Source organism: Rutidosis leptorrhynchoides, chromosome 9 (assembly GCF_046630445.1).
Source record: "Rutidosis leptorrhynchoides isolate AG116_Rl617_1_P2 chromosome 9, CSIRO_AGI_Rlap_v1, whole genome shotgun sequence".
Classification (NCBI taxonomy): Eukaryota; Viridiplantae; Streptophyta; class Magnoliopsida; order Asterales; family Asteraceae; genus Rutidosis; species Rutidosis leptorrhynchoides.
Genome location: NC_092341.1, coordinates 88149985 through 88222073, shown reverse-complemented (window position 1 = coordinate 88222073; position 72089 = coordinate 88149985). Strand labels below are relative to the sequence as shown.

At 33.7% G+C, this 72089-nt stretch overlaps 2 long non-coding RNA genes across 6 annotated transcripts; both read right to left on the bottom strand.

The window, feature by feature from the left end:
- Positions 1–34144: 34144 nt before the first annotated feature.
- Positions 34145–43809, bottom strand: LOC139866047 (uncharacterized). Of its 3 annotated transcripts, none has more exons than XR_011765219.1 (4): positions 43703–43809; positions 36971–40588; positions 36277–36516; positions 34145–34385 (listed from the first exon to the last, which is right to left on the bottom strand). It is a non-coding gene; the product is annotated as an uncharacterized lncRNA (long non-coding RNA). The 3 variants fall into 3 exon arrangements; XR_011765220.1 differs by lacking the exon at positions 34145–34385 and adding an exon at positions 34726–34992; XR_011765218.1 differs by lacking the exon at positions 34145–34385 and having other exon boundaries at positions 36008–36516.
- A 1247-nt stretch (positions 43810–45056) lies between these two features.
- On the bottom strand, positions 45057–63452 carry LOC139866077 (uncharacterized). 3 transcript variants are annotated; one of them, XR_011765226.1, is made up of 3 exons: positions 63396–63452; positions 55960–56023; positions 45057–45375 (listed from the first exon to the last, which is right to left on the bottom strand). It is a non-coding gene; the product is annotated as an uncharacterized lncRNA (long non-coding RNA). The 3 variants fall into 3 exon arrangements; XR_011765227.1 differs by lacking the exon at positions 63396–63452 and adding an exon at positions 53947–54071 and having other exon boundaries at positions 55960–56348; XR_011765228.1 differs by lacking the exons at positions 45057–45375; positions 63396–63452 and adding exons at positions 53831–54071; positions 56654–59593 and having other exon boundaries at positions 55960–56199.
- Positions 63453–72089: the final 8637 nt, after the last annotated feature.

Sequence of the window (72089 nt, the reverse complement as noted above, 5' to 3'; positions counted from 1 at the left end):
GTTCAAAAAATGGATTATCGGAAATTTGAATTGGATTACTTGGTTGACTGGATGACGATTCTAAAGAAAAATCAACGGCGACAATATTGGCTAAATGTCTTGATCGAGTTACAGGTGGTGAACGTATAAAAGGTGGTGAACGTTTTGCTCGGTGCATTCACTGAATATCCTATTAGTTATAAAAGATAAAAATTATATAAGTTATCAAATTAATAGACTTTTCTGATTTTGCTCACGTTTCGAATAGCCAATAGATGCAGCAGGTAGCCAGGACCCTTTAAATCGGAAGCCCACAACTCGCCACTAACAAATCCAACTATTACTACGAACCAGAAAATTTTGGATGTCTATCAATTTAACCACTTAAAATAATTTTTTGTTGAAATTTAAAGAAATATTAGAGAAAAAATAGAAAATTCTATGTCCTAAAAACTAGAGCGTCGAGAAATAATAAAGAAAAAGAGCGCGTCAAAAAACGTCGAAAAATAAAAGGTCGAAAAATAATAAAAAGAAAGTAGCGCGTCGAAACTTAAAAGTCTAAAAACTAAGAATCAAAAGTTACGTCTGAAGGTATTAAAGTTTAAAAGGAATTCTATATCCAAAACGGCAATAACTTAAAAAGTACAAAAATCTTAAAATGGCGTCGCAAAATTCTAAAGCACTTAAATCTTAGTCTAAAGAAAAAGCACTTAAGGAATTTTACGGCAAATCCTAAAAATCTAGAAATAAAAATAACTACGGCAAAAACTATATCTTAAAACTAGTTACGAGCGATAAAAATACAAATTACGTACTAAATAATAAAAATATACAATTTATAAAAAGAGACAAAAAATGATAAAATTACTAATTTTTATAAAAATATTATTTTTATATTATTTATTTTATAAAAGTATTAATTTATATAATTAATAAAACTAATTAAAACTTAAATTACAAATTAAAACTAAAAACTAAACTAATTAATTAAATAATTAACCCTAATTAGGGTTTATAATAATAATAATAATTAATACTCCGTAATTAATGCAGAACTAGGTCAAATATGGCGTGTCAGACAAGGCCATGCGATCGCATGGATATCACGTTATATTTTCATGCGGTCGCATGGGTTAGGGTTCCAAGCCAGAATATGGGCTTCTACAGTACCAGGCCCGAAAATCTTTAATTTTTTAATTTTTCTGTTTTTATAAAATATTTATATAAACAAATAAAAACTTATATTTTTAAAAACTAAAATAAAAATAAAGAAACTTTATAATTATATATATATATATATATATATATATATATATATATATATATATATATATATATATATATATATATATATATATATATATATATATATTTAACAAACTCTTAAAAATATATATATTTTGTTTTTCTTTTTATATTTTTGTATTTTTAAAACTTATTTTTACAAAAGTAAATTAAAAATCTTTTTTTTATATATATAGCGTTTCGCTTCCGGCGTTTAAGCAGTCCCCGGCAGCGGCGCCAAAAATACTTGATGTGCGTAGAGGTGTATACGAAATAGTTATATTTTTATTGCGAAATACTATTAAATACGATACAATTTTACACAAGTTATTTATTTATTTATAGAGTGGATATACCTAAACCTTACTACAACACTTATAGGCAGTGTACCTAATCGTACAGTAGTGTAGTTTTTAGTAAGTCCGGTTCGTTTCACAGGGATCTAGCCAAGTTTAACGCTATATTTTTAACTAAATTTGTAAATATATAAATATATATATAAGTAGTATTATTATTATAAAAGGGGGTTTTTACCGTTTAATGACCGGTTTGTCGATTTTAAAACTTTAGTCGCAGTTAAAACCTAATGTAAAATATTAAAAATAAAACTTAATTTAAAGCGTAAAGTAAATGACAATAATTAAAGTGCGATAAATTAAAATGCGATAAATAAAATGACAATAAATAAAATTGCGATAATTAAAAAGTACGATAATTAAAAGTGCAATTAAATAAAATGACAGTAAATAAAAGTGCGATGAAATCTGAAATAAAGGAATTATGCTTATATAAACTTCCGTAATCATGATGTTTGACGTGTTGATTTTAGTTTATTACCATGGGTTAATTGTCCTTTGTCCTGGATTATTTAATATGTCCATCTGGTTTTTGTCCATAACAGTCCATCAGTCATAAATATAAAGTGCGAGTGTCCTCGTCAAATTATCCTTATATCCGAAGTCAAATATTTCAACTAATTGGGGACATAAACTATAATTACACCAATTTTCCTTGTATATAATTCACCCCTGTTTTAATAATTCCATTGACTATTAATCCATTCCCGTGTCCGGTTAAATGAACGATTATTAGTACTTATAAATATCCCGCCCATCGTGTCCGATCGAGTGTATATGGTTATTTATAGATACGTCCAATTGTAAATCTTTATATTAAATTAACGAACTATCATTCAATTAAACAAATATAAAGCCCATTAATAGCCTATAGTCTAATTTCCACAAGTGTCGTTCTTTTTCCAAAATCCAATTATGGTACAAAGCCCAATTACCTAATTTTAATATTTAGCCCAATATCACGATTACTTCGGCTTAAATAAGCATAATAATAACTTAGCTACGAGACATTAATTTAAAAAGGTTGAACATAACTTACAATGATTAATAATAGCGTAGCGTTACACGGACAGAATTTCGACTTATACCCTTATAACATTCGCTAACATACCCTTATTATTAAATTAAAATTAAAATTAAAATTAAAATTATAATATATATATATATATATATATATATATATATATATATATATATATATATATATATATATATATATATATATATATATATATATATATATATATATATATATATATATATATATTACGTGAGAGATAGATAGAAAAGGTGTAAAACATTCGACTGAATTCGTTGCTTTTTATAGGATGTGGCCTGATACTGTTCACCATGCGATCACATGGCATTTGTGCCTTCTGGCCATGCGATCGCATGGCCTGGGAATCCAGCTCACATTTGCTTGTTTTCTTCTTGCCGACGGTTTTAATATATAATATAATATATATATAATTTTAAGAATTAATTATATATTATATTATATTCATGTGGATAGTTGACTTGTAATTTTTAGTCCGTTGCGTTGAGCGTTGAGAGTTGACTCTGGTCCTGGTTCCGGATTTTCGAACGTCCTTTCGTACTATTTAATATCTTGTACTTTGCGTTTTGTGGCTCGTACTCTTGTAACTTTTAGACGTTTCTCATCAATAATTTGAACCACTTTGATTGTACTTTGTACTTTTGAGCTTTTTGGTCATTTACGTCTTCAATTCGTCGAATCTGTCTTTTGTCTTCACCTTTTATTATTTAAACGAATATCACTTGTTAATAGAACAATTGCAACTAAAAGCTTGTCTTTCTTAAGGAATAATGCTATGAAATATATGTTCGTTTTTAGCATTATCAGCGTCATTCACACATATATACACCACGATTGTCTAGGCTACCACATGAAGAACCCAACCCGTAGGCTGATCTCTCCTACCGAGGCTACCACACAATAGGGACGCACTGGGCTCCAGCAGACAAGCATCAACTAACATGCAGTCATCACAACATACTAACTAACCGTAGTAGCAAGTATATCTAACAAGCATGAAACTCATAATATAACATGCTACTATATACTATATACTCCAGTTAGTCCCACACACCGATTACTAACAAATGAGAAGGTGTTCAGCTTGTCTAACCATTGAACATTCTCTTTCTCCTTTTCTCCTGAGAAAGACATATACACAAGTTAGTTATAATGTCTTGATAACAACCTGACAACAAGACAATAACACTAAATACCAACACTTAAGCACTTAACAACGGGTCTATCAACCGTAAGAGTAACACTCTCAATCGCACGTTTGAGAACACTCAACCGTGCGGTTGACATCTTACTCGTACGTTTGGTCTATGACTAAACACCCATCAATCAACTAAATGATCCGTACGCTTCACTACACGAGTGACCAGTGACTCGTACGAGTCACATCCTAACCGTACGTATCATCTTAACCAAACAATAGTTCTCCATAACCACTCACTTGCACGGTTCATAACACGGTTGATCACCCTAACCGTACGAGTGAAGGCTCACTCGTGCGAGTGATGAAGAACAGTAGCAGCAACTGTTTAGACAGTTTTTAAATCAAAATGAACAACATAAAACATCAATACATACAGTAAATCAACACATACAATCATGTATTCACTATATGATAAGTCTACACCATAAACTCAATCAATAACGACACTCAATGAGTACAAAACAAGTCATACACTATAAAACCCCTTCTTCAGACCAAAATAAAGTTTGATCTTGCTTCTTAAAACCTTATCATTGAAAAGTAGACCTCAAGATGATTCCAACGATAGTTTATTCATTGAAAACGGAGTTACGGTTTGAAAGTTATGTCCTTTTCAATTTTACCAAAGGCTGACAAGTGTTCAACCGCGTGGTTGAGCCCTCAACCGCGTGGTTGAGCCCTCAACCGCGTGCTCAACTATGTGGTTGAACTGTCAAAGGTGTGGGAGCTGTAGAACAGCTCCAGCTCGATGTTTTCGCATTTATTGACCCCAAATCATGATTTTTGCAAGATCTAACACCAAAACCACTTCAAAAACAACATATAAACTATATAGAAGCTATTTCCAACAACAATTACGCATAACAAACACTTAAGATCAAGAATCAAGTATTAAAATCATACTTTTACTCAAGAACACAAAAATACCATTTTAACATAGATTCAAGCATTAAAACTCGTGATTCTTACCTTAAAAGAATCAGTGGAAGATAAGAAATAAGATGGTGTGACTAATTCGAGCTCAAGAACACAATCTAACAATTAGGGTTTGGTTAGGTGAAGATGGAGGTACGGTGTGTGTGTGTGTAAAGTTCTGGAAAGTGCAAGAGAGAGACAGTATAAGTCTTTTATTTGAGATTAAATCCCATACTATGCAACACATGGACATTTATCAGTTATCTTATCTGATATCTTTCATACGTCATTAGGTGACCCAAACGAAGTCCAAATTAAATAAACAAACTTGTTTTGTGACCCTTGTCACAAACTGGTCCTAATCACATCACCAAATAATCATAAATGTTAAATTAAAATAAAAGCATATAATAACACAACATAAACTTAAGGGCAAACTAGTAATCTTACAGCTAGGCTCGGTTGAGGATGTTACACTTTTGGATCAATCTCATTGTGTATATTCATTTTTGTACTCGTGTATAATACGTAAAACAGTTTAAAAGAGCATGTTATCTCATCCCAAAAAGTAAAAGTGTATGGGACTGTAAACTCACCTTGAGTGCACCTGAGAATTCACAAGCAAAAGTAGTTGAAATACAATGACCGAGTAATGGAACCTAAACGAACCATTATAAAGTTACATCTATTTGTTTCAAAAGACAGACTCACAGTACAGTTGTCCTATTGCTCAGACCGAAACCATTGTATAGTAAAAGTCAACACAGAAGTCAACTAGTCAAGCAAGTCAAACTTGGTCAACCTAAGTCAACTACATTAGTATATAATGTCAATGATGTCACAAAGTTAAACCAAGGTCAACTCATGAGTTTCACACATTCGTTTAGTCAATTAACGTTTACTAGTTTAGCTACCGTACGTTTTCACAACAGTCATGCAATCGGACAAGCATAGTTCACAAATGACACATCAAACAATTATGAGAAGCTCCAGATCATAAGTTCATGTCATAAGATTTCTAAAAAGACCAAGCACGCTATCATACGATTCCTAGAACTCACGTAGCATGCAAAACATTCAAGTTCAGTTTCTGTTTGCGCATCATTTTCATTTTAATTCTCATTTAATCTAGAAAATAGCAATTAACAAACGGCCAATTGGATATGATTCTAAATACCTCAAATTATAAGTGGTAAAAAGATCAAAGAAACCCATGTAGCCAATTTGTACAGTTTTGACCAACATGTCAAACTTTCTGATTTAGACGTAATCCAGACATTTGGTTTCGGCACGCATACAACACATAGTAAATAAGGCTTTAAGAGCTAGACATACATATAAGATATGCTAGGAAACATATATTTAACAAAATATCAGAAGCAAAAGGTCTAATTCAACTTCTACTTCATGCTAGACAATTAAATGTACAAACTAGACAGATTCAATCCCATCCATGTAGTCGTTTTCGGGGTCGATTATACAAGCATCTAGAAACAATTAGCATATGAAGTCTACATGAAATGTCAAGTACTAATCATGAAATTTACATCATACAAAAGCTTGGTTAACAAAAAGCATGTTAAATGGTCATTTGGTTCATGAACAAATTGCTAGTCAACACGTTTTACCGCAAACCTTCAAGTAGGCATAAAACGACTTTTACAAATCCGATTACTACGATATCCTAGTCCATTTTATGTGTTTTTAAATTATCTATCCATCTAGCATCAGTTCATAAGCCAATTCAAAACACACAAATTGCAGTTTTCGAAATATAGCATAAATATACACCGAAACTTCAAACGAGCATAACTTAGGCTATACAAAACGAAATCATGCGATTCAAGCGAGAAAAATCAATAGTTTTTCGATAGCTATCCATATAAAAACTTTTAATATACAGAAAACAAAGTCACAAAACCAGTAGCATAGCAATACAATTCGTGATAAAACCCTAACTCATAAATCGGACAATATAACGACTAATTGCATGTACAAACGCGACCAATTGAGCAATAGAACATCTAAATCATAAGATTAACAATAAAAATCTGGAAAAATAGAGTTTTTGGATCTTACCCTAACCGTTCAATTGTTGGTAGTATTAGATAACCCTTCTCGCGTAGATGAAGAATATGCAATTTAATTTTCGATCGGGCAACGCAATAAAAAGCTAGGTGAAGATGAAAGTGGCGATGGGTGATGATGTTTCTGGAGGCTGGTATGTTGATCAAAATAAAGGGAAAAGAAAGAGTGTGCAGCATATTTTGTGATTAGGTATAATTATGCACTAGTTTATATATGGCAACAAGTTTAATTAAGCAAAATCCCACAATTTAACAAGGGATGGAGCCCCCCATGGAATGGATTTCGGCCAAGAGGATAAAAATGGGTCATTGGGCTCACAAAAGTTGCTAGTTAAGTTTCTATGGTGTTTCGTTAAGTGTTGTTAATGGAAACGCAACCCGAATCCCAAACCGAACGCTTAAACGTTAAATATTCCAGATTCTTACATTAAATTAAATTCTCTTAATTATAAAAGAATTATAATTTTATAAAATACATGGAATAATTATTTTATCTAATAATTATTTATTCCGTTGCTAAATGTCGTTAATCGGAATCGAAAGCTGAAACGTTAACCGAGCGTTTTAGCGAATTCTACACGTTTTAAATTTATAAAACTTCTAATAAATTAAAAGTATATTAAAAACTTTATAATTATATAAATAAATATTAAAAGCGAATTATCGTTCGTTTCGTTGCCTTAAAAGACGTTTTTTCGGTTTTCACTAACCGTACGTTTTTCTTGCATTTCTAAGTCTCTCGCATACTTCTAAACCAAAGTATGAAATCAAATAATATGTAGCACATATTAAATAGAGTATTTTTAAAAAAAAAAAAATTCTGGCGTATAAATTCATAGAATTTAACTAACGGTCGTTAAGTATTTAACCGAAAGTAAACGAAAGTTAACGAAAAAAGTCGAGTTGTTACACTATACTATTCGATGATTAAACAGGTTAATCACCTATTTAATAACCCAGGTAAAATTAGAAGCTATGATCACAATCTAAGAAGGTACGATCCGTATGAACGGTGTATTCATAAGTGGAGAGTATTATCTGCTAATAAGAGGCAATATCTGTAAGTTTAGAGAATTTTATACTTTGGGAGATAATGAGAAAAGAGATCTCTTGGCTATGAGTGAGTGAAATTTAGATGATTTGTAAATTAGCATCGGTTAAATTGACTGGAATGCTTGGTGATACTGTTGATGGATGGAGAAATTCTGAATTAACTATTGCATTGGAGCATTTACCAACTAATTATGACTTTCGAATTGAGGAAACAGAATTCCAGTTTGTTTTGGTTTTGACTTTGATTCTTGAACAATTTACAAATATATAATATATGTTTAGACTTTTGTTATACTATTAATATGAAGATAAATTTGTAATGCTTAGTTAGTCACTATTTTGATGTGACTAACTTCTATTGCTTAGCTATGAACATAACTTCTAATGCTTAGTATTAGTTATGACATGAACTATTTTAATGCGACCAACTTTAATTGGTTCATAGAAATTTTGTTACTGCATTTTTTTAGCTTAGCAAATTCTTGTATTAGCTGTAGAAACCTTTTGATGTAATTTTTTAGTTCTAACTAGCAACAAAACATCATTGTTGCGGCTGTTTTTTGGGTGAAACATAAATAGAAAATAAAACCATATACCTATCTCTCAAAGTATAAATCCCTCTAAACCTACGTTAATGTATTTTATTGCCGGGTAATACTTTTCACTGATGAATACACAGTTCATACGGATCGTACCTTCCTAAATTGTGATCATAGTTTCTAATTCTTAATACTTCACCTGGGTTATTAAACATGCGATTAACCTATGATTCGATGATAAGTATTAAAAGCTGTACTACTCGATGATTGAATAGGTTAATCACCTATTTAAATTCTGGGCTGCACATGAAAGTACGTGATGTCAAAGCTAAGGTATACGAAATAGTTTATATTTTACTAGGAAAAACTATTAAATACGATACAATTTTACACAAGATATTTATTTATTTATAGAATGGATATACTTAAACCTTGCTACAACACTTATAGGCAGTGTACCTAATCGTACAGTAGTGTAGTTTTTAGTAAGTCCGGTTCGTTCCACAGGGAAATCTTTAAACAAAGCTCAACGCTATATTAATTTACTTTTATAAAAATACAAATATATATATAAGTAATATTATTATTATAAAGGGGGGTTTTTACCGTTTAATGACCGGTTTGTCGATTTTAAAACTTTAGTCGCAGTTAAAACCTAATGTAAAATATTAAATAAATAAAAGACTTAATTTAAAGCGTAAAGTAAATAACGATAATGAAATTGCGAATAATAAAAGTGCGATAAAATAAAATTGCGATAATTAAAAAGTACGATAATTAAAAGTGCGATTAAATAACAATAAATAAAAGTGCGATAATTAGAAGTGCAATTAAATATAAAATAAAGGAAATTAAATATGAAATAAAAGAATTATGCTTATTTAAACTTCCGTAATCATGATGTTTGACGTGTTGATTTTAGTTTTATGCCCATGGGTTAATTGTCCTTTGTCCTGGATTATTTAATATGTCCGTCTGGTTTTTGTCCATAACAGTCCATCAGTCATAAATATAAATTGCGAGTGTCCTCGTCAAATTATCCTTATACCCGAAGTTAAATATTCCAACTAATTGGGGATTCGAATTGTAACAAGGTTTTAATACTTTGTTTAATGAATACACCAGGTTATCGACTGCGTGTAAACCAAGGTTTTACTACTTTGTTAACAATTACACCAATTACTCTTGAATGTAATTTCACCCCTGTTTTAATTATTCTAGTGGCTATTAATCCATTCCCGTGTCCGGTTAAATGAACGATTATTCGTACATATAAATACCCCGCCCATCGTGTCCGATTGAGTGTATATGGTAATTTATAAGGACGCCCAATTGTAAATCTTTATATTAACATTAACAAACTATCATTTAGTTAAACAAATATAAAGCCCATTAATAGCCCATAGTCTAATTTCCACAAGTGTCGTTCTTTTGTCCAAACCCCAATTATGGTACAAAGCCTAATTACCCAATTTTAGTAATTAGCCCAACATCATGATTACTTCGGATTAAATAGGCATAATAATAACTTAGCTACGAGACATTAATGTAAAATGGTTGAACATAACTTACAATGATTAAAAATAGCGTAGCGTTACACGGACAGAATTTCGACTTATACACTCAAAACACTCCTTAACATAACCTTATTATTATTATTAATTAAAATTAAAATTATAATTAAATTTATTTATGTATTACAAAAGAGAGATAGAAAGATATATTATGGTGTACATAAAATGGATCACGAACTCGCTTTAAATAGAATGTGGCCTGGAAAAGCCCCTCATGCGAGTCGTATGAAAATGGGCATAGGGCCATGCGAGTCGCATGGCCATGAATTCCAGCTCACATTCGTTTGGCTCCTAGCTTGTCGACATAATTTAATAATAATAAATATATAAATAATTTTAATAATTATTTATATATTTATATTATATTTATATGCATAGTTGAGTAGATATTTTTAGTCCGTTACGTCGGGCGTTTCTTCTAGGCTCAGGTCCCGGTTCCGGATTTTCGGACGTCCTCGCGTACTATTTTATATCGTGTACTTTGCGTCTTGTAACTTGTACTCTTGTTATTTTGAGACGTTCCTCATCAATAATTTGAACCTTTTTGATTGAATCTTGTACTTTTTAGCTTTTTGGACCTTTCCGTCTTCAATTTGTCGAATCTGCCTTTTATCTTCACTTTTTAATATTTAAACGAATAGTGCTTGTAAATCGAACAATATCAACTAAAATCTTGTCTTTCTTGGGGAATAATGCTGTAAAATATGTGTTCATTTTTGGCATTATCAATATTCCCACACTTAAGCGTTGCTTGTCCTCAAGCAATATAGTCTTGAAACACTTGAATCACTCTTTATTCTTCACACTTTGTACATAAGTGACTTCAATACAGCGGTATAAACAATGATAGTAACGATGTGGTTTAAAGGTGGGTGTGTCTTTTATAGTTGCCTCGGGTTTAGGTCAACGACACTTGCAATCAAATAGCCGATTTACTTTCGGTTTCCAAAGCAAAGTGCACATTTGAAAGGTGGTTTACAGTCCCACATGACTATAAAAATTTAGATCCTTAAGGAAATTGGATCTTTATGAAAACATTTGATCTTTTGAAAATTCAAGCTAGATTTTACCCTAGACAAGTTTTCTGATTTGATCCATCATCGGTGTTGCAAAATATATCTGTGGATCAATATTTTGGCTAAAACTTTTAGGCTCGTGTAATCCACTGCTATCCCTGTATCGGAAAGCACACATCCAGTTTACTTGTTCTGTATATTACCTTTCGGTAAACTACCGTCCGGTTGTAAAGGAAAGCGATGAACAAGAAACTGTTAAGGCAATGTCCAGTGACATGCAGATGATTATGGTCTTTTTAACGTGTCGGATGCTAGAACTATCCTTGGTAGGAGCAATAGTAAAGATCATCCTATAATTTTTCGGTCTGGCACAAGGTCCTGTCTCCGACCATGCTATGCAACCACCGTTCTTACGGTTGACACCCGATTTGGTTCAGGTGACCTAATGAATTCCAGGTGAATTCCTAGGATTTTACGTTCAATGGTAATGAACGCATTGAAAATGGATTTTCAGAAAACAAATCGGTTTGTAATTTTGATCAAAATATTTTCTCGTTCAAGCTCGAGTTTAGATATCATTGAATTCCATGAGTTTGTAATTCTCAATCTTTAAGGTCAATCTCTAGGATTGAGTAATATCAGTCTTAAAAGCTGATTTTTAATCTTTAAGGAGATTATCCTTTCTGGGGATCTGATTCATTAGTCTTATCAAGCTAATTTGCACGGTGCCTCCCCATTGAACGAGATAAATCCTTCTCATGGTTAGGATAAATCTGACCACTTGGCGACCCTGTTTGATGCTGAGGTCCATGGATTTCCAGCCGATTTTAGTGATGACTTTTCTAGATTTTTCGTCAACCTACAGCTGGTCTGGACGACAACTTCATGACCTAAATCAAGAAGCGCGTGTCTTTTTCGGAAGACTTTACTTCCTTTTAATGATGGAATTGATTCATCGTGTAGATCCATCTCTCTTTGATAGTTTCATTGGATAAAACAGTTGATTATCGTTCAAAACAAAAGTATTTTCAATTGTTTGTACAAAAATATGTGATATATGTTTTGAATGACTTGGTAAACTTTTCCCACACTTGGCTTTTATTTATGTTTTTCTTTGCCTTTTTCTCTTCTATTCCATTCTTATTAAATGAATTCTAACATTTTGGTTGTTTCTCAATTTATGTCCTTTCCGAGGTAACGATAATTTCGGCTCAATGACCTAGTTTTCATCGTTCATAAATATGTATAAACATGATTTTAAATTCATTTTGTTAAAAATTTTGAAAAATTTACTAGAAGTGGGTAGTTAGTATATAAGACTAGGGCTGTTCCTTGTTATCGGAGAGCACTAGATTCTAACACAACTACTGCGTTACTAGCATTTTTAATGGTAACCAAGTGTTTAAATCAAAAAAATTTTTAAAAATCCGAAAGAATTTAACCCCTTCCCACACTTAAGATCTTGCAATGCCCTCATTTGCAAGAAATCAGAAACAATTTAAATTATTGAGGGTTATTAACGTAGAAAAATGATTAAATTTTACCAAAGTTTCAAACATATTGTCGTTTGATTGTTGAATGATAAATGGTGCACGTCATTTGTTCATTCCGTCTTGTTGTTATTTCACATATATTTTGCATCTTGTCGTCAGAATTACTTGCTTTTGCTGAACTTAATGCCAGTCTTTGAAAACGCGTTGTTTTATCCTGTTTTGTGCATAACATAAAATACATACAATACAAATATAATAACTTGAAACAATTATGATGACATGTTCAATTCATAACACATTTTATACATATTTTCCTAACAATAATAATTCTACACTTTTACATACGAAAATGTATACAATGTTTTATCACATTTAAACTCTTAAACATGTCAACAATAATCATTATAGCAATTAAACACTTATTACATGGCATTCAAATCAAACTCATGTTCATTTTCATATTTCGTCAAGTCTACACTTTTTCAAATAAGTACATAAGAAAATGTTCATCAAGTTTTTAATCATTCATCTCAAATTATATGCCAAACTAATCACTACTAGCAATTAAACAAGTTTAAATTGGCCTTTACATCAAATTATCCAAGTTCATGAATTTTTTAGACTTAAAAAGTCTACTTTAATTCTCAAAAACATGTTTAGGCTCAAAGTTTGGATCAATTAACTACCTAAACATGTTACACTACTTAATTTAGCAACAATTCATGACAAAAATCGGCCATAACCTGTTTATATCAAAAAGCCCCAAATTACTCAAGAACACAAACCCTAGATTCTTAAAAATTTGAAGTTTTTAGCTTCAATTCATGTTAAATAGCTTCAATCTAGGATATTCATGCATAATATAACAACAATTTAAGTCTAATTACACTAGAATTTAACAAAATCAAAATATAAAATTTATAGCTCAAGAACACAATAATTCGAATTTAAAGAGATTAGGGGTGAAATCTTTACCGTGTTCCTGAAGGGGTTGAACCTACTGAATCTAGGCATGATTATTGTGAAATTTTTGCAAGAAATTTGGTGAAAATTGGTGAAAAACTGAGAGAGTTTGGGAGGTTTTCGTATGTGTTTGTGTGTGTATTGTGAGAGACAGAAGCAGATCGACTGAATTCTTGTACCTGGCCTGTTTTTAACAGCCATGCGAGTCGCATGGTATTGTGCCTATCCCCATACGAGTCGCATGGGGTTAAATTCCAGATATATATATATATATATATATATATATATATATATATATATATATATATATATATATATATATATATATATATATATATTTTTTTTTTTATAAAATCTTATACTTTTAAAACATAAAATTTAATAAAATTTTAAAAATTTTGTTTCTTTTTAAGACGAGCTCGTTTCGGGACGATGCCCTAGTCCGTCCCTCGACAAAATTTTAAAATTTTGTCATTTTCAAGCGATTGTTTTAAAAGCTTAGATTTTTGGATTTTTTTAATTTTTTTGGCATACTTTAAATCAATAAGATTAAAAATAATGATAATAAAAATTCTCGTCCCGCCCTTGGGTAAAGCAATTTCGACTCAACGGTCTAGTTTTCAACTCACGACGAATTTTAAAAATCATATTTTTAACTTTATGAGATAAAGTAAATTTTTGTTTTTAAATTCACACAACTTAAATATAAAGTTCAAAATTAATATTAAAAATTCACACCAAACTTAAAATTGAAATGCATAAAATTAAAAATTTATATTTTAAAAATTAAAAGTTCACACCAATCTTAATTTAAAAATTCATATTATAAATTCATATCAAACTTATATTAATTTTTCAAATATTTACAATTTTAAATATATTGTTTTTACAAAGTTTACAATATTAATTTAAGATTTAAATATTAATTTTAAAAACATGGTAAAAATAAATTTAAAAATCTTTTTGTCTTTTTATCCCACTTTAATCAATCAAATATTATCAAAAATATGCGCCCCTCTTTTCGGTAAAGTAATTTCGGTTCCAAGACCTAATTTAACTCATGACGAATTTTTGAAATATTATGGGTTGATTGATTAAAGATATTTATACCTTAAGAATAAACGTTAAATTTCGCAGTGATGTAATAAATTTTTGAATGATATCAATAATTTCGGTCGCCAAACCTAATTTTATTTAATACCAATTTAATACTTTTTAGCGAACAAATTAGCGTTTATTATCAAAAGGTTAAAAATAAAAATAAAAACAAAAACTGTACAGACATACCTGTGAGATAGATTTCATAGTTATATGATCTATCCCATTCATAAGATAGTCGGTTTAATTGGTTTTCCATGGCTACATAGGCGTAACCTCGAGCATTCAGTGTCTTTTCTTCTAAACATATGAACGGTCCGTCTCTGCATAAAGTAACAAATTCGGTATTTGAATAGGTTTGATTATTTGAACATTTACCTCCATGTGACCATTTTCCGCATTTGTGACATCGTTCTAGGTGTCGTGCTCTTCTTTTCGCTGCGAATTTTGATTTTCCTTTACCAAATTGTAACTTATTATCTTCGCATCTGGATTCTTTTCTAACTCCGTCCATTCTTTCTCTGATTACTGATACTAATTCACTCGGTAGTATGTCATTATTTCTTTTAGTGATCAAAGCGTGTAGCATTAGACCATGGTTTAGTTCACAGGCAGTCTTCATTTTGTAAAAACCTAAAAAAAATAAAAATTCAGAATGGGGGGAGAAGACTAGTTCTTTAGGGTCTGCTAGGGAAAGACCATTCGGGTTCCATTTTCGAGAACTACACGAAAACAGACAATCTAACTCTAACAGAAATACATATTATCCTTTAAAGACTTGATTCTCCCCACACTTAGTTAGCTGTGGTGTCGAAATTGTGATTAACTTCGTTGTCGACTTCCATCGGACCATGTATGTAATGTTTAACTCTGTGACCATTAACTTTAAATTCAATCCCATTTGAATTTATCAATTCTATCGTTCCGTATGGGAAAACTCTTTTGACTATAAATGGTCCAGACCATCTTGATTTCAATTTTCCAGGAAATAGCTTGAATCGTGAATTGAAAAGAAGAACTCTGTCTCCTTCTTTAAATTCTTTTGAACTTCTGATTCTTTTATCATGCCATTTCTTCGTTCTTTCTTTATAGATTAACGAATTTTCGTATGCTTCATGTCTTAATTCTTCTAATTCGTTTAGTTGACTTAATCGTAGACGTCCGGCTTCATGTAAATCAAGATTACATGTTTTCAAAGCCCAAAATGCTTTGTGTTCAATTTCTACTGGAAGATGACATGCTTTTCCATAAACAAGTCTAAAAGGTGTGGTTCCAATTGGAGTTTTGTAGGCTGTTCTAAAAGCCCAGAGTGCATCCTCCAATTTAATGGACCATTCCTTCGGATTTGATCCTACGGTTTTCTCTAGAATACGTTTTAAAGCTCGGTTGGTATTTTCAACTTGTCCACTTGTTTGTGGATGATATGCGGTGGAGATTTTATGAGTTACTCCATATCTTTTAAGAACTTTCTCAAGTTGATTATTACAGAAATGAGTACCCCGATCACTTATTAAAGCTTTCGGTGTTCCAAACCTTGCAAAAAGACATTTTAAAAAGTTGACTACAACTCGTGCATCGTTAGTTGGGAGAGCTTGTGCTTCCGCCCATTTAGATACATAATCAATGGCTACGAGTATATATAGATTATTATGAGATTTTGGAAATGGACCCATAAAGTCAATACCCCAAATGTCAAATACTTCACATACTTGGATGACATTTTGTGGCATTTCATCACGTTGACTTATTTTTCTGGCCCTTTGACAAGCATCACAGGATTTACAAAGAAGGTGTGCGTCTTTGTAAATTGTAGGCCAATAGAATCCAGCTTCATAAACTTTTCTTGCTGTTAGTTGAGGTCCATAATGCCCTCCTGTTGGTCCTGTGTGACAATGGTTTAATATTTTACTAGCTTCATCTCCAAATACACATCGGCTTATTATTCCATCGGGACAACTTTTAAACAGATGTGGATCTTCCCAAAAATAGTGTTTTATATCACTGAAGAATTTCTTTCATCTTTGGTACGATAATCCTTTTTCAAGGAATCCACAAACTAAGTAGTTTGCATAGTCTGCAAACTATGGGATTTCTTTATAATCTATCTTCAATAGATATTCATCAGGAAAGTTGTCTTGTATGGCCGATTCATTTAGAACTTCTAATTCGGGATTTTCAAGACGAGAAAGATGATCAGCGGCGAGATTTTCTGCTCCTCTTTTATCTCGGATTTCAATATCAAACTCTTGTAAGAGTAAGATCCAACGGATTAATCTTGGTTTAGCATCTTGTTTTGAAAATAGGTATCTAAGAGCAGAATGGTCGGTATAGACCACCATTTTTGCTAGAACGAGATATGATCGAAATTTGTCAAAAGCAAAGACAATAGCAAGGAGTTCTTTTTCAGTAGTTGTATAGTTCGTTTGTGCTCCTTGTAACGTCTTACTGGCATAATATATAGGTTGAAATCGTTTTTCAATCCTTTGTCCTAAAACGGCTCCCATTGCAAAATCACTTGCATCGCACATTAGTTCAAATGGTAGATTCCAATTTGGTGTTATCATGATCGGTGCATTAGTGAGTTTCTCTTTAAGAATATTAAAAGATTTGATACACTCATCTGAAAAGATGAATGGCGCATCCTTTTCTAGGAGTTTATTCATAGGAGTGCAATTTTAGAAAAATCTTTTATGAAACGTCGGTAAAAACCGGCATGCCCTAGAAAACTCCTAACTCCTCTAACATTGTTGGGATGTGGAAGTTTAGCAATTACATCTACTTTAGCTCTATCCACTTCAATTCCTTCTTTTGAAATTTTATGTCCAAGAACGATGCCTTCTTTAACCATGAAATGGCATTTCTCCCAATTAAGTACTAGATTTGATTTTTCGCATCTAATTAGCATTCGTTCCAGATTAACTAGACATGATTTAAATGTATCACCGAAGACTGAAAAGTCATCCATGAAAACTTCCATGCATTCTTCTATCATGTCGTGAAAAATCGCCATCATACACCTTTGAAAGGTTGCAGGGGCGTTACAAAGTCCAAATGGCATGCGTTTGTAAGCAAAAGTACCATAAAGGCACGTGAATGTGGTTTTCTCTTGGTCCTCGGGTGCTATTGGAATTTGAAAATATCCGGAAAATCCATCTAGAAAACAATAGTAGCTATTTCCGGCTAATCTTTCCAACATTTGATCTATGAAAGGTAAGAGAAAGTGATCTTTTCTGGTGGTGTCATTTAATTTTCTATAATCAATACATACACGCCATCCTGTTACAGTCCTAGTAGGAATAAGCTCATTTTTCTCATTTGTAATGACAGTCATGCCACCCTTCTTAGACACGCATTGAACTGGGCTTACCCATGGACTATCAGAGATTGGATATATCAAACCTGCATCTAGCAGTTTAATAATCTCCATCTTAACTACATCTTGCATATTAGGATTTAGTCTTCGTTGGCGTTGCACATACGTTTTATGACCTTCTTCCATAAGGATTTTATGTGTGCAATACGAAGGACTTATTCCTTTAATATCATGAATCTTCCATGCAATGGCTGGTTTATGAGCTTTCAATACAGAAATGAGTTGTGATTTCTCATTTTCAGTAAGAGAAGACAATATTATTACAGGTAATTCAGATTCACCATGTAAATAAGCGTATTCCAAATGGTTTGGAAGTGGCTTTAACTCTAATTTCGGAGGTTCTTCTATCGATGATTTATATCGATATCTGTCTTCTTCTTTTAGCATTTGAATTTCTTCTGTTGTTGGTTCATATCCATTAGCTATAAGTGTAGCTAACATTTCAGCTTCATCAATTGGTTCATTACCTTCTCCTAAAGAACATTCTCCTGTTCCTTGTAATTCTGGAAATTCTTCTAATAATTCTGCATGTACATCTATAGTTTGAATATAATAACATGAATCATCTGCAGATTGTGGTTGTTGCATTGCTCTATCAACTGAAAGGTAACACTCTCATCCTCTATACTTAGGGTCAGTTTCTTACCGAACACGTCTATCATTGCTTTAGCCGTGTTTAAGAATGGTCTTCCTAATATGAGAGGAACTTGAGAATCTTCTTCCATGTCCAGAACAACAAAATCTACTGGAAATACTAAAGTACCAACTTTAACTAGCATGTTCTCCATTATCCCTCTAGGATATTTTATTGATCTATCGGCTAGTTGTATGCTTATTCTGGTTGGTTTCAATTCTCCAAGGTCTAGTTTAGTGTATAGTGAATACGGCATTAGATTTATACTAGCACCTAAGTCTGCCAATGCTTCTATTGAACTAAGACTACCCAGAAAACATGGAATTGTGAAACTTCCTGGATCAGATAGTTTTTCTGGTATCTTATTCAACAGCACTGCTGAACAATTAGCATTCATAGTAACAGCCGAGAGTTCTTCCATTTTCTTTCTATTTGAGATTAGATCTTTCAAGAATTTAGCATATCTTGGCATTCCTGAAATCACATCAATGAAAGGAAGATTTACATTTATCTGTTTAAACATATCCAAGAATTTGGATTGCTCGGCTTCAAGTTTCTCTTTCTTCATTTTACTCGGGTAAGGAAGTGGTGGTTGGTATGGTTTAACATAAGGTTTATCCTTAACTGTGTTATCTTCATTAACCTTTTCAACTACCGGTTCTTTTTCCTTATCTTGATCAGGTTGTGGTTCTTGTGGAGTAGGAATGGCTTCATCAGAAGTTACAGGTATTTCAGGTGGTTTAAGTGTTGTACCACTTCTTGTGGTAATGGCTTTAGCTGTTTCATTTCGGGGATTAGCATTTGTATCACTAGGTAGACTTCCCGGTTTTCTTTCACCTATTAATCTTGCTAGGTTACTTACTTCTTGTTCCAGATTTTGAATAGAAGCTTGTTGATTTCTAAATGCTTGAGCATTTTGTTCATTGGTTTGTTTCTGAGATGTAAAAAACTGCGTTTGAGTTTCAACTAGCTTCGTCATCATATCTTCTAAATTCGGCTTTTTATCATCGGTTTGTTGTGGTGGTTTGTTTTGAAAATTCGGTCTTTGCTGGTTGTAAGTATTATTGGATATTTGTTGATTGCTAGGACCTTGTTGGTTGTTGTATGGAATATTTCGGTTATAATTCTGGTTTTGATTGTAAATCGGTCTTGGCGGTTGATAATTATTCTGATAATTATTTCCAGGCCTTTGGTTTATGTATGAAATATTCTCTCTTTGTTCCATTGTTAATTCAATACTGAGACAATCTTTTGTCAAATGTGGTCCTCCACACTGCTCACAACTAATTCGTATTGAGTGAATATCCTTAGTCATCTTTTCCATTCGTCTCTCCACAGCATCTATCTTTGCGGAAATGAAATCTAAGTCATGGCTAGAATCGGCTCTAGCTTCTTTAGATGATCTAATGATATCTTTTTCTTGGTGCCACTCATGTGAGTGGGAAGCAGTGTTATCAATAATTTTGTAAGCATCAGTTTCGGTTTTCTTCATAATAGAACCACCAGCTGCTATATCTATGTCTTTTCTTGTAGTGATGTCGCATCCTTGGTAGAATATTTGTACTATTTGACAGGTGTCTAAACCATGTTGCGGACATCCTCTTAATAACTTTCCATATCTTGTCCATGCCTCATATAGAGTTTCATTTGGTTTCTGTGTAAACGTAACAATTTCTGCTTGAAGTCTTACGGCTTTAGATGCAGGAAAGAATTGTTTAAGAAATTTGTCAACTAAAACATCCCATGTATCGATCGCCCCTTCAGGTAACGATTCTAACCAATCTTTGACTTCTCCCTTTAAAGTCCAGGGAAATAACATGAGATATATCTGTTCATCCTCCACTTCTCGGATTTTAAATAGTGTGCAGATCCTATTAAAGGTACGTAGATGTTCATTTGGATCTTCCTTAGGCGCACCACTAAATTGGCATTGATTAGTCACCATGTGTAGAATTTGTCCTTTGATTTCATAATCTGGCGCATTAATGTCTGGATGAGTAATTGCGTGACCTTGGCCAGTGCGTTTAGCTCTCATTCGGTCTTCCATACTTAAAGGTTCCAGATTCTCCATAATTGAATTTGTTGAATCGGTATCACTAGATGATTATGATTTAATGGTTCGTTCCTCAACAATCTCTGTTTGAATGATTGGTGGTTCCGGAGGAAAGTTTAATGGTTCAGGATCTACGAATCGTTCCTGAATATTTTCCGGATTCTCAATTGTGAGGTTGGGTTCAAAAAATGGATTATCGAAAATTTGAACTGAAGTACTTGGTCGATTGGATGACGATTCTAAAGAAAAATCAACGGCGGTTATATTTGCTAAATGTCTTGATCTAGTTACAGGTGGTGAACATACAAAAGGTGGTGATCGTCTTGCTCGGTGCATTCACTGAATATCCTATTAGTTTTAAAAAGGAAAGAAAAATTATAATAAGTTATCCAACCAATAGACTTTTCTGATTTTGCCCACGTTTCGAATAGCCAAAAGATGCAGCAGAGGGGCAGGATTCGTTTGGTCTCAATATAATTGAGGACTGTTTGGCTCCAATAACCCGGTCCACGTACAAATCCAACTATTACTACGAACCAGAAAATTTTGATGTCTATCAATTTAACCACTTAAAATAAATTTTCGTAATTTTAAGAAAATTTAGATAAGAAGTAGAAAAAAATTCTAAGTCCTAAAAACTAGAATGGCGAGAAATAAGAGAGAAAAAGAGTTCGTCGCAAAAGGTCGAAAAAGAAAAATGGTTGAAAAATAAAAGGTGACGAAAAAAAAAAATAGAAACTTATCAAAACTTAAAAATACTTGACTAACATAACCTTATTACTACAACTAACTTAAAATTATAATCGCAAATTGAAATTACTAATTGGAATGATAATTGATACATAGTAAAAAGTGACTAAAAATATTAAAGCTTACAGGAAAAACTATATCCCAAATTGAAATAACTTAAAAAAAAACTAAAACTTAAAAAGGCGTCACAAAATTCTAAAGCACTTAAATCTTAGTCTAAAGAAAAAACACTTAAGGAATTCTACGGCAAAGCCTAAAAATCTAGGAGTAAAAATGACTATGGCAAAAACTAAGTTTAAAATTAAATATGAGCTAAAAATACAAAAGTTACGCTAAAACAATTAAAAAGGGACAAAATATAAAAATATACAAAAAGTTGTAAAAAGTACAATTTTTATAAAAATATTATTTTTATATTATTTATTTAATAAAACTACTAATTTTACAATTTAATAAAACTAATTTAACTAAAGTATATAAATTAAATAAAACTTAAATTAAAATAAAACTTAATTATAATAATAATAATAATAATTAGGGTTAATAATAATAATAATTAATAATAATCCGTAATAAATGCAGGATTAGGGCTTCCTGTTAACGTGTCAGAGCAGCTCCGCGAGTCGCGGTAATTAATGCAGAAAACCCCGCGAGTCGCGGGGTTCAGAAATTCAGATGACAGCTTATTAAATTCGACGCGTTTTTCTTTATTTATTTTTTTTTATTTTCTGTTTTCTGTTTTTAAATAAATAAAAGATATTTAAATAAAACTTATATTTTTATAAACTAAAATAAAAATAAAGAAACTTATAAAACTTAAATATTTAACAAAATCTTAAAAATACTTATATTTTTGTTTTTCTTTTTATATTTTTGAATAATTAAAACGTATTTTTACAAAAGCAACTTTTAATAAAAAAAAATCTCTCTTTTATTTTTATTTTTTATATATTAGCGTTGCGCTTCCGGCGTTTAAGAGTGTTCCCCGGTAGCGGCGCCAAAAATTACTTGATGTTACGGCTAAGGTATACGAAATAGTTTATATTTTACTAGGAAAAACTATTAAATACTATACAATTTTACACAAGATATTTATTTATTTATAGAATGGATATACTTAAACCTTGCTACAACACTTATAGGCAGTGTACCTAATCGTACAGTAGTGTAGTTTTTAGTAAGTCCGGTTCGTTCCACAGGGAAATCTTTAAACAAAGCTCAACGCTATATTAATTTACTTTTATAAAAATACAAATATATATATAAGTAATATTATTATTATAAAGGGGGGTTTTTACCGTTTAATGACCGGTTTGTCAATTTTAAAACTTTAGTCGCAGTTAAAACCTAATGTAAAATATTAAATAAATAAAAGACTTAATTTAAAGCGTAAAGTAAATAACGATAATGAAATTGCGAATAATAAAAGTGCGATAAAATAAAATTGCGATAATTAAAAAGTACGATAATTAAAAGTGCGATTAAATAACAATAAATAAAAGTGCGATAATTAGAAGTGCAATTAAATATAAAATAAAGGAAATTAAATATGAAATAAAAGAATTATGCTTATTTAAACTTCCGTAATCATGATGTTTGACGTGTTGATTTTAGTTTTATGCCCATGGGTTAATTGTCCTTTGTCCTGGATTATTTAATATGTCCGTCTGGTTTTTGTCCATAACAGTCCATCAGTCATAAATATAAATTGCGAGTGTCCTCGTCAAATTATCCTTATACCCGAAGTTAAATATTCCAACTAATTGGGGATTCGAATTGTAACAAGGTTTTAATACTTTGTTTAATGAATACACCAGGTTATCGACTGCGTGTAAACCAAGGTTTTACTACTTTGTTAACAATTACACCAATTACCCTTGAATGTAATTTCACCCCTGTTTTAATTATTCTAGTGGCTATTAATCCATTCCCGTGTCCGGTTAAAAGAACGATTATTCGTACATATAAATACCCCGCCCATCGTGTCCGATTGAGTGTATATGGTAATTTATAAGGACGCCCAATTGTAAATCTTTATATTAACATTAACAAACTATCATTTAGTTAAACAAATATAAAGCCCATTAATAGCCCATAGTCTAATTTCCACAAGTGTCATTCTTTTGTCCAAACCCCAATTATGGTACAAAGCCCAATTACCCAATTTTAGTAATTAGCCCAACATCATGATTACTTCGGATTAAATAGGCATAATAATAACTTAGCTACGAGACATTAATGTAAAATGGTTGAACATAACTTACAATGATTAAAAATAGCGTAGCGTTACACGGACAGAATTTCGACTTATACACTCAAAACACTCCTTAACATAACCTTATTATTATTATTAATTAAAATTAAAATTATAATTAAATTTATTTATGTATTACAAAAGAGAGATAGAAAGATATATTATGGTGTACATAAAATGGATCACGAACTCGCTTTAAATAGAATGTGGCCTGGAAAAGCCCCTCATGCGAGTCGCATGAAAATGGGCATAGGGCCATGCGAGTCGCATGGCCATGAATTCCAGCTCACATTCGTTTGGCTCCTAGCTTGTCGACATAATTTAATAATAATAAATATATAAATAATTTTAATAATTATTTATATATTTATATTATATTTATATGCATAGTTGAGTAGATATTTTTAGTCCGTTACGTCGGGCGTTTCTTCTAGGCTCAGGTCCCGGTTCCGGATTTTCGGACGTCCTCGCGTACTATTTTATATCGTGTACTTTGCGTCTTGTAACTTGTACTCTTGTTATTTTGAGACGTTCCTCATCAATAATTTGAACCTTTTTGATTGAATCTTGTACTTTTTAGCTTTTTGGACCTTTCCGTCTTCAATTTGTCGAATCTGCCTTTTATCTTCACTTTTTAATATTTAAACGAATAGTGCTTGTAAATCGAACAATATCAACTAAAATCTTGTCTTTCTTGAGGAATAATGCTGTAAAATATGTGTTCATTTTTGGCATTATCAGTACGCGAATTATCAGTTTATGTCGATTCACAAGTAGTGGAAAATCGGCTCAATGAGGGTATTTGAAGCACATGGCGATGCAATGTGGAAATAGTTGAAACTGGTACAAGAACTTGTGGTTGAATTCGACATCTTCTAAATAACACAAGTGTCCAAAACACTAAACAAAAAGCTGATGCATTAAGATAATTGGCCGCATTAACGTTCAACCATTTCAAGAAGGAAATATGGGTTGAGGAAGTTAAAGTAAAATCAATCGACGTCGACCCTATGTCAGGAACGGTAGAAGAAGATGGGACGAACTGGATGACATCGATAGTTGATTTCTCAAACACCGGCGTGCTCCCATTGGACGTAGTGGAAACACGGAAAATAAAAATGAAAGCACCAATGTACTTTTTAGAAAAAGGGGTGTTGTGTATAATCTTTTTTAGGACCACTTCTACGATGTTCGAGTCTTAATCAATTTGAGGTGGTTATCAGGGAAGATCAAAAAGGCTTGTGGGCCTTACATTCAGGGCATAATACAGTCGTGTCTAAAATGATAAGGCTATGGTGTCATTCATGTCACTATGCGCCAGTCAGGAAAGCTCCGCGACACCCAATGATTCTAGTTTCCTCACCTTGACGTTTTGCAACTGGGAGTTGACATTGACGGACCGTTCCCATTGGGTTTAGGTGATTTTAAATTCTTAATGCATCTTACTATTTAAAATTGCAACCCGCGCTTGCTTAAAAAATATATATGTTATGAATTGTCTACCAGGAGGTGTATAATTTCTGGTCGTAGCCATCGATTACTTTACAAATGGGTGGAAGCTAAACCACTCAAGACAATCACTGGCAAGCAAATCCGCAATTTCGTGTGGAAAAGTACCGTCTGTCGATTTGGAATTCTAAATGAAATTGTGATCGACAATGGTACGCAATTTGAAGAAAATCCCTTCAGGAAATGGTGTCAAGCGTTAAATGTAAAGCAAACCTTCACTTCAGTTGCACACCCCCAGGCCAATGGTCAATGTTAAGTCACAAATCGTGACATTGTGTTAGGCGTTAAAGCGAGACTAGGCTTGATATTGCTCCAAATGAACACATATTTAGTAGCAATATCATTCCAAAATAATAAGCTTTTAGTTATAATTGTTCTATTTTTAAGTTGTATTCGTTTAAATAAATAAAAGTGAAGACGAAGTGAAAAAATGAAGATTAAAGAAGAAAACAGTCAAAAACGCTCATTGTACAAGTTATTCTCCAAAAAGTACAAGTTCTTAATGCATAAATGAAGAGGTACAAGTGAAGAAGTAAAGTGTACAAGGGAGTTAAGCTACAAACTAAATCATTCGTCGAAGTACAATTCAACAAATCACAGACGTAAAATGATAACATGGAAAGTTGCGCGCATGTACGAGAAAAATCATAACTAAATCATACTGACTCGAAAAAAGTGAATCCAAAGCCCAGACGTTCGTAACTCAGAGCACTACAACTTTGATTTGCATGTCTACCTCAAAAGAGTGATCTACACGAATCGTTTAAAGCAAACACAAAACGTGTAATGTGGTTAAATTTGGTCTCAAATATGAGGCGGCTGCTTTTGTCTTATTTTATTCCCACACTCACTGCATGATCCATTATAAAAGGGAAAAGAAATAATAGTGGCAGACAAGAATAAGAGGGAATTAAAAATTAATGGATGTTAGGCCATGTTATGATTCATATATTCGGAGTATAAGTATTAAAAGGAAATGGCTGCTAGGAGTAAAATAATCAAAAGAAGTTTAAAATGGAAGAATTTAAGGGATGGTGGGTCTGGTGTTCAATTATTACGGAATAAAATATGAAGAAGGAAATTGATCCACACGATCGCGGTGCTCCAAAGCCAAAATCACAGCAATCGCGGAGCTGCAACAGTCAGAATCTGCCTATAAAAGGCCAAGCCTTCTTCTCGATGAATTACACCTCTTTCAATATCTCTCTCCCTCTGTATAATATATATATATATATATATATATATATATATATATATATATATATATATATATATTAGTTAGTTAGTTTGTGTAATGTAACTGTTATTTTATGAGTTTTAAAGTCGGAACTATGTCCGTGTAACGCTACGCTATTAATAATCACTGTAAGCTATGTTCTTCCTTTTTAAATTAATGTCTCGCAACTAAGTTATTATTATGCTTATTTGCTAAAGTAATCGTGATGTTGGGCTAAATATTAAGACGGGGTTATTGGATTTTGTACCATAATTGGGGTTTGGATAAAGGACCGATACTTGTGAAAATTGGACTATGGGCTATTAATGGACTTTATATTAATTAAATGATATCTCGTTAATTTAATATAGAGATTTATAATTTGACGTATTTATATATAACCACATACGCTTGATCGGGTACGGTGAGCGGGATATTTATAAATACTAATAATTGTTCATTTGACCGGACACGGGGATGGATTAATAGTCAATGGACTCATTAAAACAGGGGTGGATTACATACAAGGGTAATTGGTGTAATTGTTAACAAAAGTATTAAAACCTTGGATTACACGCAGCCGATAACCTGGTGTAATTATTAACAAAGTATTAAAACCTTGTTACAGTTCGAATCCCTAATTAGTTGGAATATTTGACTTCGGAAATAAGGTTAATTTGACGATCATTTTATAATTATGACCGATGGATTATTATGGGCAAAAACCAGATAGGTTTCAAATAAACCAGGACAAAGGACAGTTAACCCAGTGTAATAAATTAAAATCAAAACGTCAAACATCATGATTACGGAAGTTTAAATAAGCATAATTATTTTATTTCATATTTTATTTCATCGCAATTTTATATATCGTCATTTAAATATTGTTATTTATTTTACGCACTTAATTATCGTCATTTATCTTTACGCTTAAAATCTAAAATCGACAAACCGGTCATTAAACGGTAAATCTCATTTTTATATATTATTACTATAAATAATTATATATATTTTGTACAAATATAGTTGTTTAAAATATAGTGTAAAATAAGCCGTCTCCCTGTGGAACGAACCGGACTTACTAAAAACTATAATACTCTACGATTAGGTACACTGCCTATAGTGTTGTAGCAAGGTTTAGATATATCCCATCTGTAAATAAATAAATAAAACTTGTGTAAAATTGTATCGTATTTAATAGTATTTCGTACGACACCTCGCACACATCAAGGCTTATGCTGCAAAGGATGGGTGGACGAATTACCCAATGTACTTTGGGTGCATCGCACAACACCAAAAGGCTTGAATAAAGAAACACTTTTTAGTCTGATATACGGTTCTGAGGCGATAATACATGCGGAAATAAACGTGCCAACTAGGCGCGTAACATCATTTAATGAAAGTAGCAATAGCGCAGAACTGCGTGAAAATCTTAACTTCGTTGAAGAATGCATAGAAATGGCGGCAATAAAAGAAGCAATCAACTAACAAAAAATCGCTAGATACTATAATAAACGCGTGCGACCATTATCTTTTCAAATGGATGATCTAGTTTGGCTAAGGAATGAAGCAACTAGAGAACACTGGTAAGTTAGGTCCAAAATGGGAAGGGCCATACAAAGTTATTGGAATAGTGATACATGAGCGTATCGACTTGCAGAATTAAGCGGAAAGCCAATTAAACGCACTTGGCATGCGCAAACTCTTAAAAATTTTATATTTCATTGTCTGGAAACAACAACAGCGGTATTGATCACCACATCTATCTATTTAAATTTTCTTTTTATTTATTTTTAGCTATGTTTTGCTTTACAGACTTTAGTTTGGAATAAGACAACTTAACACGTTGGTTTGAATAATGAATAAAGTTATTTTGTCCAAATATATCCAATATCTTTGATACTGTCTACTTTGTTGGTTGCATGCCCCGACCGCACAGGGATACACTCCGGATCTCAAGTGATATAGTTTAGTTACTAAATCTATACAACATGGTGACAATAGTAAAACATTGGTTTGTTTTAACACTTGTACGCCGCGCAGGACGAAGACCTACAAAGTCATGTATAAAATACAAGTATTGAGTTACTTGTTTAAATTTATGGGAATTTGTTTGGCCTGAAGACTCTTGAGTAAAAGCATTGGTTTGCTTAATAGACGCATAGTGGTATTGGTTTGTCCATGCATACAAAATACTTATAAATTTTTTTTTATATAAAAGTCAAGAGTATAAATTTATAAGGCGTTGGTTTGCCTTAGCGTTATTACAACTTTTAAATGCAAGTGCGGACAACATTGGTTTGTTGCTGCAAGAATAATATGATTATTTGTTTGTATAGAGGGGTCGCTCCCGTCATACAACATAACACTTATTCTACGAATCTAAGTTATCGTGTAAAAAAGGAGTTGTCAATCCACCTCGATAAGTCCGCATGCAAGTACGCAAATGCACATAACAAGATTTTCAAAACACTCTTAACATTCAAGATTTTGCTAACTTTGTCAAACGTTTACCTTGCTCACCAAGTGAAACGATAAGACCAAATCTTTATTCGGTTTCCTTATTCAACGCAAGTTGATTATGGAATGGATTACGATGATTATATGAGAATTGAATCCTATTCAAACCCAAATTGCTAGCCTATAAATACATGACTTCAAAACCCTAAGAGTTACCGCATTTCATACGTAACATAGCATACTATATTGGAAGAATAAACATTCTTGCAATCATCACGTTCATCTAAGACTTTTAGGTATGTTCTACGAACTATGATTCCTTCATGTCTTATGGCCATTCAACCATGTATGGTAGGTTGTTGGTGAACTAACGTTCGGCCACCCTGTCGGAATCAATATGATTCCGGTTTGGGTTATCCATGACCATTGTCGGAGGTTCGAATCTCGTTTGTCCTTAAACCTTATTATTGAACTTAAGCGTAGGTTCACCCTAACCCCGTAAAAATATGCTTGATCAGCTCCCAAGGTTCACTCACTTTATATATTTATAATTTTTAATTTGTATACCTAGGAGTAATTAATACTACTTAATCGACTTATTTTACAACTTTAATTACTTGTAAGTTAATCTAAGTAAATGGTTCAGCGTGATCATGGTTGCAAAACTCGGGCTACTCGGCCGATTTCTCGGCGATAAGTTGGTATAAATGTCACAACGAGAAATCGGCAGTCAACTCGGCCAGTTATTCAGTCAGCGACGGCCAAATATTAAAGTGAAGTGCGGAGTCAATAGATCTGTAAACTTACCCGGTTTTTAGTTCGTAGAAGTGAAGAAGAAGAAAAGATCGATATAGTTGAAGTTGAGGTCTGAAGTTGCCCTTGAAAGTTGAAAGAGATAAGGTGTAGATAAAAGAGAATAATAGCCATTCATTCGTATTATCAGAAACATACACGGAATATATTATTTAACTCACATACTGGCTCCCTTAATCTTGTTTATCCTACATTTTAACCCTCAAGTTAATAATCATCTCAATCTCATTTCTATGCGGATACAATTTAACCCCTCATATTATAACCAATATTAATATGTAACCAAACTTTATATATTTAGCATTTTTATTTATAAAATGTTTGTTTGTAGCTAATATATGTATTATATATCTATATATATATATATTAGAAAATATTAATTTATAATAAAAAGTCAATGAAAGTCAACATCCGAGTTTTCCCTGAGTTGCCGAGAACTCCTCAAAAATCTCCTACCGAATTCCCCCCAGTCGCGAGTTTTACAACCTTGATCGTGATCTGTTGTTGTAATTTGACTTTAATTTTTGATAGAAACTTGGATTTAATGAGGAGATATACATTGTTGATCTTAAAAAAGGAGAGGTTACCAAAGGTATATAGTAGTATCCGTTTAATTGGTTAAAATCATAGTTATATTTGTGATTTGTGTTATGATCATTTTTATATTCATTAATGGAAGTTAGGTTTGTAGTTTTATGCCTACTTTTTCCGGTGCTCAGATCTATATAGTTTGCAGTACTATCGTGATCATAAGCTTAGTGACTTTGATCAAGCTTGTTTAAAACGAATAATTTTTGTTTGTGCAGCTTTCTAGTTTATGTATTTGATAATTAAGAAATGTATTATAAAACAAGTCAAGCAATGAGCAGAATTTATATTTCCGCCCGAACGTGTGTGTTACGTGCAAATGATAGGTCGTTTAAATAAATAATCTACTGATACCAAAAAATCGCCGTTAAAAAAAAGCAGTATTTATATATTTTGAGTTTCTATATATGATGATTAGAAGGTCACAAAAGTTTGCTGCTATACAATTTTCTTTGAAATGTATATTACTCCTTACTGTATAAGATATAAGTTATTTGCAAGTCCCAAAGTGATCTTTTATTTATAGTTAACCTCACACTTTCATAAGATTTGCTTGGTTAAGACGACATTGGAATAACTTGTATGATTGTAGAACATGTTAATTGTCAAATATCAAGAAGCTTAGATGTTGATGCTAAATTTTGAATGCCAAAAGGTGCTTGGTTTGAATTTCTATTTCACATTGTGACAAAGATAGTATAAAAAGCCGAACAAAAAAGAAGCTGTTATTGAACGTATCCTGGATGTTTGTTTCTTGGGTATCTACCTAAACTTCTATCCATTTATAATAGGACAGAGGAAGTGGATTCTTTCATACCCATTAAACAACAACTAAATGAGCTTAAGAGCATAGGAATATGCACTAATACACCGATCATCAATTGTAATATCGTGCCTATGAGTTTCGCTTTGATGACTTACTTTTGGGAATTACAGGTCCATATTGATAACGTATATTCTTATTGCTTGTCTTATGAAGCGCGCACGCGCACACGCGCACACACACACACACACACACACACACATATATATAAGCCTAAACCCTAAGATACATAAAGGGCTAGGCCCAAACAATATACACATATGGGCTAACATGGAAACTAGGCTAACATCCCCCCGCAGTTGGAGCGAGAGTGCTTCGGACGCTCAAACTGGATCTGAAATCATTAAACAGAGCATACGAAAGACCTTTGGTGAAGATATCCGCAAACTGATATCTGGAAGGCACATGAAGCACGCGAACCTGTCCCTGAGCAACCAAGTCTCTGACGAAGTAACTATCAATCTCAATGTGCTTAGTCCGCTGATGTTGAACCGGATTGGATGAGAGGTAAACTGAGCTGACGTTGTCGCAGTAGACTAACGTAGCTGAGGTGAGGGGACAATGAAGCTCACGAAGGAGGTTGCGGATCCAGCAGGTCTCTGCAACGACGTTTGCCACACCACGATATTCAGCTTCGGCACTGGAGCGAGATGGTGTAAGCTGCCTTTTAGAGGACCAAGATAGAAGATTATTCCCAAGAAAGACGCAATAACCAGAAGTGGAGCGTCTGGTGGTGGGGCAACCAGCCCAATCGGCATCAGAGTATGCGACAAGAGTGGCAAGATAGGATGCGTAGAGCTGTAAGCCAAGATCAGTGGTCCCCTTAATGTAACGGAGGATCCGCTTGAGAGCGTGAAGATGTTGCTCTTGGGGATCATGCATGAATAGACAAATCTCCTGCACGGCATAGGATATATCTGGGCGAGTGAACGTCAGATACTATAATGCACCTGCAAGACTGCGATACAGGGTCGGGTCCTTCACAGGAGGACCATGAGTGGTGAGCTTGGCCCCGGGTTCAACCGGAGTCCGACATAATTAACATGTGGTCATGTCTGCGCGATCAAGAATCTCGATAGCATACTGTTTCTGATATAGGAATAAGCCAGTGTTGGTGCGAGTGGCGGAGATACCCAGAAAGTAGTTTAGTGGTCCTAAGTCCGTCATGGAGAATTCCCTGTGAAGAGATGTGATAAGCCGCTGAAGTAAATCTGAAGAAGACGCGGTCAGTATGATATCATCCACGTATAGAAGTAGATATGCGGTGTCGGGTCCCTGATGATAAATAAATAAAGATATGTCACAACAACTATGAGCAAAACCAATCCTCTTAGCGTAACCTGCAAAACGCTGAAACCAAGCTCGAGGAGCCTGTTTAAGGCCATATAAAGATTTCTGCAAGAGGCAGACATGATCGCGATATCTAGGGTCCCGAAAACCGGGAGGCTGGTGCCTATAGACAGTCTCAGAAAGCTGTCCATGAAGAAAGGCATTCTTGACATCCAGCTGATGAACCGGCCAGTATCGAGAAACCGCCAAGCTTAGTACAGTGCGAATCGTGGCCGGTTTGACAACCGGACTAAAGGTCTCATTACATTCAACGCCGACCTGTTGGCTTCGACCGTTAGCAACAAGTCGAGCCTTATATCTACTCAAATTACCATCTGCATTAAACTTGTGTTTGAAGAGCCACATAGAGCGAACTATGTTCGTGTCCGATGGGCGTGGCACAAGTTTCCAAGTACCGTTGTTAATTAAAGCATTAAATTCGTCAGTCATAGTTTGTTTCCAATTAGGAACACGGAAGGCGTCAGGGTAAGTACGAGGAATGGGAGAAATGGTGGAGGTGTAGAGATTCAGACGTTGGACGGGTTTAGTTGTGCCAACACGGGCACGAGTGACCATAGGATGGGTGGACTCAGGGGCGGAAGTGGTGGTAGCCTCATTAGGGGGAGGCTGTCTCCCCGGAAGTGTGATGTTAGGGTTGGTGGCGATAGCCTCAGACGGAGGAGGCTGTGTCTCCGAAACGTTGGAGGTGTTGACATGAGGTGCAGGGATGTGAAGAGTTCGAGAGAAGAGATTAGGGGGAGGGTCAAGAAAATCATAAGATGGTGGTTGTGTGAGAGTCATGGAGCCGAAGGGAAAGGAGGTTTTGTCGAATGTAACATGACGGGATAGAATGATTGTGTTTGTGGTGAGGTCGAGACAGCGGTAGCCTCGGTGATTGGATGGATAGCCGAGGAAAATACAGGGAGTGGAACGAGGTGCAAGTTTGTGGTGGGGTCTGAAGGTGCAGGTAGCAGAGGCAACCAAACACACGTAAATGTGGAGTAGTCTGGTTTTCGGTTGTATAGGCGGCTGTAAGGTATGTCGTTATTTATTGCAGATGATGGAAGGATGTTGAGAAGGTGTGCAGCCATATGAAGAGCTTCAACCCAATAGGTGGGCGGAAGATGAGCATGGAATAGAAGGGTGCGGATTAGGTTGTTAATAGTGCGAAGCATTCGCTCGGATTTGCCATTTTGTTGAGAGGTGTGAGGGCACGAGAATCAAAATTGCATCCCGTTAGTTTGTAGAAGATGATGAAAAGCGTTGTTGTCAAATTCACCACCATTGTCACATTGAAAAGCTTTTATGTCTTATTTGAATTGTGTTTTTATAAAGGTGCGATTGTGCGAAATTGTATAAAGGTATTAAGAGCATCCGATTTATAACGTAAAGGAAAGACAAACATAATCGGTAAAGTGATCAAGAAAAATCATGTAATATTTTAAACCACTAATACTAGCAACAGGTGAAGTTCATAAATCAGAATGAATAATATCAAAAGCATACTCAACATTAGAACTGGAAACAGAAAATGGAAGGCGTACGTGCTTGCCAAGCTGACATGCATGACAAAACAAAGGAGACATAGTTTTATTACCATGTTAACGTGTACTCTTATTGCTTGCCTTATGAAGTGCACATTATATATATATATATATATATATATATATATATATATATATATATATATATATATATATATATATATATATATATATATATATATATATATATAAAAGCCTAAACCCTAAGATACATAAAGGGCTAGGCCCAAACAATAAACATATATGGGCTAACATGGAAACTAGGCTAACACATATGAAGGTGGAAAACTGGATGCGACCTTTTCATTAACTGATGAAGACTTCTTCTTCAAGGTTGCCACTGGGAAAATGAACCCTCAAATGGCTTTCATGAGGTAAAAAGTTACCATTGTCATTTCTCTTGATCTATTATTGACTTTATAAACTATCAAAGAAAAATTCGCTTTTGAGATAAACCAAACAAAGAAAAACTCATCACTTTTAAAGATATAAACGCGTTAGCGGTTTGCACGTACAAATGAATTTGCCAAAAAAAAAAAAAAACGATCAAAATACTGGGTTCACCCTTTAAACAGGTCTTTAAGAAGTAGGCTATAACAAAATCATTCAACCGGAACAATTTAACAAGTATTTGAAGTAATAAAATAATTGTTCAAATGTCAGCTCTCAGTTATGGATCTCCACAGCGGGATTACAAGAAAGATTCCATATAGTTGTACTTAGGTTATTTGAATTCACCGTAGAACATGGAGATATATATTTTTTTTTTTTGTACTTATATTTTATTTTTTGTGAACATGGAGAACATATTATACTTATATATTGATTAGAACTCTTTATCACATTGTTTATACCTTAAATCCCATTTCATAAACCATTTGAAGTTAGTGACTAACCTATCACTCAATGGACCACCTTCAACAACACATAACCGGCCTCCTACTTACATCTTTGAAGGCTTTCGGAAGATGTCAGCTGGTGTAAATTTCTGGGCTGCACTTAAACTGCCTTAACCTTCGATCATTGCACCCCTTAATATAAGAATCAGAAACATTACCCACCAAATTTACAACAGCTAGAACATATAATAATAATAATAACTAGTTATTGAACCCTCGCTTCGCGCCGGGGGTTCGATTTTTAATGTATTTTATTGCGTTTAGTAAAATTATTTTGTGGCTAACGATGATGTCGTTGTAGCGCAACTCGAGTCGAACTAAAAGGTATAACCCGTGAGAGATTTAAATGTTATTTTAAATTAACAATATATGTGCATCTCCGCGTTTCGCTATGGAATTGTCGACTTTTAAAAATTTAACGCAAAATCAACGTGTATGAAAAGTACCCCAAATATTTAGCGTTTTTTAAAAAGCGTCCGTTTTGCATATAGCTAGTGACATTGTGTTCCTAAAATTATTTCGAGTTTAACGATGGTGTCAGAAAAATTTAACTCGTTGCGAGCGAGAAGATATGACCCGTTGAATATTTGGGTGGAGTTTATTTAAAATTTTTTATGAAAATGATTATTTGACACTTTACCCCCCTATTTGCCTATTTGGGGGGTCGATTTGAATTTTTCAAAAAAAATGTGGGGGCCTTTGTTGGTAAAATAAAATTTAGTTAAAATTAAAAAAAAAAAAAAAGGTGAACATCGAAAATAACCCTGGTACTATTTATAACTTTTGTCTGTTAGTTAATATGTAAATAACTATATCAAACTATTCTAGACACAAATACCATAATTTGCTGCAACAAAATATTCTAGACACATTGAGCAGAGGTAGATGCATTAATCATGGTACTTTTCTCCCTTTTCACAAGAAAGATTGTTTATTTCTCCCTTTTCACAAAAAAGGTTGTTGTTTATATAGTATGTAGAGCGAGGGAATGTGATAGTTCGTAAAGTCAATAAAAGATCAAACGAAATGATGTATTAGTGCCTATTCTATACTCTTAAGCTCATTTAGTTGTTTTTTTAATATGAAAGAATCCACTTCCTCTATCCTATTATAAATTGATTTACCCAAGAAACCAACATCTGGTGTTCTTTTGATTTACAGTATTTAGCAAGCAGTTCAAATGTATCATGTCAATAATTATCTAACGTTCAATAGGTAAATTCTTTTCGTCACCAAAAAAAGCAAAACTTAATTAAAAGTTGCATCGTATTTCACTGTTTTCGGATAAAGTCCATCTAATTCTACATAATTTGCCCAACAAGATCATGTAATTGTGCATCAGTAACAATAACAAAACTTATTTAACACACAATATTGCATAAATTTAAGAATTGCAACGAGTGAACAGAGTGATACCTCGTTACCAAGTTCAGTATTTTCCTAATATTGGGGTCTGAGATAACATCCCAATGATAGAGACCTGAAAATATGAATTGTGTTAATTATATCTCAATCACGAATGTTAAAACAGCAACACCACGGACAACCTTGCTAACCTCTCTTGCATACCATCACATTATTTGACGCTGATTTTATGGAAATAATTGGCCGTGGTCCCCATGGCACCCCATCCCACCTCTTTCTTAACCAGCAAAACTGTACCATTTAGTGGGAGACAAATAAGAGACTACAACAGTGGTTTTACAATGAAATAATAACTATGGTGGTTAAAATTTTATTTCACTCGAAACGAATCATGACTGATTTTTATCAAGCGTACAGGTTACATGGTAAAGTTTAACAATTGACAATCGAGTCAAAGTTGTTTTTGTTGCTTTACGATTCCGCATCATTAAATTACGCTATTCCTTTCTCCCCATGATCAGTCTCAGATAATGGCGCTAAGGTATATTGCAATTTCACATCTTCTGTTGGTGTTAACCAGAGCAGGCTATATAAAACGTATTCCAATACTGTGAAAGTGAATTAACATTATTGAGGCATATTTTTACCAGCCTCGCCAAAACAATGGTGTCCAGCCATTGAAAAAACCATATAAAGCTTGAATAAAAATGAAAGGTGGGTTAACCAGCCATTAATGTGAACTTACAATGACAATGTTTACAACCTGATACTTTGTTATCTTCAAAACAATGGTGTCATTTCCTCACTTTCGGTGAGGAAATATCGGGTTGTTGTAATAGCGTACAAAAAACATCGTAAACCATCAACGACGTCTTGTACCTGAATTATTTGAAACAAAACTTGCAAAAAGTATCAGAATGTCTATTACGACTACTTGTACCAAAAAAATTTCCGCCGGCTCCACTACAAACATCAGAACAACACCACCAATTGAAAACCAACCACAACCATTAGCAAAGTGATTTCTGTTTGTAGACCCAGGTAACAAACACGTGAAAAAACATTCCCAATTAAATACAACTAACATATATGCCAACGGATGAGCAAGATAATAGCAAGGATGACAAGAAGAAAAGAGAGTAGCGATTCCAAACCAACAACTATAGAGCACATATCAAATATTATCTGATATATTTTATCAATGTAGTATTCCACATTGTATGCAAAAAATAAACAACCTCATTGTTTTGTTTCGCATTCTTAATTAAAGGAGTAAAGTAAATGGTTTTACTGTCCGTTTTTGTTTCACCCAAAAACAGCCGCAGCAACGTTGTTCCATTGTTAGTTAGAACCAAAAAATTACATCAAAAGGTCTCTATAGTTAATACAAGAATTTGTTAAGCTAAAAAATGCAGTAACAAAATTTTTATGAACATAACTAAACATTTAAAGTTAGTCGCATTAAAATAGTTCATATCATAACTAATACTAAGCATTAGAACTCATTTTTATAACTAAGAATTAGAAGTTGGTCACAATAAAATAGTGACCAACTAAGCATTAGAAGTTCATATTCATATCAATAGTATAGCAAAAGTCTAGGTGGTAATGCATGTTCATCTGTTGTTTCTGTTCATTCATACTGTTACTATTTATTTCCAGAATCTCGAGGTTTCTTACAAGTCTGTTAAACACAACGTAAACAATTAGATATAAACTAAAACATATATTATATAGTTGTAATTGTTCAAGAATCGAAGTCAAAACGAACCGAAATTCTGTTTCCTCCATCCGAAAGTCATAATTGGTAAGTGCTCTAATGCAATAGGTAATTCAGAACATCTCCATTCATCCACAGTGTCACCGAGCATTTCGATGCTAAATGACGAATCATCCGAATTTCACTTTCATAGCCAAGATGTCTCTTTTCTCAATATCTCTCAAAGTATAAATCCTCTAAACGTACGGTAATGCCTCTTATTAGCAGATAATATTTTCCACTCGTGAATTCACTGTTCATACGGATCGTACCGTCTCAGATCATGATCATAGCTTCTAATTCTCCATACTTCACTAGGGTTGTTAATCTTTGATTCGATGCATTTGTTACGGATTGATTCACATAGCATAACTGCAATAACCTCAAATGCTATTTGATATTGACGCTCATCCGTCCAACGATCACCGGACAAAACCATCACGGCATTTTGAAATGTATGATATTAGAAACCAGTATTCTACTGATGACGATATTAAACGTCATATGAAAGAATATTTATATTTTCAGCCGAATCCTTAAATAACGACTTAACCGCGGTAAATGTTCAAGTTTATCTCTACAAAATAAAACATAATACACATTTCGTATGCCAATAAGAAATAAATTGTACGGATCTATAAACCTGAACACAACCAACGATTTTCTGACAAATTTACGATGAGATAACTTAGTTTTCTCTTAAGCTTTTGAAAGAACGTAGTAATGAATCGGGTATCATTATCGTCCTCCCTGTGTTGTATAACTTCTGCTCGTGATCGTGAAACGAGGTTTCATGAAACGATCAGAGAACCAATCCTCTCCAACGTCAAAATTAACTTCTTCCATCATGAAACCTTCCGGCGGCGCATAAATAATTTGATGATAGTTTTTGTTTGGTCTTCATTTTTCAAATTATTGCCAAATTATTTATGTGGCGCCGGAAGGTTTCATTATGGAAAGAAGTTATTTTTGACATCGGAGAGGATGACTTCTATGATCGTTTCATAAACCTCGTTTTCACGAGCAGAAATTATACAGCACGGGGAGGATGATAATGATACCGAACTCACCACTAAGTTCTTTCAAAAGCTTAGGAGAAAACCAGGTTATCTCACCGTACATTTGTCTGAAAATCGTCGGTTGTGTTCGGGTTTTATAGATCCGTACAATTCATATCTTATTGGCATACGAATGTGTATGGTATTTTTATTTGTAGAGATAAACTTGATATTTAGCACGTTTAAGTCTATTTAACAATTCAGGCTGGAAAAAAAATATTCTTCCATTTGGCGTTCCATATCATCATCTGTATTCTACTGGTTTCTCGTATCATACATTTAGAAATGTCGTGATGGTTTCATCCGGTGATCCTTAGACAAATGAGCGTCATTCTCAAATAGCATTTATATTCTTCCATTTGATGTTCAATATCATCATCGGTATTCTACTGGTTTCTCGTATAATACATTTAGAAATGTCGTGATGGGTGGTGATCCTTAGACGGATGAGGGTCAATCTCAAAGGGCATTTGAGGTTATTACAGTTATGCTATGTGAATCAATCCGTAACATATGCATCGAATCAAAGGTTAATCACCTGTTTAATAACCCAGACGAAGTATGGAGAATTAAAAGTTATGATCAAGATTTAGGAAGGTACGATCCGTATGAACGATGTATTCATTAGTGAAAAGTATTATGTGGTAATAAGATGTATTACAGTAGGTTTAGGGGGTTTTATACTTTGGGAGATAATGAGAAAAGAGACCTCTTGGCTATGAGTGAAAGTGAAATTCAGAAGATTGAAGATTTGTTATTTAACATCGGCTAAGATGACTGAAATGCTTGGTGACACTGTGGATGGAGGGAGAAGTTCTGAATTAACTATTGCATTGGAGAACTTACCGACTAATTATGACTTTCGGATTGAGGAAACAGAATTCTGGTTCGTTTCGGTTTTGACTTTGATTCTTGAACAATTACAACTATATAATATATGTTATAGTTTATATCTAATTTTTTATGTTGTGTTTAACAGACTTACAAGAAACCTCTAGATTGTGGAACGGATTTAGGAATAGTATTAACATATGAATAGGAACTAACAGGAACAAAAGATGAATGAACAGAAGTTTACCACCTACACTTTTGCTATACTATTGATATGAATATAAATATGAACTTGTAATGCTTAGTTGGTCACATTAATCCTTGGTATTAGTTATGATACGAACTATATCAATGCGGCCAACATTAAATGCTAAGTTATGTTCATTGAAATTTTGCTACTACATTTTTTAAGCTTAGCAAATTCTTGTATTAGTTATAAAGACCTTTTGCTGTAATTTTTTGGTTCTAATTAGCAACAGAACGCCATTGTTGTGGCTGTTTTTCGGTGAAACATAAATATACAGTGAAACCATATACTTTCCTCCTTTAATTAACAATGTGAAACAAAAACAATGAGGTTGTCTATTTTTTTACATAAAATGTGGAATACTAAATTGATAAAACTTACCGGATAATATTTGATGTGTTGTATAGTTGCTTGTTTGCAATATCTACTCTCTTTTCTTCTTGTCATCCTTGTTATTATCTTCCTCATCTGTTGAAAATAGTATATATGTTAGTTGTTAAGGCTCCTTATTAATGGTCTTTTAACTATCTATTAACCTTATAAGTTACAATATGTTATTTATTTATTGAACTTTTCAACGACGGTTAAGAAACTGACGGAGAGTTTATATGGGACGTCAGAATCCACCCACTTCAGGCATCAAGTGATTTAAAAACACCTTGGGTGATGCTTAAATGCAAGATGTCACAACAATAATTTTAACCATATGATTTATTAAATATTTTTATCTAATTTATTACTACATTCAGTTATAAACTTCAACAAACGTCTACCTAAATGCAAAATGCAAACTGTTGATATTTTACAAACCCGACGCAATGCAAGGACGTCATCACTAGTAGAAACTAGACCAAAAAATTTCATAATAATTATAATTACAAATCACATAAACACCATTATACATGTATACTAACAAAATTGGTCCCAAACCTCAAACTATAGGGTTTCAAGTTCAAACAATCTACAAAAACTTCAAGAATGTCAGGATTAACACTCATTTACCTAATTTCTATTAAAAACCCTAGCAGTCACATAATCAAAAAAACGAATCAAACACAAAGAAAGTATGTTTCATTTAAAATTTTCCACGAAAATTGCGCTTCATTTAAAATTTTCCACGAAAATTGCGCAGTTAGTCCCTGTGGTTTACATGAAATGTAGTTAGTCACTAAACTTCATTTTCGAGGTGTTTAGTCCCTGTGGTTACAAAATGGTTGTGGGTGGTACCTGTCAGTAACAGCCATGTCCGTTAAGTTTTGTCATGTGCAATGCATGTGAGGGGTATTTCTATCTTTCGTCCTTTACCAATTCATCTTTTTCAATCACTCAACCTTTTCCACCCATTAAAAACCCTGTTAAAAAGGCCTAATTAAAAACCCTAATTGAATAAAATTAAACCGTGTTTAAAACTTAAAACAAAATCTAAATCAAAATCAAAATATTAGCACTTCACATCTGAATCCCCTTCTCCTCCTGTCACCATCCTTTGTTCATACTCCCATCGTCATCCTCCAAAAATGACTGTTCGAATCCATTACAATGTTTGAAGAATACGTTGTAATCTTAGGCGGTGTAAAAGGATCTGCTGCCAAGAAAAAATGTCGTAGAAATAGTAATAACATAATTAGGGTTTTTATTAGGGAAAGAAGATGAATATAAAAATGTGGATTTTCGTTAAAGGGATTCGTGGTGCATACAATAACAAATACATAATTGAAGCAAGTAACTGTGAATAGGAAACAAAAATATACAATCTTAAGAATAGTTACTAACCGCTGCTGTCTGAAAGGGTTAATTCCATGGTCAAGAGACAATTTCATCAAAAATTTTGGTGCAGTTATACCAATTGCACACTTATACTAGGAAAAATGTTTGCGTGTTTAAAATAAGGGTGGTTGGTTGGGTGGTTGCGATGAACGGTGGCACCGGTAACTAGTGCTTTTTTGGGGGTTGGGAAGAGCTTTGAGAGCTTAGAGTTGAGAGTAGAAGACAAATAATGACGAAAGTGAGTCTGGTTAGAAAGAAAAGGTGATCGGTGTAAAATTATCAAAGGGATATTCGATTTTCAAAAATTTAGATCATGTGACCTAAATAAAAATGGGATCCCTTAAATAAACTACGGAGTACGCCATTAATTTTATTCAATTAAGGTTTTTATTTAGATTTTAATGGGTGAAAACGGTTGAGTGATTGAAAAAGATGAAGTGGTAAAGAAGGACGGAAAGACAGAAATACCCCTCACATGCATCGCACACGACACAACTTAACGAACATTTCTAACCGTTGTTACTGACAGGGACCTCCTACACCCGTTCTATAAATCACGGGGACCAACCACCTCAAAAATGAAGTTTAGGGACCAACCGCACAATTTTCATAAATTTTCTTTAACCCTACTATCATATCCAATCAAAACAACAAACAATTTACACTCATTTACCAAAATTTAATTAAAACCCTATCGTTCACGTAATTACTACATATCAAACACATGACTAAAGAACATGTGATGTCTACTAACAAAATTGGTCAAAAACCTCAAACTCCAGGAGTTTCAATTTCAAGGTATCCATACAAAAACTTTAAAATTGTCAAACAAACTTATTTCACAAATTCACGATGGAAATTGGAAATTATAATGGAATTTTAGTCGATTAACTCACCTGATTAAGCAACATAGGTTCTCATCTTTGAGACCAAATTATTAGAGGATCCAAAATTTGTAAGACGTATATGATAATATACATATACATTCATTTTTTAAATATAAAAAATAAAATAATAATAATTTCATAAACAAAATCACAATTATTTGTTTGGACCTTGACATTCTTGCAAGATGTCTTAGGTTCAAATTTTGCGGTGCGTAAGGGTTGAAACAACCAGTAAGGGAGTAATTCTAAGGGACTCGCCCTCCAGGGTAACCCGTACAGGAAAAACCTTAGAACTTTTTTCTTCATTTATTAAACAATTATTATATCTCACCATATTACATTAGTAATGTCCATCTACATTTACAAGGCCCTATTTAATGTCTAGAAAACAGAAAAGATCTCTTTTGTTTAAAAACTCCATAACCAGATATAGATTCTCTTTGCAAGTGAATGAGTTTAAAAATCGAACACAAGTCAACCAAGTTGACGACTTAACACTAAAAGCAAGCAAATTTCGTGTCCATTTATAGAAATCACATCTTTAACATGAACCACAGTCTATTGTTCATCTATCCTCCCTAAAAAGCATATTACTCCGTACAATAATTCGAAAAAATTTTAGATCTAAAAAATATATTAAGTTTCAAAAAGAAAATATCTAATCTTCAATTTACGATTTTTTACAAAATAAATAAATAAATAAATAATAAAGTGATTATACAAACCTTATTTAAAACAAAAATCGTATGTGCAACCAAAGTACAGAGTAAAAGAGGGTTTCGGAAATGAAGTACTCGTTGATGATGAGAATATAAGAGAAATTAAAATGTTCAGCAACTAAACTGAAGCCATTCTTATGTGCTAATCTTCAATTTACGATTTTTTACAAAATAAAATATTTATAATAAAATGATTATACAATACAAACCTTATTTAAAACAAGAACCACATGTGAAGTACAGAGTAAAGGGTTTTTTCGGATCTGAAGTACTTGTAGTTGAAGACGAGAGAGAATAAACTGTTCAGCAACTAAACTGAAGCCATTGACTGATTTTGACTTCTTATTATGGATTATAAACCCTAATACGGATATGGGCTTATGTGATGTGTGACTTTCTTCTTTGTATCTAATGGGCCAATTAACATGGGCTGATTCCAGCTATGCGTAGTGATCCATCTGTTGATGGGCAAGTGGACCCAATTAAACCTTCTGATGGGCCATTTGTATGATTTGGATTTTATGATAGGGCTGCTTAAAGAAATGGGCAAAAAAGTTTGGTAGTTTGCTATAGACCTATCAGTAAGTAAAAGAATAAAAGAGTTTTAGATAAGCATCATTTTTTCAATCATTCTTCACACACGTCTTCTGCACAACAGTATCTGAATGCTTACTACAATTTTTGTTAGGTGTAGGTATATTGTTTTTTTTTTTTTTTTTTTTCTTTTTTCCAACATCACTACTGGAACCTGTTGCAATAATTGGCTCCCCAAAAACCTCATAAGGCCTTATCCTTGCCAATGTTCTCCACTTTTTTAACCAAAGAATTATTTGTATCCTCAATAGGACATGACGAAAAAAAAACACTCTCAATAAACCTCGATACACCAAAGTTGGAACTATTAGCGATGCCGAGTAAACCACAAACAAATTCTTAGAAAAGGACACGATTTAAAGAGCTCAAATCGTTGACCTCGGACACCCAAACAAGAGTATTTGAATACTCAAAGCCTTTAACATCAACCTCAACTAACTAAGTCGTGAATCTGTTTAGAACTTGATGACTTAATTGTTAGATGGATTATATTGGCCCAAGTATCATTGTGGGTTTGGTGTAGAAGATTAGATAGAGGAAGATAGAACTGACGGGCGGTATAAAGCAGCGGCTCAAGGCGGCGACTAGGTCTCGGGATCAACCCGCTCTTGATACCATGTTGAACAATTGAATCCCGTGGGTATTAACTTCATTAGAGCACGATATATATAGAATACATAAGCAACCCTAATTCTATAGAAACCCTAATGGACCAAACCCACAATGGTACTTGGGCCAATATAATCCATCTAACATTAATAAAGGTGAACATGGAGCCAAGATTAGAAGACGACTTTGCAACTGCAATAACCATTTAAAGAGCGAACGGCCTCGAGAGCGGTGAAAGGGACGAATAAAGCTAACACCTCATATGAAACCCTCATACGATCTCTTCTATTAATCAACTCATCAAAACCATAACACAAAAACTCATATATATAGAAACATTCTCAACTTTGTTCTCCAAATAGTTACTCCGCAAGACATAATTAATTAAGAAGCTTGTGCACTATTTTAATTAGGTAATTAGAACCATACCATTACTAATAATCATGTCAAATTTGTACTCCCTTACAAACTACCACTACAGATGATTATTACCAGAAATAGTTGCAAGTTAAATTGTGTATTCTGAGTCACGCCAATTAGAAACGCATATTACATACAAGTACTATTAACGTATGATGTAGTCAGCTTGTTGAACTTCTCAGCGTACCACATTAACCTGTTTATAATGCACGTTGATCTTTACCTCACCATAATCATCTCTTCAAAAGGTCTGATGATTCTGAAAATTTATAAAACGAGCATTAGCTACTGCGTTCCATGGCCCACGCGTGAAGTGTTTTGTGTTGTAATGTTAGAGTGTGGGCCACCATCACCCAAACAGAAGCCCAGAGACTTGTATCTCGCAAATTATATATATGCAGTAGTGGTGACTTTTTCATGCTTTGATTCATCCACTATGACCAATTGACCATATTACCCTTCAATTAGCCGTGCTCCTGAACACATCAATATGACAAAATATCACAATTTCTATCCTTCATTAATAACAGCATTTCACCCATTCTTTTCATATCGCCAGCCAGGGGCGTAAGATTATGGGGGCAGGGCCAGCTGGTTTTTAAAAAAAAAAAATTTACACTAAAATATTTTTTTTTTACTAAAAAATAAGGTTTTTAGTAGTGTTTGACCAGCTGTCAATGAAAAATTTAATAAGTTTTCACACCCGCCCCAGTGGTTGGGTTCAAGTTCCGTCACTGTCGCCAGCACATAATTCTCTATTTGCCTCATAATTGATTCGATCTTCTGCATAAGTCCAGCTTTTCCATAAGCATTTACAAGACCGCAATAAGTAACCGCGTTAAGCTTCATTCCTTGATGCTTCATTTTGAGGAAAAGCTCCTCCATTTTCTCAATATTCCCAACCCTTTTAAAGGTTTCAATAATAATTATGTTGTAAGTAACCACAGTTGGAGGAATGTGTAAGGATCGTATAGCCCAAACACAATGTCCTGCAATATAATCCCAAGAGTTCATTCTTTTCTAAAATCAATTGGTATTAGAGGAACTTCCCCTTAGACTTATATACATACATTAGTTTTTGTCTCCCTCCTATGTGGGATAGGTTTGCAGCCCAACAATCCTCCCCTCAAACCGAGACCACATCACCGAGCCCCCCTTCAACGATACTCCCGCCATCTTATATCACCGGTCTCTTTTTCTTTCACTTTTCTTTCACTACCGGGACACGCCTCTTATACCGCCGATCTCTTTCTTTCACCATCGGGACACGCCGCACTTCCACGCCTTGGGAAGGAAGACTTTCGATATAAGACACCATGACTCAATTATCGTTGGCAAACTGAGGGGTGTGCCATGTCGCACCGTGCGTTCAGGGGTGCGCCACCATCGTCCACCACATCGGGCTATAGCCTAGCTCTGATACCATTTGTAAGGATCGTATAGCCCAAACACAATGTCCTGCAATATAAACCCAAGAGTCCATCCTTTTCTAAAACCAATTGGTATTAGAGGGACTTTCCCTTAGACTTATATACATACATTAGTTTTTGTCTCCCTCCTATGTGGGATAGGTTTGCACCCCAACAGAATGAACCTGCCTTTTGCTCATATATTCCACATAACAGACCCCATTTTATCATACATACCAGCTGTCCCATATGACTTTATCAAGATAGTAAAAGGCATGACAGTAGGTTTTATTTAGAGGTCTCACTTTATGTTTATTTAAAATTTATCTTTATGATTGCATTATATTTTGTATAGTTGACATTTCAAAAACATAAAACATTGAAGAGGCATTTTATAGCTATCACCAGTATTGAATTCGCCTTCAGTTACTGTGAAATAAGGCACATTAACATATGTAAGAAAACGAGCTATGTATACGATGTATATGAAGTACAGAAAAAGCGATCGAGTACTGAAAAACGTTACTGGCCTATAATGAATATCATTAGTTGAACCCCAGTTGAAGATATAAATCTCTAGATAAATTTTGAAGCAACTATAAGAAGATGATGATACAAGTCTTCTAGTGCGTGTTTGAATCATTATCATTTATCTATGTCAAAGTGGAAAAACTCTATTTTCTATTTCTTTTATTTAACGAGCGAGTGTCATCGTAAAAGGGTGGCCCTATCGGGGTTCATAAGCATGCAGTAGATGTTGCATGTCATTTGGAAGGACATAAAAGACTGTCTGCAAGTCTCCTTTTGAGTTTATGGCAGGGTTGCTTCTGATTTATTAACTACGGAGGTTAAAATTTTATTTCACTCAAAACGAATCATGACTCATTTTTATCAAGCATAGAGGCACTACAACAAATGAGCCCTTTCCAGACGACATTTTGCGACGACATGTCGTCTGGAAAGCCCTATCCCGACGACATGTCGTCGCTTATGTGTCGTCCCTAAAGCCTCGTCGCGAAAAGGTTTTCCCGACGCCTATTTTACGTCTATCCCGACGACGGTGGGACCCACTTTGACTGACACAGTCAAAGATCAGGGTTCATTGTTACATTACACCATCACATACCACCATTACATTACAATGTGAACATTCTACCATTACATTACACCGCAACTTCCTACCATTGCATTACACCTTCATTTTCTACCATTACATTACACCGTTACATTCCACTGTTATATTGCACTGTCACATTGTACCATTACATTACACTGTCATATTCTACCATTACATTACAGCGTTACATTACATCGTTAAATTCCACATGTAACTTCTATCATTACATTACACGATTACATTTTGTCATTACCTTTCGTCGAGATTAGTATCCTTTTGGCGGGTAACTTTTGGTTGAAAATCTTTGGTTGAATATTCTTGGCGCGAATATTTTTGGAGGGACACAAATGGCTGGATTTTTTGGTGCCAAAATCCAACAAATTCGATCTATTTATACAACTGAAACCCTCGCCATTTACGTCTACTCAATTTGTAATGGTAGGATGAAAAATAATTTTCCTTTTCTTAATTCATAATGATGAACTACTGTGGATGTGGCGAACATGCAATTATCCGAACATCTTGTGTCCCGTAACCAAATTTCTTTTTTCTAAATGTTGTTTTAAACTAATTTATCTTCATTATTAAGGGAAAAAAATGAATTGGATCAATGCCGACGACATGTCGTCGGTAAGTTGGGCGGGAATTATTTTCTTGATAAGCGCCAAAACATAAAAAGGAAAAATTAAAAATGGTTGGCATTCCCGACGACATGTCGTCTGGAATGGTTGGCGGGAAATTTTTTTTATGTTTGCCGCCAAGACATAAAAGTGAAAAAGAAATCAGTATATTAATAGCGACGACTTTCCGACGACATGTCGTCGGGATAGGTCGGTCAACAAAAAACTACTAAAAGTCTGACAAAGAAGTGAATTTTTTGTCGTTTTGCGGTATTAATCCCGACGACACATGTCGTCGGGAAAAGTGTCGTCGGGAATGTTCAATTTTCTTGTAGTGAGGTTACATGGTAAAGTTTAACAAATGAATAATTAACAATCGGGTCAAAGTTGTTTTTGTAGACAATAAACAAATAGGTCATGAAATGAATATGGAGACTTGTTTTTGTAAATTTCTTTTGATTTAACCTGTTAGGGATAAACGATACCGTGGATTGAGCCAAACCCTAAGCAAATAGGTCAAAGTTGTCCTAACTTTATAATAACACATCAAAAGATGTGTTTGATAAATAATCATAAATTACTACTGTAATAGCAGATCCTCTTAACAACTGGTTGCAGACCTCATTGAGCAATCCTCTTGTTTGTGTCAAACTCTTGCATAACAACTGAATCATGATACTGAATACAAAACAAAAATAGCAAATCTTTGTGTATTGATAGCTAATCGATTGATGCAACCTTTGGTGCTTTACGATTCCGCATCATTAATTTACGCTATTCCTTTCTTCCCATGATCACTCTTAGATAATGGCACTATGGTAGATTGCAATTTCACATCTTCTGTTAGAGTTAACCAGAGCAGGCTATATAAAACGCATTACAATACCGAGAAAGTGAATTAATAATATTGAGGCATATTTATACAAGCTTGGGAAAAAAACCATATAACGATCGAATCTAAAATGAAAGGTGGGTTAACCAGCCATTAATGTGAACTTACAATGTTTACAACCTGATACTTTGTTATCTTTAAAACAATGGATTCATTTCCTCACTTTTGGTGAGGAAATATCAGGTTGTTGTAACAGCGTACAAAACACATCGTAAACCGTCAACGGTGTCTTGTACCTGAATTATGTGAAACAAAACATGTTGACCCAGGTTAAACACACGTGAAAACACATCCCAAATTTGATACAACTAACATATACTCTATTGTCGACAGATGAGCAAGATAATAGCAACGATAGCAAGAAGAAAATAGAGTAGCAATTGCAAACCAACAACTATATCAAATATTATCCGGTATGTTTTATCAATGTAGTATTCCACATTGTATGCAAAAAATAGACAACCTCATTGTTTTGTTTTATATCTCTTTATATTATAATAACAAAGCTAAAAATAGATCATCTAAAATTCAAATCACTAATCCTAGCCTTTCATTGTCATTAACATTCATAATCTAGACCATCCAAATTTTCTAATCTTGATAATGACCTCATAATCACCTTGATTATTTATTTGATGACTAAATTACCCTTCTAATAAAAATAGAAAAGAGGGCGGTATCAATGGAAAAAAACAGTGGTTCTATTCACTATACTGCAACAAGGAAAAAAACCCTAATGCTCTCTGAAAAACACACGCCAATACTTAAAAATATGATAAAGCTCATAATATTATTAGATCACAAAAAGGGTTCTTCACAAGCAATTCAATATTCACTCATTCCTTGCAAAAAAGACCAAACCGCAAATCAAAAACAGCAACCAGATGAGTTTCCGATTTGCAGATTGAGGCAGAACATAATCGATTAATGTTTCCGATTTGCAGGTTGAGCCAAAACATTTCGATCGATCAATGTTTAGTATTCAATCACCTACAGTCAAGCATCTTTCATTAATGGAATCGTTTTGAGAATCAAACTATACTTTAGATCTACAGGTACCGATTAATCTTCTTAACTGGATTGATTTGTATTATTGATTTATTTGGTGTTCATGAATAGTTTGAGTATATACACAACTAATCTCCGGTACAACTCTTATTCTGATTTATTTGTTGGTTTCAATTTTTATTTCAAGATTAAGACACCTTATGATGAATTAATGAAACTGATAATGAAATTTTGAAACCAATGACTTCTTAGATGAGCTACATGTATTTACTTTTTACACCACAATATTGAAAGTTTTATACTTTCTTTTGTTTTGTTATTTTCTCAATGATTTAGGAAGTAGATAGATTGGAGAAAATTATAGTTCAACATAGTATCTAACTTATATGTCACATTGAGATCACAAATCAGTCACTTGAACTGGTGATGTGCGTAGAGGTGTATACAAAATAGTAGTATTTTTGCTAGGAAATACTATTAAATACGATACAATTTTATACAAGTTATTTATTTATTTATAGAGTGGATATACCTAAACCTTGCTACAACACTTATAGGCAGTGTACCTAATCGTACAGTAGTGTAGTTTTTAGTAAGTCCGGTTCATTCCACAGGGATCTTAGCCAAGTTTAACGCTATATTTTTAAAAACTATATTTGTAAAAATATAAATATATATATATATAAGTAGTATTATTATTATAAAAAGGGGGTTTTTACCCTTTAATGACCGGTTTGTCAATTTTAAAACTTAAGTCGCAGTTAAAACCTAATGTAAAATATTAAAAATAAATATAACTTAATTTTAAGCGTAAAGTAAATAACGATAATGAAATTGCGATAAATAAAATGACGATAAATAAAATTGCGATAATTAAAAAGTATGATAATTAAAAGTGCATTTAAATAAAATGACAGTAAATAAAAGTGCGATAATTAAAAGTGCAATTAAATATGAAATAAAGAAATTATGCTTATTTAAACTTCCGTAATCATGATGTTTGACGTGTTGATTTTAGTTTATTACCATGGGTTAATTGTCCTTTGTCCTGGATTATTCAATATGTCCGTCTGGTTTTTGTCCATAACAGTCTATCAGTCATAAATATAAAGTGCGAGTATCCTCGTCAAATTATCCTTATATCCGAAGTCAAATATTCCAACTAATTGGGGATTTAAACTATAATTACACCAAGTGTCCTTGTATATAATTCACCCCTGTTTTAATAAGTCCATTTACTATTAATCCATTCCCGTGTCCGGTTAAATGAACGATTATTAGTACTTATAAATATCCCGCCCATCGTGTCCTATCGAGTGTATGTGGTTATTTATAGGTACGTCCAATTGTAAATCTTTATATTAAATTAACAAACTATCATTTAATTAAACAAATATAAAGCCCATTAATAGCCCATAGTCTAATTTCCACAAGTGTCGTTCTTTTGTCCAAACCCCAATTATGGTACAAAGTCCAATTACACCGTCTTTAATATTTTAGCCCAGCATCATGATTACTTCAGCTTAAATAAGCATAATAATAACTTAGCTACGAGACATTAATTTAAAAAGGTTGAACATAACTTACAATGATTAATAATAGTGTAGCGTTACACAGACAGGATTTCGACTTACACCCTTACAACATTCGCTAACATACCCTTATTATTATTAAAATTAAAATTAAAATTATAATATATATATATATATATATATATATATATATATATATATATATATATATATATATATATATATACACACACACACGTTGAGAGAATGAAGAAAGAAAAAGATGTGTTAATAAATGGCCAGAGCACGCGAAATTTATAGGATGTCTGCTGCTACAGGACACCATGCGATCGCATGGTTTTTAGCCTTCCTGGAAATGCGATCGCATGGCCTACTTTTTCAGCTCACATGTCTTTGTTTTCTTCTTTGCGGTGTTGGGTCCCTGATGATAAATAAATAAAGATATGTCACAACAACTATGAGCAAAACCAATCCTCTTAGCGTAACCTGCAAAACGCTGAAACCAAGCTCGAGGAGCCTGTTTAAGGCCATATAAAGATTTCTGCAAGAGGCAGACATGATCGCGATATCTAGGGTCCCGAAAACCGGGAGGCTGGTGCCTATAGACAGTCTCAGAAAGCTGTCCATGAAGAAAGGCATTCTTGACATCCAGCTGATGAACCGGCCAGTATCGAGAAACCGCCAAGCTTAGTACAGTGCGAATCGTGGCCGGTTTGACAACCGGACTAAAGGTCTCATTACATTCAACGCCGACCTGTTGGCTTCGACCGTTAGCAACAAGTCGAGCCTTATATCTACTCAAATTACCATCTGCATTAAACTTGTGTTTGAAGAGCCACATAGAGCGAACTATGTTCGTGTCCGATGGGCGTGGCACAAGTTTCCAAGTACCGTTGTTAATTAAAGCATTAAATTCGTCAGTCATAGTTTGTTTCCAATTAGGGTCACGGAAGGCGTCAGGGTAAGTACGAGGAATGGGAGAAATGGTGGAGGTGTAGAGATTCAGACGTTGGACGGGTTTAGTTGTGCCAACACGGGCACGAGTGACCATAGGATGGGTGGACTCAGGGGCGGAAGTGGTGGTAGCCTCATTAGGGGGAGGCTGTCTCCCCGGAAGTGTGATGTTAGGGTTGGTGGCGATAGCCTCAGACGGAGGAGGCTGTGTCTCCGAAACGTTGGAGGTGTTGACATGAGGTGCAGGGATGTGAAGAGTTCGAGAGAAGAGATTAGGGGGAGGGTCAAGAAAATCATAAGATGGTGGTTGTGTGAGAGTCATGGAGCCGAAGGGAAAGGAGGTTTTGTCGAATGTAACATGACGGGATAGAATGATTGTGTTTGTGGTGAGGTCGAGACAGCGGTAGCCTCGGTGAATGGATGGATAGCCGAGGAAAATACAGGGAGTGGAACGAGGTGCAAGTTTGTGGTGGGGTCTGAAGGTGCAGGTAGCAGAGGCAACCAGACACACGTAAATGTGGAGTAGTCTGGTTTTCGGTTGTATAGGCGGCTGTAAGGTATGTCGTTATTTATTGCAGATGATGGAAGGATGTTGAGAAGGTGTGCAGCCATATGAAGAGCTTCAACCCAATAGGTGGGCGGAAGATGAGCATGGAATAGAAGGGTGCGGATTAGGTTGTTAATAGTGCGAAGCATTCGCTCGGATTTGCCATTTTGTTGAGAGGTGTGAGGGCACGAGAATCAAAATTGCATCCCGTTAGTTTGTAGAAGATGATGAAAAGCGTTGTTGTCAAATTCACCACCATTGTCACATTGAAAAGCTTTTATGTCTTATTTGAATTGTGTTTTTATAAAGGTGCGAAATTGTATAAAGGTATTAAGAGCATCCGATTTATAACGTAAAGGAAAGACTAAAACATAATCGGTAAAGTGATCAAGAAAAATCATGTAATATTTTAAACCACTAATACTAGCAACAGGTGAAGTTCATAAATCAGAATGAATAATATCAAAAGCATACTCAACATTAGAACTGGAAACAGAAAATGGAAGGCGTACGTGCTTGCCAAGCTGACATGCATGACAAAACAAAGGAGACATAGTTTTATTACCATGTTAACGTGTACTCTTATTGCTTGCCTTATGAAGTGCACATTATATATATATATATATATATATATATATATATAAAAGCCTAAACCCTAAGATACATAAAGGGCTAGGCCCAAACAATAAACATATATGGGCTAACATGGAAACTAGGCTAACACATATGAAGGTGGAAAACTGGATGCGACCTTTTCATTAACTGATGAAGACTTCTTCTTCAAGGTTGCCACTGGGAAAATGAACCCTCAAATGGCTTTCATGAGGTAAAAAGTTACCATTGTCATTTCTCTTGATCTATTATTGACTTTATAAACTATCAAAGAAAAATTCGCTTTTGAGATAAACCAAACAAAGAAAAACTCATCACTTTTAAAGATATAAACGCGTTAGCGGTTTGCACGTACAAATGAATTTGCCAAAAAAAAAAAAAAAACGATCAAAATACTGGGTTCACCCTTTAAACAGGTCTTTAAGAAGTAGGCTATAACAAAATCATTCAACCGGAACAATTTAACAAGTATTTGAAGTAATAAAATAATTGTTCAAATGTCAGCTCTCAGTTATGGATCTCCACAGCGGGATTACAAGAAAGATTCCATATAGTTGTACTTAGGTTATTTGAATTCACCGTAGAACATGGAGATATATATTTTTTTTTTTTGTACTTATATTTTATTTTTTGTGAACATGGAGAACATATTATACTTATATATTGATTAGAACTCTTTATCACATTGTTTATACCTTAAATCCCATTTCATAAACCATTTGAAGTTAGTGACTAACCTATCACTCAATGGACCACCTTCAACAACACATAACCGGCCTCCTACTTACATCTTTGAAGGCTTTCGGAAGATGTCAGCTGGTGTAAATTTCTGGGCTGCACTTAAACTGCCTTAACCTTCGATCATTGCACCCCTTAATATAAGAATCAGAAACATTACCCACCAAATTTACAACAGCTAGAACATATAATAATAATAATAACTAGTTATTGAACCCTCGCTTCGCGCCGGGGGTTCGATTTTTAATGTATTTTATTGCGTTTAGTAAAATTATTTTGTGGCTAACGATGATGTTGTAGCGCAACTCGAGTCGAACTAAAAGGTATAACCCGTGAGAGATTTAAATGTTATTTTAAATTAACAATATATGTGCATCTCCGCGTTTCGCTATGGAATTGTCGACTTTTAAAAATTTAACGCAAAATCAACGTGTATGAAAAGTACCCCAAATATTTAGCGTTTTTTAAAAAGCGTCCGTTTTGCATATAGCTAGTGACATTGTGTTCCTAAAATTATTTCGAGTTTAACGATGGTGTCAGAAAAATTTAACTCGTTGCGAGCGAGAAGATATGACCCGTTGAATATTTGGGTGGAGTTTATTTAAAATTTTTTATGAAAATGATTATTTGACACTTTACCCCCCTATTTGCCTATTTGGGGGGTCGATTTGAATTTTTCAAAAAAAATGTGGGGGCCTTTGTTGGTAAAATAAAATTTAGTTAAAATTAAAAAAAAAAAAAAGGTGAACATCGAAAATAACCCTGGTACTATTTATAACTTTTGTCTGTTAGTTAATATGTAAATAACTATATCAAACTATTCTAGACACAAATACCATAATTTGCTGCAACAAAATATTCTAGACACATTGAGCAGAGGTAGATGCATTAATCATGGTACTTTTCTCCCTTTTCACAAGAAAGATTGTTTATTTCTCCCTTTTCACAAAAAAGGTTGTTGTTTATATAGTATGTAGAGCGAGGGAATGTGATAGTTCGTAAAGTCAATAAAAGATCAAACGAAATGATGTATTAGTGCCTATTCTATACTCTTAAGCTCATTTAGTTGTTTTTTTAATATGAAAGAATCCACTTCCTCTATCCTATTATAAATTGATTTACCCAAGAAACCAACATCTGGTGTTCTTTTGATTTACAGTATTTAGCAAGCAGTTCAAATGTATCATGTCAATAATTATCTAACGTTCAATAGGTAAATTCTTTTCGTCACCAAAAAAAGCAAAACTTAATTAAAAGTTGCATCGTATTTCACTGTTTTCGGATAAAGTCCATCTAATTCTACATAATTTGCCCAACAAGATCATGTAATTGTGCATCAGTAACAATAACAAAACTTATTTAACACACAATATTGCATAAATTTAAGAATTGCAACGAGTGAACAGAGTGATACCTCGTTACCAAGTTCAGTATTTTCCTAATATTGGGGTCTGAGATAACATCCCAATGATAGAGACCTGAAAATATGAATTGTGTTAATTATATCTCAATCACGAATGTTAAAACAGCAACACCACGGACAACCTTGCTAACCTCTCTTGCATACCATCACATTATTTGACGCTGATTTTATGGAAATAATTGGCCGTGGTCCCCATGGCACCCCATCCCACCTCTTTCTTAACCAGCAAAACTGTACCATTTAGTGGGAGACAAATAAGAGACTACAACAGTGGTTTTACAATGAAATAATAACTATGGTGGTTAAAATTTTATTTCACTCGAAACGAATCATGACTGATTTTTATCAAGCGTACAGGTTACATGGTAAAGTTTAACAATTGACAATCGAGTCAAAGTTGTTTTTGTTGCTTTACGATTCCGCATCATTAAATTACGCTATTCCTTTCTCCCCATGATCAGTCTCAGATAATGGCGCTAAGGTATATTGCAATTTCACATCTTCTGTTGGTGTTAACCAGAGCAGGCTATATAAAACGTATTCCAATACTGTGAAAGTGAATTAACATTATTGAGGCATATTTTTACCAGCCTCGCCAAAACAATGGTGTCCAGCCATTGAAAAAACCATATAAAGCTTGAATAAAAATGAAAGGTGGGTTAACCAGCCATTAATGTGAACTTACAATGACAATGTTTACAACCTGATACTTTGTTATCTTCAAAACAATGGTGTCATTTCCTCACTTTCGGTGAGGAAATATCGGGTTGTTGTAATAGCGTACAAAAAACATCGTAAACCATCAACGACGTCTTGTACCTGAATTATTTGAAACAAAACTTGCAAAAAGTATCAGAATGTCTATTACGACTACTTGTACCAAAAAAATTTCCGCCGGCTCCACTACAAACATCAGAACAACACCACCAATTGAAAACCAACCACAACCATTAGCAAAGTGATTTCTGTTTGTAGACCCAGGTAACAAACACGTGAAAAAACATTCCCAATTAAATACAACTAACATATATGCCAACGGATGAGCAAGATAATAGCAAGGATGACAAGAAGAAAAGAGAGTAGCGATTCCAAACCAACAACTATAGAGCACATATCAAATATTATCTGATATATTTTATCAATGTAGTATTCCACATTGTATGCAAAAAATAAACAACCTCATTGTTTTGTTTCGCATTCTTAATTAAAGGAGTAAAGTAAATGGTTTTACTGTCCGTTTTTGTTTCACCCAAAAACAGCCGCAGCAACGTTGTTCCATTGTTAGTTAGAACCAAAAAATTACATCAAAAGGTCTCTATAGTTAATACAAGAATTTGTTAAGCTAAAAAATGCAGTAACAAAATTTTTATGAACATAACTAAACATTTAAAGTTAGTCGCATTAAAATAGTTCATATCATAACTAATACTAAGCATTAGAACTCATTTTTATAACTAAGAATTAGAAGTTGGTCACAATAAAATAGTGACCAACTAAGCATTAGAAGTTCATATTCATATCAATAGTATAGCAAAAGTCTAGGTGGTAATGCATGTTCATCTGTTGTTTCTGTTCATTCATACTGTTACTATTTATTTCCAGAATCTCGAGGTTTCTTACAAGTCTGTTAAACACAACGTAAACAATTAGATATAAACTAAAACATATATTATATAGTTGTAATTGTTCAAGAATCGAAGTCAAAACGAACCGAAATTCTGTTTCCTCCATCCGAAAGTCATAATTGGTAAGTGCTCTAATGCAATAGGTAATTCAGAACATCTCCATTCATCCACAGTGTCACCGAGCATTTCGATGCTAAATGACGAATCATCCGAATTTCACTTTCATAGCCAAGATGTCTCTTTTCTCAATATCTCTCAAAGTATAAATCCTCTAAACGTACGGTAATGCCTCTTATTAGCAGATAATATTAGATAATATTTTCCACTCGTGAATTCACTGTTCATACGGATCGTACCTTCTCAGATCATGATCATAGCTTCTAATTCTCCATACTTCACTAGGGTTGTTAATCTTTGATTCGATGCATTTGTTACGGATTGATTCACATAGCATAACTGCAATAACCTCAAATGCTATTTGATATTGACGCTCATCCGTCCAACGATCACCGGACAAAACCATCACGGCATTTTGAAATGTATGATATTAGAAACCAGTATTCTACTGATGACGATATTAAACGTCATATGAAAGAATATTTATATTTTCAGCCGAATCCTTAAATAACGACTTAACCGCGGTAAATGTTCAAGTTTATCTCTACAAAATAAAACATAATACACATTTCGTATGCCAATAAGAAATAAATTGTACGGATCTATAAACCTGAACACAACCAACGATTTTCTGACAAATTTACGATGAGATAACTTAGTTTTCTCTTAAGCTTTTGAAAGAACGTAGTAATGAATCGGGTATCATTATCGTCCTCCCTGTGTTGTATAACTTCTGCTCGTGATCGTGAAACGAGGTTTCATGAAACGATCAGAGAACCAATCCTCTCCAACGTCAAAATTAACTTCTTCCATCATGAAACCTTCCGGCGCCGCATAAATAATTTGATGATAGTTTTTGTTTGGTCTTCATTTTTCAAATTATTGCCAAATTATTTATGTGGCGCCGGAAGGTTTCATTATGGAAAGAAGTTATTTTTGACATCGGAGAGGATGACTTCTATGATCGTTTCATAAACCTCGTTTTCACGAGCAGAAATTATACAGTACGGGGAGGATGATAATGATACCGAACTCACCACTAAGTTCTTTCAAAAGCTTAGGAGAAAACCAGGTTATCTCACCGTACATTTGTCTGAAAATCGTCGGTTGTGTTCGGGTTTTATAGATCCGTACAATTCATATCTTATTGGCATACGAATGTGTATGGTATTTTTATTTGTAGAGATAAACTTGATATTTAGCACGTTTAAGTCTATTTAACAATTCAGGCTGGAAAAAAAATATTCTTCCATTTGGCGTTCCATATCATCATCTGTATTCTACTGGTTTCTCGTATCATACATTTAGAAATGTCGTGATGGTTTCATCCGGTGATCCTTAGACAAATGAGCGTCATTCTCAAATAGCATTTATATTCTTCCATTTGATGTTCAATATCATCATCGGTATTCTACTGGTTTCTCGTATAATACATTTAGAAATGTCGTGATGGGTGGTGATCCTTAGACGGATGAGGGTCAATCTCAAAGGGCATTTGAGGTTATTACAGTTATGCTATGTGAATCAATCCGTAACATATGCATCGAATCAAAGGTTAATCACCTGTTTAATAACCCAGACGAAGTATGGAGAATTAAAAGTTATGATCAAGATTTAGGAAGGTACGATCCGTATGAACGATGTATTCATTAGTGAAAAGTATTATGTGGTAATAAGATGTATTACAGTAGGTTTAGGGGGTTTTATACTTTGGGAGATAATGAGAAAAGAGACCTCTTGGCTATGAGTGAAAGTGAAATTCAGAAGATTGAAGATTTGTTATTTAACATCGGCTAAGATGACTGAAATGCTTGGTGACACTGTGGATGGAGGGAGAAGTTCTGAATTAACTATTGCATTGGAGAACTTACCGACTAATTATGACTTTCGGATTGAGGAAACATAATTCTGGTTCGTTTCGGTTTTGACTTTGATTCTTGAACAATTACAACTATATAATATATGTTATAGTTTATATCTAATTTTTTATGTTGTGTTTAACAGACTTACAAGAAACCTCTAGATTGTGGAACGGATTTAGGAATAGTATTAACATATGAATAGGAACTAACAGGAACAAAAGATGAATGAACAGAAGTTTACCACCTACACTTTTGCTATACTATTGATATGAATATAAATATGAACTTGTAATGCTTAGTTGGTCACATTAATCCTTGGTATTAGTTATGATACGAACTATATCAATGCGGCCAACATTAAATGCTAAGTTATGTTCATTGAAATTTTGCTACTACATTTTTTAAGCTTAGCAAATTCTTGTATTAGTTATAAAGACCTTTTGCTGTAATTTTTTGGTTCTAATTAGCAACAGAACGCCATTGTTGTGGCTGTTTTTCGGTGAAACATAAATATACAGTGAAACCATATACTTTCCTCCTTTAATTAACAATGTGAAACAAAAACAATGAGGTTGTCTATTTTTTTACATAAAATGTGGAATACTAAATTGATAAAACTTACCGGATAATATTTGATGTGTTGTATAGTTGCTTGTTTGCAATATCTACTCTCTTTTCTTCTTGTCATCCTTGTTATTATCTTCCTCATCTGTTGAAAATAGTATATATGTTAGTTGTTAAGGCTCCTTATTAATGGTCTTTTAACTATCTATTAACCTTATAAGTTACAATATGTTATTTATTTATTGAACTTTTCAACGACGGTTAAGAAACTGACGGAGAGTTTATATGGGACGTCAGAATCCACCCACTTCAGGCATCAAGTGATTTAAAAACACCTTGGGTGATGCTTAAATGCAAGATGTCACAACAATAATTTTAACCATATGATTTATTAAATATTTTTATCTAATTTATTACTACATTCAGTTATAAACTTCAACAAACGTCTACCTAAATGCAAAATGCAAACTGTTGATATTTTACAAACCCGACGCAATGCAAGGACGTCATCACTAGTAGAAACTAGACCAAAAAATTTCATAATAATTATAATTACAAATCACATAAACACCATTATACATGTATACTAACAAAATTGGTCCCAAACCTCAAACTATAGGGTTTCAAGTTCAAACAATCTACAAAAACTTCAAGAATGTCAGGATTAACACTCATTTACCTAATTTCTATTAAAAACCCTAGCAGTCACATAATCAAAAAAACGAATCAAACACAAAGAAAGTATGTTTCATTTAAAATTTTCCACGAAAATTGCGCTTCATTTAAAATTTTCCACGAAAATTGCGCAGTTAGTCCCTGTGGTTTACATGAAATGTAGTTAGTCACTAAACTTCATTTTCGAGGTGTTTAGTCCCTGTGGTTACAAAATGGTTGTGGGTGGTACCTGTCAGTAACAGCCATGTCCGTTAAGTTTTGTCATGTGCAATGCATGTGAGGGGTATTTCTATCTTTCGTTCTTTACCAATTCATCTTTTTCAATCACTCAACCTTTTCCACCCATTAAAAACCCTGTTAAAAAGGCCTAATTAAAAACCCTAATTGAATAAAATTAAACCGTGTTTAAAACTTAAAACAAAATCTAAATCAAAATCAAAATATTAGCACTTCACATCTGAATCCCCTTCTCCTCCTGTCACCATCCTTTGTTTATACTCCCATCGTCATCCTCCAAAAATGACTGTTCGAATCCATTACAATGTTTGAAGAATACGTTGTAATCTTAGGCGGTGTAAAAGGATCTGCTGCCAAGAAAAAATGTCGTAGAAATAGTAATAACATAATTAGGGTTTTTATTAGGGAAAGAAGATGAATATAAAAATGTGGATTTTCGTTAAAGGGATTCGTGGTGCATACAATAACAAATACATAATTGAAGCAAGTACCTGTGAATAGGAAACAAAAATATACAATCTTAAGAATAGTTACTAACCGCTGCTGTCTGAAAGGGTTAATTCCATGGTCAAGAGACAATTTCATCAAAAATTTTGGTGCAGTTATACCAATTGCACACTTATACTAGGAAAAATGTTTGCGTGTTTAAAATAAGGGTGGTTGGTTGGGTGGTTGCGATGAACGGTGGCACCGGTAACTAGTGCTTTTTTCGGGGTTGGGAAGAGCTTTGAGAGCTTAGAGTTGAGAGTAGAAGACAAATAATGACGAAAGTGAGTCTGGTTAGAAAGAAAAGGTGATCGGTGTAAAATTATCAAAGGGATATTCGATTTTCAAAAATTTAGATCATGTGACCTAAATAAAAATGGGATCCCTTAAATAAACTACGGAGTACGCCATTAATTTTATTCAATTAAGGTTTTTATTTAGATTTTAATGGGTGAAAACGGTTGAGTGATTGAAAAAGATGAAGTGGTAAAGAAGGACGGAAAGACAGAAATACCCCTCACATGCATCGCACACGACACAACTTAACGAACATTTCTAACCGTTGTTACTGACAGGGACCTCCTACACCCGTTCTATAAATCACGGGGACCAACCACCTCAAAAATGAAGTTTAGGGACCAACCGCACAATTTTCATAAATTTTCTTTAACCCTACTATCATATCCAATCAAAACAACAAACAATTTACACTCATTTACCAAAATTTAATTAAAACCCTATCGTTCACGTAATTACTACATATCAAACACATGACTAAAGAACATGTGATGTCTACTAACAAAATTGGTCAAAAACCTCAAACTCCAGGAGTTTCAATTTCAAGGTATCCATACAAAAACTTTAAAATTGTCAAACAAACTTATTTCACAAATTCACGATGGAAATTGGAAATTATAATGGAATTTTAGTCGATTAACTCACCTGATTAAGCAACATAGGTTCTCATCTTTGAGACCAAATTATTAGAGGATCCAAAATTTGTAAGACGTATATGATAATATACATATACATTCATTTTTTAAATATAAAAAATAAAATAATAATAATTTCATAAACAAAATCACAATTATTTGTTTGGACCTTGACATTCTTGCAAGATGTCTTAGGTTCAAATTTTGCGGTGCGTAAGGGTTGAAACAACCAGTAAGGGAGTAATTCTAAGGGACTCGCCCTCCAGGGTAACCCGTACAGGAAAAACCTTAGAACTTTTTTCTTCATTTATTAAACAATTATTATATCTCACCATATTACATTAGTAATGTCCATCTACATTTACAAGGCCCTATTTAATGTCTAGAAAACAGAAAAGATCTCTTTTGTTTAAAAACTCCATAACCAGATATAGATTCTCTTTGCAAGTGAATGAGTTTAAAAATCGAACACAAGTCAACCAAGTTGACGACTTAACACTAAAAGCAAGCAAATTTCGTGTCCATTTATAGAAATCACATCTTTAACATGAACCACAGTCTATTGTTCATCTATCCTCCCTAAAAAGCATATTACTCCGTACAATAATTCGAAAAAATTTTAGATCTAAAAAATATATTAAGTTTCAAAAAGAAAATATCTAATCTTCAATTTACGATTTTTTACAAAATAAATAAATAAATAAATAATAAAGTGATTATACAAACCTTATTTAAAACAAAAATCGTATGTGCAACCAAAGTACAGAGTAAAAGAGGGTTTCGGAAATGAAGTACTCGTTGATGATGAGAATATAAGAGAAATTAAAATGTTCAGCAACTAAACTGAAGCCATTCTTATGTGCTAATCTTCAATTTACGATTTTTTACAAAATAAAATATTTATAATAAAATGATTATACAATACAAACCTTATTTAAAACAAGAACCACATGTGAAGTACAGAGTAAAGGGTTTTTTCGGATCTGAAGTACTTGTAGTTGAAGACGAGAGAGAATAAACTGTTCAGCAACTAAACTGAAGCCATTGACTGATTTTGACTTCTTATTATGGATTATAAACCCTAATACGGATATGGGCTTATGTGATGTGTGACTTTCTTCTTTGTATCTAATGGGCCAATTAACATGGGCTGATTCCAGCTATGCGTAGTGATCCATCTGTTGATGGGCAAGTGGACCCAATTAAACCTTCTGATGGGCCATTTGTATGATTTGGATTTTATGATAGGGCTGCTTAAAGAAATGGGCAAAAAAGTTTGGTAGTTTGCTATAGACCTATCAGTAAGTAAAAGAATAAAAGAGTTTTAGATAAGCATCATTTTTTCAATCATTCTTCACACACGTCTTCTGCACAACAGTATCTGAATGCTTACTACAATTTTTGTTAGGTGTAGGTATATTGTTTTTTTTTTTTTTTTTTTCTTTTTTCCAACATCACTACTGGAACCTGTTGCAATAATTGGCTCCCCAAAAACCTCATAAGGCCTTATCCTTGCCAATGTTCTCCACTTTTTTAACCAAAGAATTATTTGTATCCTCAATAGGACATGACGAAAAAAAAACACTCTCAATAAACCTCGATACACCAAAGTTGGAACTATTAGCGATGCCGAGTAAACCACAAACAAATTCTTAGAAAAGGACACGATTTAAAGAGCTCAAATCGTTGACCTCGGACACCCAAACAAGAGTATTTGAATACTCAAAGCCTTTAACATCAACCTCAACTAACTAAGTCGTGAATCTGTTTAGAACTTGATGACTTAATTGTTAGATGGATTATATTGGCCCAAGTATCATTGTGGGTTTGGTGTAGAAGATTAGATAGAGGAAGATAGAACTGACGGGCGGTATAAAGCAGCGGCTCAAGGCGGCGACTAGGTCTCGGGATCAACCCGCTCTTGATACCATGTTGAACAATTGAATCCCGTGGGTATTAACTTCATTAGAGCACGATATATATAGAATACATAAGCAACCCTAATTCTATAGAAACCCTAATGGACCAAACCCACAATGGTACTTGGGCCAATATAATCCATCTAACATTAATAAAGGTGAACATGGAGCCAAGATTAGAAGACGACTTTGCAACTGCAATAACCATTTAAAGAGCGAACGGCCTCGAGAGCGGTGAAAGGGACGAATAAAGCTAACACCTCATATGAAACCCTCATACGATCTCTTCTATTAATCAACTCATCAAAACCATAACACAAAAACTCATATATATAGAAACATTCTCAACTTTGTTCTCCAAATAGTTACTCCGCAAGACATAATTAATTAAGAAGCTTGTGCACTATTTTAATTAGGTAATTAGAACCATACCATTACTAATAATCATGTCAAATTTGTACTCCCTTACAAACTACCACTACAGATGATTATTACCAGAAATAGTTGCAAGTTAAATTGTGTATTCTGAGTCACGCCAATTAGAAACGCATATTACATACAAGTACTATTAACGTATGATGTAGTCAGCTTGTTGAACTTCTCAGCGTACCACATTAACCTGTTTATAATGCACGTTGATCTTTACCTCACCATAATCATCTCTTCAAAAGGTCTGATGATTCTGAAAATTTATAAAACGAGCATTAGCTACTGCGTTCCATGGCCCACGCGTGAAGTGTTTTGTGTTGTAATGTTAGAGTGTGGGCCACCATCACCCAAACAGAAGCCCAGAGACTTGTATCTCGCAAATTATATATATGCAGTAGTGGTGACTTTTTCATGCTTTGATTCATCCACTATGACCAATTGACCATATTACCCTTCAATTAGCCGTGCTCCTGAACACATCAATATGACAAAATATCACAATTTCTATCCTTCATTAATAACAGCATTTCACCCATTCTTTTCATATCGCCAGCCAGGGGCGTAAGATTATGGGGGCAGGGCCAGCTGGTTTTTTAAAAAAAAAAATTTACACTAAAATATTTTTTTTTTACTAAAAAATAAGGTTTTTAGTAGTGTTTGACCAGCTGTCAATGAAAAATTTAATAAGTTTTCACACCCGCCCCAGTGGTTGGGTTCAAGTTCCGTCACTGTCGCCAGCACATAATTCTCTATTTGCCTCATAATTGATTCGATCTTCTGCATAAGTCCAGCTTTTCCATAAGCATTTACAAGACCGCAATAAGTAACCGCGTTAAGCTTCATTCCTTGATGCTTCATTTTGAGGAAAAGCTCCTCCATTTTCTCAATATTCCCAACCCTTTTAAAGGTTTCAATAATAATTATGTTGTAAGTAACCACAGTTGGAGGAATGTGTAAGGATCGTATAGCCCAAACACAATGTCCTGCAATATAATCCCAAGAGTCCATCCTTTTCTAAAATCAATTGGTATTAGAGGGACTTCCCCTTAGACTTATATACATACATTAGTTTTTGTCTCCCTCCTATGTGGGATAGGTTTGCACCCCAACAATCCTCCCCTCAAACCGAGACCACATCACCGAGCCCCCCTTCAACGATACTCCCGCCATCTTATATCACCGGTCTCTTTTTCTTTCACTTTTCTTTCACTACCGGGACACCATGACTCAATTATCGTTGGCAAACTGAGGGGTGTGCCATGTCGCACCGTGCGTTCAGGGGTGCGCCACCATCGTCCACCACATCGGGCTATAGCCTAGCTCTGATACCATTTGTAAGGATCGTATAGCCCAAACACAATGTCCTGCAATATAAACCCAAGAGTCCATCCTTTTCTAAAACCAATTGGTATTAGAGGGACTTTCCCTTAGACTTATATACATACATTAGTTTTTGTCTCCCTCCTATGTGGGATAGGTTTGCACCCCAACAGAATGAACCTGCCTTTTGCTCATATATTCCACATAACAGACCCCATTTTATCATACATACCAGCTGTCCCATATGACTTTATCAAGATAGTAAAAGGCATGACAGTAGGTTTTATTTAGAGGTCTCACTTTATGTTTATTTAAAATTTATCTTTATGATTGCATTATATTTTGTATAGTTGACATTTCAAAAACATAAAACATTGAAGAGGCATTTTATAGCTATCACCAGTATTGAATTCGCCTTCAGTTACTGTGAAATAAGGCACATTAACATATGTAAGAAAACGAGCTATGTATACGATGTATATGAAGTACAGAAAAAGCGATCGAGTACTGAAAAACGTTACTGGCCTATAATGAATATCATTAGTTGAACCCCAGTTGAAGATATAAATCTCTAGATAAATTTTGAAGCAACTATAAGAAGATGATGATACAAGTCTTCTAGTGCGTGTTTGAATCATTATCATTTATCTATGTCAAAGTGGAAAAACTCTATTTTCTATTTCTTTTATTTAACGAGCGAGTGTCATCGTAAAAGGGTGGCCCTATCGGGGTTCATAAGCATGCAGTAGATGTTGCATGTCATTTGGAAGGACATAAAAGACTGTCTGCAAGTCTCCTTTTGAGTTTATGGCAGGGTTGCTTCTGATTTATTAACTACGGAGGTTAAAATTTTATTTCACTCAAAACGAATCATGACTCATTTTTATCAAGCATAGAGGCACTACAACAAATGAGCCCTTTCCAGACGACATTTTGCGACGACATGTCGTCTGGAAAGCCCTATCCCGACGACATGTCGTCGCTTATGTGTCGTCCCTAAAGCCTCGTCGCGAAAAGGTTTTCCCGACGCCTATTTTACGTCTATCCCGACGACGGTGGGACCCACTTTGACTGACACAGTCAAAGATCAGGGTTCATTGTTACATTACACCATCACATACCACCATTACATTACAATGTGAACATTCTACCATTACATTACACCGCAACTTCCTACCATTGCATTACACCTTCATTTTCTACCATTACATTACACCGTTACATTCCACTGTTATATTGCACTGTCACATTGTACCATTACATTACACTGTCATATTCTACCATTACATTACAGCGTTACATTACATCGTTAAATTCCACATGTAACTTCTATCATTACATTACACGATTACATTTTGTCATTACCTTTCGTCGAGATTAGTATCCTTTTGGCGGGTAACTTTTGGTTGAAAATCTTTGGTTGAATATTCTTGGCGCGAATATTTTTGGAGGGACACAAATGGCTGGATTTTTTGGTGCCAAAATCCAACAAATTCGATCTATTTATACAACTGAAACCCTCGCCATTTACGTCTACTCAATTTGTAATGGTAGGATGAAAAATAATTTTCCTTTTCTTAATTCATAATGATGAACTACTGTGGATGTGGCGAACATGCAATTATCCGAACATCTTGTGTCCCGTAACCAAATTTCTTTTTTCTAAATGTTGTTTTAAACTAATTTATCTTCATTATTAAGGGAAAAAAATGAATTGGATCAATGCCGACGACATGTCGTCGGTAAGTTGGGCGGGAATTATTTTCTTGATAAGCGCCAAAACATAAAAAGGAAAAATTAAAAATGGTTGGCATTCCCGACGACATGTCGTCTGGAATGGTTGGCGGGAAATTTTTTTTATGTTTGCCGCCAAGACATAAAAGTGAAAAAGAAATCAGTATATTAATAGCGACGACTTTCCGACGACATGTCGTCGGGATAGGTCGGTCAACAAAAAACTACTAAAAGTCTGACAAAGAAGTGAATTTTTTGTCGTTTTGCGGTATTAATCCCGACGACACATGTCGTCGGGAAAAGTGTCGTCGGGAATGTTCAATTTTCTTGTAGTGAGGTTACATGGTAAAGTTTAACAAATGAATAATTAACAATCGGGTCAAAGTTGTTTTTGTAGACAATAAACAAATAGGTCATGAAATGAATATGGAGACTTGTTTTTGTAAATTTCTTTTGATTTAACCTGTTAGGGATAAACGATACCGTGGATTGAGCCAAACCCTAAGCAAATAGGTCAAAGTTGTCCTAACTTTATAATAACACATCAAAAGATGTGTTTGATAAATAATCATAAATTACTACTGTAATAGCAGATCCTCTTAACAACTGGTTGCAGACCTCATTGAGCAATCCTCTTGTTTGTGTCAAACTCTTGCATAACAACTGAATCATGATACTGAATACAAAACAAAAATAGCAAATCTTTGTGTATTGATAGCTAATCGATTGATGCAACCTTTGGTGCTTTACGATTCCGCATCATTAATTTACGCTATTCCTTTCTTCCCATGATCACTCTTAGATAATGGCACTATGGTAGATTGCAATTTCACATCTTCTGTTAGAGTTAACCAGAGCAGGCTATATAAAACGCATTACAATACCGAGAAAGTGAATTAATAATATTGAGGCATATTTATACAAGCTTGGGAAAAAAACCATATAACGATCGAATCTAAAATGAAAGGTGGGTTAACCAGCCATTAATGTGAACTTACAATGTTTACAACCTGATACTTTGTTATCTTTAAAACAATGGATTCATTTCCTCACTTTTGGTGAGGAAATATCAGGTTGTTGTAACAGCGTACAAAACACATCGTAAACCGTCAACGGTGTCTTGTACCTGAATTATGTGAAACAAAACATGTTGACCCAGGTTAAACACACGTGAAAACACATCCCAAATTTGATACAACTAACATATACTCTATTGTCGACAGATGAGCAAGATAATAGCAACGATAGCAAGAAGAAAATAGAGTAGCAATTGCAAACCAACAACTATATCAAATATTATCCGGTATGTTTTATCAATGTAGTATTCCACATTGTATGCAAAAAATAGACAACCTCATTGTTTTGTTTTATATCTCTTTATATTATAATAACAAAGCTAAAAATAGATCATCTAAAATTCAAATCACTAATCCTAGCCTTTCATTGTCATTAACATTCATAATCTAGACCATCCAAATTTTCTAATCTTGATAATGACCTCATAATCACCTTGATTATTTATTTGATGACTAAATTACCCTTCTAATAAAAATAGAAAAGAGGGCGGTATCAATGGAAAAAAACAGTGGTTCTATTCACTATACTGCAACAAGGAAAAAAACCCTAATGCTCTCTGAAAAACACACGCCAATACTTAAAAATATGATAAAGCTCATAATATTATTAGATCACAAAAAGGGTTCTTCACAAGCAATTCAATATTCAGTCATTCCTTGCAAAAAAGACCAAACCGCAAATCAAAAACAGCAACCAGATGAGTTTCCGATTTGCAGGTTGAGGCAGAACATAATCGATTAATGTTTCCGATTTGCAGGTTGAGCCAAAACATTTCGATCGATCAATGTTTAGTATTCAATCACCTACAGTCAAGCATCTTTCATTAATGGAATCGTTTTGAGAATCAAACTATACTTTAGATCTACAGGTACCGATTAATCTTCTTAACTGGATTGATTTGTATTATTGATTTATTTGGTGTTCATGAATAGTTTGAGTATATACACAACTAATCTCCGGTACAACTCTTATTCTGATTTATTTGTTGGTTTCAATTTTTATTTCAAGATTAAGACACCTTATGATGAATTAATGAAACTGATAATGAAATTTTGAAACCAATGACTTCTTAGATGAGCTACATGTATTTACTTTTTACACCACAATATTGAAAGTTTTATACTTTCTTTTGTTTTGTTATTTTCTCAATGATTTAGGAAGTAGATAGATTGGAGAAAATTATAGTTCAACATAGTATCTAACTTATATGTCACATTGAGATCACAAATCAGTCACTTGAACTGGTGATGTGCGTAGAGGTGTATACAAAATAGTAGTATTTTTGCTAGGAAATACTATTAAATACGATACAATTTTATACAAGTTATTTATTTATTTATAGAGTGGATATACCTAAACCTTGCTACAACACTTATAGGCAGTGTACCTAATCGTACAGTAGTGTAGTTTTTAGTAAGTCCGGTTCATTCCACAGGGATCTTAGCCAAGTTTAACGCTATATTTTTAAAAACTATATTTGTAAAAATATAAATATATATATAAGTAGTATTATTATTATAAAAAGGGGGTTTTTACCCTTTAATGACCGGTTTGTCAATTTTAAAACTTAAGTCGCAGTTAAAACCTAATGTAAAATATTAAAAATAAATATAACTTAATTTTAAGCGTAAAGTAAATAACGATAATGAAATTGCGATAAATAAAATGACGATAAATAAAATTGCGATAATTAAAAAGTATGATAATTAAAAGTGCATTTAAATAAAATGACAGTAAATAAAAGTGCGATAATTAAAAGTGCAATTAAATATGAAATAAAGAAATTATGCTTATTTAAACTTCCGTAATCATGATGTTTGACGTGTTGATTTTAGTTTATTACCATGGGTTAATTGTCCTTTGTCCTGGATTATTCAATATGTCCGTCTGGTTTTTGTCCATAACAGTCTATCAGTCATAAATATAAAGTGCGAGTATCCTCGTCAAATTATCCTTATATCCGAAGTCAAATATTCCAACTAATTGGGGATTTAAACTATAATTACACCAAGTGTCCTTGTATATAATTCACCCCTGTTTTAATAAGTCCATTTACTATTAATCCATTCCCGTGTCCGGTTAAATGAACGATTATTAGTACTTATAAATATCCCGCCCATCGTGTCCTATCGAGTGTATGTGGTTATTTATAGGTACGTCCAATTGTAAATCTTTATATTAAATTAACAAACTATCATTTAATTAAACAAATATAAAGCCCATTAATAGCCCATAGTCTAATTTCCACAAGTGTCGTTCTTTTGTCCAAACCCCAATTATGGTACAAAGTCCAATTACACCGTCTTTAATATTTTAGCCCAGCATCATGATTACTTCAGCTTAAATAAGCATAATAATAACTTAGCTACGAGACATTAATTTAAAAAGGTTGAACATAACTTACAATGATTAATAATAGTGTAGCGTTACACAGACAGAATTTCGACTTACACCCTTACAACATTCGCTAACATACCCTTATTATTATTAAAATTAAAATTAAAATTAAAATTATAATATATATATATATATATATATATATATATATATATATATATATACACACACACGTTGAGAGAATGAAGAAAGAAAAAGATGTGTTAATAAATGGCCAGAACACGCGAAATTTATAGGATGTCTGCTGCTACAGGACACCATGCGATCGCATGGTTTTTAGCCTTCCTGGAAATGCGATCGTATGGCCTACTTTTTCAGCTCACATGTCTTTGTTTTCTTCTTTGCCGACGATTTATATATATAATATAATATATATATAATTTTAAGAATTATTTATATATTATATTATATTTATGTGTATAGTTGAATTGTAAATTTTAGTCTGTTGCGTCGAGCGTTGAGAGTTGACTTTGGTCCCGGTTCTGAATTTTTGAACGTCCTTTCGTACAATTTAATATCTTGTATTTTGCGTTTTGCGGCTTGTACTCTTCTAATTTTGAGAGTTTCTCATCAATAATTTGAACCACTTTGATTGTACTTTGTACTTTTGAGATTTTTGGTCGTTTGCGTCTTCAATTCGTCAAATCTGTCTTTTGTCTTCACTTTTTATTATAAAAATGAATATCACTTGTAAATAGAACAATTGCAACTAAAGGCTTATCTTTCATGAGGGATAATGCTATGAAA